The sequence below is a fragment of the Notamacropus eugenii genome, chromosome 4 (genome assembly GCF_028372415.1).
Source record: "Notamacropus eugenii isolate mMacEug1 chromosome 4, mMacEug1.pri_v2, whole genome shotgun sequence".
NCBI classification, from domain to species: Eukaryota; Metazoa; Chordata; class Mammalia; order Diprotodontia; family Macropodidae; genus Notamacropus; species Notamacropus eugenii.
Genome location: NC_092875.1, coordinates 345,794,749 through 345,866,837, shown reverse-complemented (window position 1 = coordinate 345,866,837; position 72,089 = coordinate 345,794,749). Strand labels below are relative to the sequence as shown.

The 72,089-nt window shown below is 36.7% G+C and overlaps 1 protein-coding gene across 1 annotated transcript; it reads left to right on the top strand.

Moving 5' to 3' along the window:
• The first annotated feature begins 22,157 nt into the window (after positions 1 to 22,157).
• Positions 22,158 to 60,287, top strand: CLPTM1L (CLPTM1 like). Its single transcript, XM_072605362.1, has 17 exons — positions 22,158 to 22,319; positions 23,021 to 23,121; positions 24,946 to 25,135; positions 27,907 to 28,052; positions 28,961 to 29,039; positions 33,997 to 34,114; positions 34,667 to 34,761; positions 37,192 to 37,276; positions 40,056 to 40,159; positions 41,992 to 42,057; positions 44,332 to 44,382; positions 45,354 to 45,436; positions 47,162 to 47,196; positions 49,269 to 49,324; positions 53,463 to 53,507; positions 55,544 to 55,659; positions 58,359 to 60,287. The coding sequence occupies exons 1-17, from the start codon at positions 22,158 to 22,160 to the stop codon at positions 58,441 to 58,443; spliced, it is 1,617 nt and encodes a 538-aa protein (XP_072461463.1). The 3' UTR covers positions 58,444 to 60,287.
• Positions 60,288 to 72,089: the final 11,802 nt, after the last annotated feature.

Genomic DNA, 72,089 nt, shown 5'->3' with positions numbered 1-72,089 from the left:
GCAAATGAGCAATAATAGAGTCAGGACAAGTATCCAGGTCTTCTCATTTCTAGTTAAATATTCTTTCCATTACACCAGAGGTGTTAAACTGGAACTACCTGGCAGCAGATAGTCTATAAATCTCCCTAGAGCAGTCAGAATAAAAATAGGAAATATTTAACAAAATAAATAAAAATACAATTCAACACAGACTGTGTTAATTTGTGGTTTTCTTTTTCTTTTTTTAATTGATTTTATTTATTTTCAGTGTTCTACAATTACTACCATATAAGTTAGATTTTTTTACCACCTTCCTTCCTATCTCCCCCCTCCCTCCCCAAGAAAGCATACAATTCTATATAGGTGCTACACATATATTCCTATCAAATACATTTTCACTATAGTCATGCCATGTAGAAGAATTAAAACAAATGGAAGAAATCATATAACAAGCCAAAATGTAATACAAAAGAAAATGATCTGCTACATTCTGCAATTGAATTCCATAGTTCTTTTCTCTGGATGTAGAAGGGATTTTTGCCTTAAAAGACCATTGGAAATTTTTTTAAGTCCTTGCATTACAATGAAGTTCTGAATCTACCAGAAAAAACTCTTGCACACTGTGGTCGTTGCTGTGCACAAAATTCTCCTGGTTCTGCTCCTTTTGCTCAGCATCAGATCATATAAGTCTTTCCAGGCCTCTCTGAAGTCTTCCTGTTCATCATTTCTTATAGCACAATAGTATTCCATTACATTCATATCCCACAATTTATTCAGTCATTTCCCAATTGATGGGTATCCCCTTGATTTCCAGTTTTTGGCCACCACAGAGAGTGCTGCTATAAATATTTTTGTACGTGTGGGACCCTTTCCCATTTTTATGATCTCTTGGGGATACAGTCCTAGAAACGATATTGCTGGGTAAATTTGTGGTTTTCTAAGTCAATATGAGGTGAGCAGTATCCATTTCTAGTTGAGTTAGATACCACTGAATTAGATCATATTGCCACCCCTGTGGGAATTCATCCCTGTTATCAGAGCTGTTTCTATGTAAAAGTATTGACTATGTTTGACTTTCTGCTATGGGATAAAATATACAAATTCAATTTCATTTGTTAATGGACATTTATGGTTTATAATCAAGATATTACCTACTTCAATAAACATTATTTATTTGATATGCAAATAGAGAATTATTCATTAATTTGCCAAATATTCTTCCCCATAATCACAAGAAATAAATATTTTCTGTCTTGTCATCATACATTTATTAACATTGTGAAATTTTTCTCCTAATATCTTATACCTATAATTCCAAGAAGGTACATAGTAGGGAATATATTAAGAGTGTACAAAATTACCTGTCATATACTGTTAGTGACTGTTGGGATACTAAAATTATATTCCCTAAGTATGCTATATAATAAAACTCTTTCATAAACCACAGAGAAAAAAATCAATTAGGAACTGCAGCACCAATGTGAGATCCACAGCATCTGCAGCAGCTATGAATATGCCAATGCAATTCTGAATTGTGAAATACAACAGACTTTCCACATGGAAGACAGAACCAAAACATTTATTCTGACACCAGAAAGCCAAATCCATCACGGTAACAAAAATATATACACAATAACAATGCAGAGGTTACTTCCCTCTGTTAGGCTTCCCACAAATCAGCTCCATTAAACAAATCACAAACAAGCTCTCTCACTCATGCTAGCCAGCTGCCTGTTTTTCTCTCTCTCCCTCAGTTCTGATTGCTCTGATCAATTTCCTCTCAGCTCTGCTCCAGCTCTGCCTCTTTCTGTTCCACCCTTCCTGCCCCATCCCTTCCTGTTCCACCTGTTCAGCAAGTTCCTCCCATTACAGACTCATGTGACTCAAGCTTCCATGCTATGCAGGCAGCTCACATGGGTCTATTAATGAATGGGAAAGATCTTCCTATTTGAATTACCATTACAGGAACCAAGCAACTTCATGAAGAGGAAAGAATTAATTGCCCCTTCACACCTAGGGAATATGTATTTCCTTAAGTTAAGAGGAAAAGAAAATCAAACTTATTTTTCTTGTTAAAATTATAAAAAGGAAAAGTAGGATGAAGTTCTAACTAGTACGTGTAATTATTGCTTTGAAACTGACAATCTTTAGCTCTTAAAAGCTATCATGGTACAATAAATCTAAAATAATAACAGCAGAAAAGACTGAATTCTGTTTGATGTCCATTCTATGTAAAATATCGGAGTGTATTGAATTAACTAATATAACTGCTTGTACTTAAAGAGTAATTGATTTTCTATCTTCCAAACTAATGCCATGATTTTGAATATATTAATTTCATTTACAGCCTTTATGTATGTATACATTTTCTCATTTGCTGTTGGTTCTAGAACAAAGCACAGTGTATTAGAGAAAAAAGGCCACTGGAATAACATTAATATTACAGAGCATTCTGCAACTTAAATGAGTGAAAAAAAAACATAACAATATAGAACCAAGGAAATGCATCTATTTGGCTTTGTAAAAAGCTACTATCTGGTAATGATGGTTTCTGTGGACCTTTGGACTCTCCTGCTGCCTCAGAGCTACCCAGAGTGCTATGGATTTTAATGAAGCCAGTGGCTTCTGGGAAGAATACCTGTTGAAGGGAAGCTAAGTGAGGTTGATCACTCGTGGCATGGACTAAAACCTCCTGGCACCTGCAGGTCCAAAGATTGGGGCAGTCTAAGATCACTCTGTTTCGTTCTGGTACTTTGCCTGGTTGGTGCCAAACTCACTAGACTTGGAACCTGAACCTTGAACTTGACATCTCATTATCTACCTCTTGGATCTTGTTAAGATTCATGGCTTTGGTTCTGCTTCATCTGGCAGGTTCCATCTTACCTGTTTGAACTATGTTCCTTACCCCCTGTCAACACAAGAGTCTCTAGGCTGTTTAATCTTGATCATCAAATCAGATTCAACATCATAGACCTGACTCAGTTGGAGCTCCTGAAACCATGTTCTTGGCCTTGCTCTGGGGCAGCATTTGGGGAACAGTGCTTTATTTCTGGTGTCTAGGCAAAGTATCCATTTCTAGATATGGGGGAATTAGTAAGCATGATGTTTGTCCTTCACAATTACTGAAAATTTTGCAGATTGTAAAAATCTTATAGGAAGAGCAAAATTTCTGGAGGTGGGGGGACAGCTCCAACTTTGGCAGAACACTGGAATTCTGAAAGATGTATAACGTGCCTGGGGAGAGGTGGTACTCACTGGATGAGGAGTCATCTTAATCAATTTGTAGTGCATTTCCCTTTGGGGCAGGGCTAAACCACAGGGTGGCAGCAGGGCCCTACAGGAAGGTAGAATTTCACCAGACTATGGGCTTCTGTGAGTCCATTGAGTTTTCTCTAAATGAAATAAAGATTGTTCTATATTCACTATGTATCTGTTAAGCATGGGTGCTTGCATAAAGAGATGAGGTCCCTCTTACATTTCCTCTGGAGGTCTAGATAAAAGCCAAGTTCTGATGTCCATAGGAAAATTTCTGGGTTGGCAAAGAGTAAGTCAATGTTGAGGTTCTTAGAGGAAACCCAGGTGGGATCATGAGGCAAAGAGTGTTTGGTGGGGAATTCATGAGGATTGAATTCAATCCATGTGAACTCAGAGCCAAAGGGTAAACATGCATTTTCCCTATACATATGTGTCTGCTCTTACACAAGTTGAGGAAACTGACAATATTATTAAGGAATTTTTTTTTTAATACTTTAGTGGCAAATAATGTCTTGTACTTGACTTTGAACACTGAGGTGGTGTGGAGTACTGCTTTGCCTTCTTACCACTTTTAAGGAATTTGTTACTGGTCTAGGAAGGCTAATTGGAGCCTTGCCTCTCCCAGGAGGCTACCATGACCTTTGCACTGTGGTCTGGGCAATATAAGAAATAAAGAGCAGGGATTACAGCTCTCCATCAAAAGAGGCAATTATGCTAACGGTTATAGACCTCAGGTTGAAATTGGGGCTAAAAGCATAAACACTGAAAAGAAGATTTTTGATAATATGCAGCAGAAACACAGAATCGATTTTCTCCTGCCAAGTAAAGAGCAGTTTTCATTAATTTGTTGGCTTTCACACGCTGTTCAGCTTTCCATTTGCTTCAAAAATAGGTTTCCTGAGGTAAGTACAAAACACTTAATATTGACATTGAGTCATATTTAAATGTTAGTGTTGCCCACTAACAACCTGGATTTTTTTTCAAGGCAATGAAATGATTAGGGTTCTGAGTTGGCCTCCTGAAACCTTCATTTGTACTGATTTCTCCTCCAGCTGGAAATTTAAATATCAGTGAGGAAATGGAACTAACACCCTGTCAACTTCTGACAGACTTGACATGTCGAAATTTTTTAGCACTGAAAACTGAACAGATCTAAACCTGAAATACTTTGGAGAAAATTCAGCACACGCTACATACTGGCACTTCCTGACCCCACCAACATCCCTTCCCTCTCCCTTCAACTGTATGTAAGTATACCACATACATATATACATGCATCAATTCGTGTGTGTATACACACACACACACACACACACACACACACACATACACACACACACAAACCAGGTACTAAGACACTAGAATGAATACACTCTGATATTCATCACCTATAAAATATTCATGTTTTTCAGCTTTTACCTTGGAGATATTCCAAACCTCACCTATTCAAATGGGTCTAATTCAGAAATTTAGTCCTTGTTTAGAGTTGAGGTATTTCAGGGGTGGGGAACCTGTGGCCTCCTGTAGCTACATGTGGCCTCGAGGTCACAGGTTCCCCACCCCTGAACTATTAGTTTCCTTTGTGACCACCTTTGGTTGTTAAAATCATTCAAAGTCAGAACTATAGGCCCTAAAAATGAGGGAAGATATAAGAAAATATTACTAGTCTCCTTTCACAGATATACTCCCAAAGTCTTAGGAATTTGAAATTTTGGGAGTATTGTATTTTTTGACAGCATGTACAGTAACTCAGGCAAACAAGATTCTCCTTGAAAACTGAGGTGTAGCTATCGAAAAAAAAGAATATACATCAAGCACTTTGGAGAAATTATAGCTCTGAATCAAATATTTGTTCATCAAAAAACGGGAAGTTATCTCAGCTAGATAATTGCTTTGGACAGAAAACATTTAAATAACCCTAACAACTATCCACACTAGAATGGGGAGATGTCCAGGGCTAGAGCACAGTGGAGAGAGAAAACACACACATATAAAAGAGTGGAGAAAGAGTGGAAGGCTGTCATTTTGTTTTGTTTTTAATTTTTTTAAGGCTGCCATTTTTAGAAAAAGTATCTCTCAGGTGATAGGATAGAGCAATAATGATACCTTGCTCAGGTACCAAAGAACTTTTCTTGGAGGAAAATGGGCTGAAGCACTTTGGAATTCCTGGTAGATTAAAGGAACACAGTGTGGAAAGGTACCAAAGGTACCAAAAAGAAAAAGGAGAAAATGTCAGTCCCTGTTTCCATTTACTTCTTCCAGGAATCATGATGTCTCTCTTAGAAAAAGACAGGAATTTGGGAGGTAGATAATTAGAACTTGGGTCCAGGTGAGAAATCCTGACTTCTTCCCTTTTAAGAAGTACAGGTTAGAATGGGAATGACCTAAGAGGAAATGCCTTTACCCTTTCTGGTTTTGGGTGATGTCTGGATCTCTTTGATTGTAATAGATCTTTATTTCTCCTTTTCTCCTTATTTATATATTTTTTAAGGTTCTTCAAGACCAACCTTGAACATTGAGGGAGAAGAAAAGGAATGAGAAGAGGGCTAATCTTCAATTAGTTAATGGATAGTTGGATAGATAGATCAAATCAAGCACCATAGTAAACCATGTAGGTATAATTACAAGGAAGAAGATAGTTCCTGTCTTCAAGGAGTTTACATTCTAACGGGAGAAAACATTTGAGAAGTTGGAAAGGAGGTGGAATATGGATTGAAGCAAATGGCCAGAAAGTAGTGAGGAAGGGGTCTGGTTGGGAGGAAAAACAAGGTGAAAACTCACATATATCAGAGGTCGGAATGGATTCAGGGGCAGGGGTGTACAAAGTCCCTGATGGAAGGAAGTATGGATGGGGGGCAGAATGGAAGTTTTATGTTAGGAAGTAACACAAAAGACTTAATAGCCAGATCCAAGAGCATCCTTATGTAGTGCTGACCCCCTTGAGAGGAATTAGTGGAATCTCAGAAATGCCTTTCCCCAGAAATGTTCTTCTTTAGATCCTCACCCTGCTCCTAAATGTCCAGATGGGATCAATTTGATGGTCTGTTGAACACCTCAGGACTTTTATTATGTCTTCTATAAGCCATTATTAACCATCTACCAAACTGAAGGTCTACAGAGCCGTTGTGTTGACCTCATTGTTACATGCTTGTGAAACATGGACAGTCTACCCACACCATGCCAAGAAACTGAATTGCTTCCATTTGAACTGTCTTAGGAAGATTCTGAGGATCACCTGGCAGGATAAGCTACCAGACACTGAAGTCCTTGCTCAAGCTGAACTACCAAGTGTTGAAAACTGTGCTTCAGAGAGCACAACTCTGATGGGCTGGCCACATTGTTCGAATGCCAAATGTATGCTTGCTAAAAAGATTATTTTATGGAGAACTTGCGTGGGGCAGGCAATCACACGGTGGCCAGAAGAAATGATACAAGGACACTCTCAAGGTGTTTCTCAAGAACTTTGGATTTGACTGTGCAACATGGGAGATACTGGCACAGGATCATTTAGCATGGTGTGTCCACATCAGAAAAGGTGCTGTGCTCTTTGAGCAAAGCAGAACTGAGACAGCACAAAGTAAATGCAGGATGCACAAAGTTGGAATATCCACTCCAAATAGTCACATGGACTATCTGTGCCCAATTTGTGGTAGAGCATTCTGAGCTCCTGTTGGTCTGATCAGTCACAGTCAGGCACACTGAAACTTCATTTTATCATGGTGATGTCATTTTGGTCCTCTTCAAAAAGGAAGGACAACAACCATTAACCATCAAGAAAGTAGTTAGAGTACACCAGAGGATATGTTAGCATAATGGAAAGAGCACAGATCTGGGAGTCAAAAGCAAGGGTCCTAGAATTCCTATGGTCCCTTGAACTTATTATGTGATGTTGGGCAAGTCATTCAATCTATGTGAGCCTGAGTTTTTTTATTGGTGCAACGAAAGGTTAGGACTAAATGACCTGAAAGTTCCCTTCCAGTTCTGATATTCCAGAATGTCAACTGGTTCACCACATGGACTAGTTCAAGGTTTAATATCCTAGGTTGGATATTAAAGAGGGAAGGAATCTTGCCCAGACATTAGCTAGGCCAATACTTTCATTTTATAAAGGAGACTAAGGCTCATAATGGTTAAGTGACTTACCCAAGGTCATAGAGGGAACTAGTAAAAAGGCTGGAGTTCAAATCCTAGTCCTCTGTTTTCAAATTCACTGTTATTTCTAATATAGTATGTAATTTTGGAATTGGATATATCTTGGGACTTTTCCAACAAACCTTCTGCCAGTTGAAAACACATTCAGTTTACATACCTAATTAAACTCATTGGCTGTCCTGGCTATACTGCTTATGGGAAACTAGGTGGCACCAAAACTGCATCTTTGTCACTGGTTTCAGACTAACCTTTTCAGACTAACCTTTTTTTTTTTTTTTTTTTTTGCTATGTGACATCCAGTGCATAGTACAACTCCCACTTCTGGCCCAATAGGATTAACTAATTAATTGTCACTCTAGTAATAATAATGGTCCCTAAGTGCTGAAAATATATTACATGTTAGTGAATTTCAGAGGAATGATAGCTTTAAAAAGGCAAATAAAACCTTAAATCCAGTCAGAAAGAATTCTTGACAATAATTTTTAATAGGGTGTGTTTATATCTATAGCTATGCTTATATATATGTGTGTATATGCCTGTATGTATGTAGTATATATATATATATATATATATATATACACACACCCATACATATGTAAACACACATGTGTAATTTTCCAGTCATGTATGACTCTTCATGATCCCATTTGGGGTTTCCTTGGCTAGTGTTTTACCATTTCCTTCTTCAGCTCATTTTACAGACGAGGAAACTGAAGCAAACAGGGTTAAGTGACTTGCCTAGGGTAACAACTCAGTAACTCAGTAAGTGTCTGAGGTAGGATTTGAACTCAGGAAGATAAGTCTTTCTGATTCTAGGCCTGGAGCTCAATCCACTGTGCCAACTAGCTGCCCTTAAACATATTTACATGTGTGTAAACATTTTAGGATCATAAATATGTATATACATATACATATGTGTATGTATGTGTACACACACACACATATATATACACACACACTTAGGATCACAAAAAGTTAATACAGCCTCCTCATTTTACTTCTAAGGAAACAGAAGCCAAGAGATGTGGAATTACTTCCCCAAGGTCACTCAAGTGGGTCAAGGAAGATTAAGGAAAGTCAGGGAAACAGCACAAAGTTTGAATTCAGGTCTTCTGAATCCAATCCAGTGTTCCAGGACAGTAAAACTGTATTACTTTAAATGTATGCTATAATTCTGATTTTTCTATAATTCATATCAACCTTTCCCTAATGTGTACGAGTCAATGATATTTTACTGTACATTTAAATATAAAAATACCATAAGCTGGTAATAACCTATTGAAATTCTTGACATATATATATAATATAAACAGATTAGTACTTAAAATGATATATGCCTCACTAATACTTCTGAGGATTCTTTATTTCCATTTTTCTCTACATTGCCTCTCACAAACTCGCAATACTCCTTGTTTGCTCCTCTATTGCTGGATGCCTCTGACTCGAGGAAACCTACATCCATGACATTTGCTTAGAGCTATCCACAGTCTTTATCCATAGGTTGTACAAATAAAAGTCAACGATAACCCTTTGCCTTGGGGGCTGAAGAATTCATAGTGAGGGGATTTGTGAGAGTCAAGGAGGGAGACAGGAGGCCAGAGCAAGACTTGGGGCGGGTTTCATATCCTCTTCTGTGGTGCTTTGTGAGTGCGAGGGGGGAGGGTACCTAGTGGTTTTGTTGATTTAAATTTTTATTTTTCAGTTCTGAGTGAAAGAAAACCACTTCAAGGTACCCACCTCATCCTCTTCCTCATCTACCATCACAAGCTTTTACACAAGAAACAGCTTGGGTTCATATCCCAGCTCTGATATTCATGCCACCCTCCTTACCTCCTCTACTCCTGCACAAGAATCAGAATGGTACAGTGGGCAAGCACCCCAACGCAAAGCCAGAAGATCTGCATTCAAATCTCAGTTCCGATGCTTCCTAGTTATGGAACACAGTCTAAGCCTCAGCTTCCTGAGCAGCGGAATATCAGGATTTGCATTACCCATGTCCTTGGGAGTGTTGTAAAGAAAGGTACTTTACCACTAAAGGGTAATGGGCTATTCTTTTTCCTCCTTGCTCCTCTGCCCTTTCCCAACCAAGGGTGAAAGGGCAAGAGGGGCCATGGTCAAGTGGGCATGGTTCTGACTTGAGGAGCATCATCCCTCCTTTCTAATTCCCTCTCCTTCAGTCCTCAGATGCCCCAACTAACCTCATCTCTCAGCAGAGCAATTTTCCCATTTGTACTTGATTACCTCATTTAATTACCATTGCACTCTTAGAAGATGTTAAGGATTCCTTTGAGGTGTCTAACCCTTTCATTCATTCACTCAATATTTATTAAGCACAACCTAATTATATTTTCACTGTAAAAATATAAATAAGACATAGTCATCAGGGGGCTTAGAACACCAGTTGCACATTTGAATTTTCATTAATTAAAGCTTTAGTTTTACTTGTTCACCTGGTTTAATTGCTAGCCTATTATGCTGCACTGTCCTGTCTAGTACAGAATACTGCTTTGCTTCTGTGGTACCTTAGTCATGTAATAACAACAGCTGAGATTTCTGTAGCTCTGTACAGTTTACAAAGCACTTTCCTCACAATATCCCCTTGAGGTAGGGAGCAAGCAGTAGTCTGCCATATAACAGCATAGTAAGTACCAGGATCTCACACAACTAGAAAGAGGCAAAGCCTGGACCCACACCTTTATCTTCAGATTCCAAGTCACAGTCTGCTAAACTATTTACTTTTTCCTTCATTGTTCTTATCAACCAGACACTGAAATTTCTCCCTGTTCTCCACCCCGCAAATAAAATCCTCTCCTACATAACTATATTCTACTCAACCCTGGACTCTTACCACTATTTAGGATCAACATAGGAGTCAATATTCTATTGATGTCCTTATTCAATGGGTAGGAATGTAATCCCTGTTCCCAAACCTTTACTTCCCAAGAGTCTAGGCTGACAGGTTCTAGGTTCAGTCTTGGGAGCTGACTCCAAACTGATGCACCCCTCTCCCCCAGAAGGTTGGATTTTCTCATTGGCTCATTTTCCCCATCTGTAATGGGGAAATCCTGGAAAATCTCCAAAATAAAGTGTAGTTATAGCTTGTGTTGGTAACAAGGTCTTCAATTCCTCAACAGGCACTAAGGGTAGTGGGTATGGGAAAGCCTTTATTTCACCCCACAGAAAATGCATAAGACAAAAGAACTCAGAGGAACCTATGATCTAATGCAAATACTTAATTCGTTCAGCCCATCATTGGCTGTCAAGACAACCTTCCGTCCCTTTTTCTCGCAGACCAAAACATTCTCTTCAAGATTGGTTATACCACCTTGTAAGACAATTAGCTGTAATTACTGCTTCTGGGAGGGAGCAGGAAGTTTGCTGCACTTTGGAAAAAGGTATAAGGAGAAGGCAAAGAGAGAGTCATTGGCATCTGGAGTCCAAGAAAATACAAACAATTTGCTTTTTTTCCTTTCTTAATAGGTCACACAGGGGAAGCTGATCCTTCCTTGACTATTCATTATATGACATTTAAAAAGTTCTACAGACATAATTTCTGGGTAATTTAATTATTTTATTAATAATGCCAGCATTTCAATGAAAGGATTCTTGAATGCCAAAGACCCTCATAGTGGCAGGTTTATGGCATATATGTCCTTTGGAAAAAGAGTGCTTCCAAAATCAACTCTGATTAGTTAACAATTAATGAGAGAATGAATATTACAATGAGAGGCTGAGAGTGATATCAAGTGAAAGAGAAACTAGCCCCTCCTTGGGCAATCTATTCAAAGAATTTATTCTCATCCAAAGCTAAATAAAGCACAATGGCTGCCCCACCTGGGCAAGGTCTGAAAAAGATTATTAAGAAAGTTAATCCAATCTCATTATCAGTAATGTCCTTTAAGACATTAATTAAATTAAATCAGGACTTTAGAAAAAGGAGGGAACTCAGGATCTCCCCAAATCATTGGCTATTAATAACGATTTCTCTCTGAGGTAGGGGATAAACAACTACCTCCCTTTTCATTTGCCCTCTCAACTCTCATTCTCTGATGTCATCATTCTCTGTAAGTAGAATCCCATAATTAAAATGGCCCCAAAGCACTGACGAACTTACAGAAAAAACTAAAAATGTGAAAGGAGAGGAGGGGAGCTAGTAGACTTTCTGCCCAACAGACCTTTGTCCTTCTACCTTTAACATTTAAAACAAAGAAAATCAATTATCTAATTATCCCCAATGGACACTGGCAAGTACAAAGGCAAGGTAAAAATTCCCCACCCATGAAAGAAAGGAAGCCTTTATCTTCCATACAATTGGATGTAGAAAAATGCTCAGGCTGAAAAATGGACAGAGGTCATAGTTTTCAATGAGATGATCAGGTTGTCACAGCTAATAGGAGCTTGACTTAACTTGTCCTGGAGAATGGAGGATGAGGATCCCAAGAGCATATAGAGGGCTTGAAAATGTGATTTTCAAGAGAAGAAACCTGGGTTATCTATAGGTATGTGAAAAAAAATTCTCTAAATCACTACTAATTAGAAAAATGCAAATTAAGCATTTCTGAGCCTCCACCTCATTCCTATCAGAGTAGCAAAGATGACAAAAAAAGGAAAATGATGAATTTTGGAGGGGCTGTGGGAAAATGGACCTGTCAATGGGTACAGGCATTCTGGAAGGCAATTTGGAATTATGCACAAAAAGTTACTAAACAGTTCATGTTCTTTGGCCCAGCTATACTACTGACTCAGCTAGGCCTATACCTAAAATGACCAAAGAGAGAGGAAAAGGTCCTTTACTTACAAAAATATTTATTGTAATTCTTTTCATGGTGCTTCCCCCGCAAAAAAGAAGGGAAACTAAAGGAATGCTCATCAGTTAAAGAACAGCTAAATTAAATTGTGATAGATAACTAAGATGGAACACTATTGTGCTGTAAGAAATGAAGAAATTACTTATTTCAGAAAGATATGGAAAGGCTTACATGAAGTGATGCAGAGTGAAATAAGCAGAGCCAGAAGAACAATTTATATAATAATTACACTACAACTTTGAAAACTATAAGAATTGACATTAATATAATGATTATTCATGATTTGCAAGACCAAACATAAAAAAAAAACATGCTATCAGTTGCAGAGAGATGATGGATTTAGGGTACAAATTATACTTTGTACATATATAACTTATATACATATGCATGTAAATAATATTTACATATTGTCAACATATTATTAGGAGATACCCTGCTTTCTAGAGCTAAAGCCCAGAAAGCAGGCTATACCCTGAGCTTAGCATAACAACAATCCTCTGTGCTTACCCTAGATTATATTGCTTTGACCAGTATCAGGTGTTCTCTGAGCTCATACACGCAAAGGACAAGCTTAGACAAGTACAGGACAAGGTTAGAACCACTCAGACAAGATCCAGTCATGAAGCCCTGCTAGAATTGCTAGGGTTAAGAATTGCTTTTACCCCTCATTGTCAGGGCTACAGCTCACTGTGCAGTCACTGGTATAAGTATTGAGATCTCCACACAATGCCTCGGGTTCTCCCATTAGGGGCAGAGCCCTGACACATGTGTCTAGTTTGCCTCCTTGCTTGCTGTTTCCCCCACTTTGAAATTAAATTTCTGTTTAATTCCAGACTCCTATCTTGCCTCTAGCCTGCTCTGTACGACGCTGGCCATGCACAGGTTAGAGGCTAGTTCAGTCAAGTTGACAATATGTGTGTGTGTGTGTATGTGTGTGTGTACATGCATATATGGTTGGCAATATATGTGTGTGTTGTATTTATATGTATGCATATATGTATATACATACATATATATATCTACACACACACACACACACACACACACACATATATATATATGCATATGTGTATACAGCCATTAAGGAAATTTATTTTGCCTAACTATGTATATTTGTTACAAGAAATTTTTTTTTCTTTCCTTCAATGGAGTAGAGGGTGGGAGAGAGAAAAATACATATTTTTTAAGTAGAGAGGTAGGAGAAGGGTGTTACAAGTGTAAAATGCTACATAGGCACTTTCAGATGAAGTCACTGTATTATTAGTTTAACTTTACTGTTTTATTTTGTTATAAGATACCTGTCACAAAGTGAGAGCAATCTGTAAGCGTCTGTAATGTGAAAACGAAACATATCAATAAAACTTCTAAAAAAATTTAAATATAGAAAAATGGCTCTTAAAACTAGAAAGATTCATCTAGAGCAAGATTTTGAGAACAGGTCTGAATACAAGGAGAGCTCAATTTCCAAACTGTATAGGTGACAATTATTAAATTGAGTAACCATTTGATATCCCATTCTTTTTTTCATTAAACTAACCAATCAAGGAATATGATTACATAAGAATTCATTGTGTTTCTTCTTTACAGATACCTTATATAAACACAGGCACATATCTCCCAAAATAGTGTTAATCATCATCATTTGATTTATTGACAAAACAAAACAAATCAACTCTTGGTTTTCCTCCTGGTCAAAGGATTGCTTTATCCATCTGGTTTTAAGAAGACCATCGTTGTTTATTTCCGTCTTTGTGGACTTCTTGGGAGAAAAAACAGTGAACTTCTGACGTCAAGATATATTCTCTACCCAGCTGCCCAGATGCTATTTACATTTTCAGCTCCTGGCAAGATAAGGTGGTTCATGTTTTGTCTTCCCCACATAGGAGGATGAGCAATGGAATTGATTCACCTCTGATATTTGCAGTTCAAGTCTGTCAGTTGTACCTACTTCATTCATCCTTTAAACAGATTTTTTTTCTCCCAGTATTACTAGAAAGGTCAAAGAGTAAGTGGTACAGTAATGGTAACTGATGTTGAGGTTAGCCAGGGTCTGTGAGCTGTTTTCCAAGCATAGCCAATCACTGCTATGAGGTGAATCAACCTTTTTAGGGTACAAACACCATACTAATAAATAACATATTTCTCTAGCTCCTTAATATTTGATAAGTATTATCCTTATTTTATAGATGAAGATTTTGAAGCTCAGAAAAGTTGAGGGTGGCCAGTCTCTTTCCTGCCTAGTAAAAGTTTAGGTGAAAGAGATAGTGATGTATGGGAAGAAGTCTTGCCCTACCCCCCCACCCCCCAACAATGTGACCTGGGAATATGAGTACCTGTTCTTTGTCTCTGTATGCTCTTCCCTGCCTTAAGTGAAGGAAAATGAAAGTGAATATTTGAACTGAAATTTGTGAAAGTAAAACTTGAACTTAAAAAGACCAGGAAAGCAGTTCATCAGAACATCTGGGAGTAGATTCTATGTCTGGTTTTGCCACTAGTCAGTTTAGCAAAGAAGCCTTGAGGAATCTATGGAACCAGGTCAATGGTAGCTAAGAATTGGACTCAGTCAGTATCTGTGTTGAATTTGGAAGTGAACTTGGTGATACCAGTGCAATGCCGAAACTCTCTTACCTCTGAGTTCACTCTCCCCAAGAATAGAGCTGGTATTAGGAACAGTGTGTTCCCAGGTGTTGGGGAAAATGTTGGGCTATTATTGTTTTTATATCTGCAAAGTAATTATTCCTCTGTAGAAGTTACTGTTAACTGGTTTTTTAAAAAAGGCTGAGTGACTTGCCCAAGATGACAAAGTAAATAATAAAGGTAGGATTTGAACCCAAATCTCTGCTAGTCTCAGAACTAATGCTTTTTTTCATCACACTATCTTTGTAGCAAAGTATAACAAGCTGCTTACAAATTTAGCCCAGTTTCTTACCTTTAAAGTTCTTCACAACCTTTCTCCTTTCCAGCTTTTCCAGTCTTCTTCCTTCCTATTCCTCTCCACAAATGGCATAATCCAGTCATACAGACATGCTCATTATTCCTCAAACATGGTACTCCACTTCCCATCTCAGTGCCTTTGCATTAGCTGTTCTCATGCCTGGAATGTTTTCCTTCCCAACCTCTAACTCTCAGTCCTTTGGTTTCCTTTATGAGTCATCTTAATCACAGCTTTGTACCTGTTGGCATTTCTAAGCCTCTAGAGCAGTTAGTACCATCACCTCCAAGGTTACCTGCCACCTCCTTTGTACTGATTTCTATGTGTTGTCCTCTCCATTCTAATATAAGCTCTTTGAGGGTCAGGCTGTTTTTTCCTCTTTGTACTTCTAGCATTCATTTCCTGTCCTTGCTTTCATATTCTGCTGAGTCCTTATTAAAATGTAAATTGGTTAATGAGTTATTTATATCAGTTTCTTTAAATGGCTCCTCCCTTTTCCTTTTCCTTGGATTTCTCTTTGTGCCCTCAGAATTTCAGTGTTCAGAGTTGACCAGACTTACCGGACTTTAGGGCTGGATCAATGAAAAGAACAATGGATCTAAAATCATGGGATGAGGTGTGGCCATAAATAACACCTTTGATATTTACTACTTTTATAAACCTTGGGTAAGTCCTTGTGCCTGGCGCAGAGTAAACATTTAATAAAATGTTGATTGAATGATTTTGATTTTACACGGTGCAAATGCTGAAAAAATACTTGTTGAATTGCATGGAGGGCAGGGAATGTTTCATTTTTGCCTTTGTATCAATACTACCAAGGTGACTTACATATAAAAGGTACTTTGTACATGCTTGTTGAATTCATCGAATTGAATTAAATGATACCCTGATGTCTTCTCCTATGAGAGAGAATGCAGACTCACCTGTAAATATTATATAATATAAAAATACTAAATGTGACTACATGAAAAATGAGGGAGTTATCTTTTTCTTATTTATTTATTTATTTATTTAACTTTTAACATTCATTTTCACAAAATTTTGGGTTACAAATTTTCTCCCTTTTTGTCCCCTCCCCCCACCCCAAAACACTGAGCATTCTAATTGCCCCTATCACCAATCTGCTCTCTCTTCTATCATCCCTCTCTGCCCTTGTCTCCATCTTCTCTTTTGTCCTATAGGGCCAAATAACTTTCTATACCCCTTTACCTGTATTTCTTATTTCCTAGTGGCAAGAACAGTACTTGACAGTTGTTCCTAAAACTTTGAGTTCCAACTTCTTTTCCTCCCTCCCTCCCTACCCCTTCCCTTTGGAAGGCAAGCAATTCAATATAGGCCAAATCTGTGTAGTTTTGCAAATGACTTCCACAATAGTCGTGTTGTATAAGACTAACTATATTTCCCTCCATCCTATCCTGTCCCCAATTACTTCTATTCTCTCTTTTGATCTTGTCCCTCCCCATGAATGTCAACCTCAAATTGCTCCCTCCTCCCCATGCCCTCCCTTCCATCATCCCCCCACCCTGCTTATCCCCTTCTCCCCCACTTTCCTGTATTGTAAGATAGGTTTTCATACCAAAATGAGTGTGCATTTTATTCCTTCCTTTAGTGGAATGTGATGAGAGTAAACTTCATGTTTTTCTCTCCCCTCCCCTCTTTATCCCTCCACTAATAAGTCTTTTGCTTGCCTCTTTTATGAGAGATAATTTGCCCCATTCCATTTCTCCCTTTCTCCTCCCAATATCTTTCTCTCTCACTGCTTGATTTCATTTTTTTAAGATATGATCCCATCCTCTTCAATTCACTCTGTGCACTCTGTCTCTATGTGTGTGTGCGTGTGCGTGTGCATGTGTGTGTGTGTAATCCCACCCAGTACCCAGATACTGAATAGTTTGAAGAGTTACAAATATTGTCTTTCCATGTAGGAATGTAAACAGTTCAACTTTTGTAAGTCCCTTATGACTTCTCTTTGCTGTTTACCTTTTCATGCTTCTCTTCATTCTTGTGTTTGAAAGTCAAATTTTCTTTTCAGCTCTGGTCTTTTCATCAAGAATGCTTGAAAGTCCTCTATTTCATTGAAAGACCAATTTTTCCCCTGAAGTATTATACTCAGTTTTGCTGGGTAGGTGATTCTTGGTTTTAGTCCTAGTTCCTTTGACTTCTGGAATATCCTATTCCACACCCTTCAATCCCTTAATGTAGAAGCTGCTAGATCTTGTGTTATCCTGATTGTATTTCCACAATACTTGAATTGTTTCTTTCTAGCTGCTTGCAATATTTTCTCCTTGACCTGGGAACTCTGGAATTTGGCCACAATGTTCCTAGGGGTTTCTCTTTTTGGATCTCTTTTAGGCGGTGATCAGTGGATTCCTTGGATACTTATTTTGCCCTCTGGTTCTAGAATCTCAGGACAGTTTTCCCTGATAATTTCATGAAAGATGATGTCTAGGCTCTTTTTTTGATCATGGCTTTCAGACAGTCCCATAATTTTTCAATTGTCTCTCCTGGATCTATTTTCCAGGTCAGTTGTTTTAATAAGATATTTGACATTATCTTCCATTTTTTCATTCTTTTGGTTTTGTTTTGTGATTTCTTGGTTTCTCATAAAGTCATTAGCCTCCATCTGTTCCATTCTAATTTTGAAAGAACTAGTTTCTTCAGTGAGCTTTTGAATCTCCTTTTCCATTTGGCTAATTCTGCTTTTTTAGGCATTCTTCTCCTCACTGGCTTTTTGAACCTCTTTTGCCAATTGAGTTAGCCTATTTTTCAAGGTGTTATTTTCTTCAGCATTTTTTGGGTCTCCTTTAGCTGGGTGTTTATTTGTTTTTCATGCTTTGCTTGCATGTCTCTCATTTCTCTTCCCAGTTTTTCCTCCACCTCTCTAACTTGATTTTCAAAATCCTTTTTGAGCTCTTCCATGGCCTGAGCCCATTGAGTGGGCTGGGATACAGAAGCCTTGACTTCTGTGTCTTTTCCTGATGGTAAGCATTGTTCTTCCTCATCAGAAAGGAAGAGAGGAAATACATGTTCACCAAGAAAGTAACCTTCTATAGTCTTATTTTTTTTCCCTTTTCTGGGCATTTTCCCAGCCAGTGACTTGACTTCTGAATATTCTCTTCACACCCACTTTGCCTCCAGATCCTCCCAGCCAGCACTTGGGGGGTCTGAGATTCAAATGCTGCTTCCCAGCCTCAGGTCTTTTGGTGGGGGCGGGGCTGCTATTCAGTGTGAGATTAAGTTCAGCTGCTCAGGTGGGGGCAGGGCCACCACAGGGACTCAGTTCCCTCAGGGGGTTTATGCAGAGACCTTCAACAATGGATCTGGGCTCCTGCCTACTTGGGGAGCCCCCTGTCTGCTCCCACCTCCGCTGCTGCCTCCCGAGGGGGCCTGAGTTATGGGGGCACCCCTCTCCCCTCTCGGCAAGCCGAGGAGACCCTCTCACCAACCTTTGGGGCCCATGGGTGGAGGGACTTGTGTGGCTGCTCGAGATTCTGTCCCTGAAGCCTGCTCGGATCTGCTCCTCTTGGTGCTACGCGGCCGAGGCAGGGCTGGGCTCGGCTCCGGGTCCTCAGCGTGAAGGACCTTTTGCGAGAGGTTTTCAGGTCCCTCTGGAACAGAAATCTCCTCAGCTCCGTTGTTCTGTGGCTTCTGCTGCTCCAGAATTTGTTGGGAGTTCTTTTTTACAGATATTTTATGGGCTGTGGGTTTAGAGCTAGCGTATATGTGTCTTTCTACTCTGCCATCTTGGCTCTGCCCCCCTGGGAGTTATCTTTTTCAAAGTTCATTTGTATAGCAAAATGGTCTAGATAAACAAAGTTCATAGATGTTAGAGCTGGAAATTAAACTTAGAAGCAGGGGTTTCCTGGAAGCAGCTTGTAATAACTAGTTGTTAGATTTTTCAGCATAAGCATTAACAGCTCAGAAATCTGAAAACACTTAAATAAGGGCTTAATTTTTTTTCTTTCTTAATTATCTAGACATAATAAAGTAATGGAGAAAATGTTAATATTGCAAATTAAACTAAATTAGTGCTGCTTCAAGTCTGTACCATATTCAATAATCCTTCTCACAGCTGCCAGTGATTTTCCTTAACTACAGATCTCTCCTCTCCTCAATTAACTCTAGTGACTTTATATATTCCTCTGCTCGGTGTTTAAAACCCTTCACAACCTAGGCCCAGTCTACTTTTCTGGTCTTGTATGTTACTGTCCTGCACTCACAGTGCAGAGTGCAGACCAGTCAAACCGGCAGTCTCTCTATTTCTCATACAAAAGTGCTCCACTTCTAGTCTTTGCATCTTTGTACTGACTGCCTCCATGCCTGGAATGAACTCCCTCACCTCCACCTCAAAGAATCTCTTCATTCCTTCAAGACTCAGTTCAACCAGCACTTTCTACCTGAAGCTGTTCCTGATACCCCTAAGAGCTGGTGCTCTCTCTCACCAACTACTTTGTATTCATTTGTACTTATTCTCTTTATATTCTATATATACTTATATACATGGATGAACAGACATACACACATATAGGTATATAAACATGTACATACACGATAAGTTGATAAAGGAAGATTGTCTAGCAACAGTGAGAACCAGTTATATATATATATATACATATACATATATATTTATACTTATATAATGTAAATCTGTGGTGGACCCAATTAGAACTGTTGCCATGATTTTCTCCACCTTCATTCAGCAGCTGTTCCTAATCTACCTGGTCCCCTCCTATCTTTCCAGTCTTCCTACACCTTATTCCCTGCCATGTATTCTTTGATCCAGTGACGTTGACCTCCTGGCTGTTCCTGAAACAAGACATTCCATTTCTCAGCTCCTGGCATTTTTTTTCTGGTTGTCCATATTGCCTGGAATGCTCTCCCTCCCCATCTCTGCTACTGGCTCCCTTTAAGTCCCAAGTGAAATCTCATCTTTTACCGGTAGCCCTTCCCAACCTCTTTTAATTCTAGTGCCTTCTCTCCTTTAATTATTTCCTATTTACCCTGTATGTAGCTTGTTTGTAGATATTCGTTTGCTTGCTGTCTTCCCCATTAGACTGTGAGCTCCTTGAGGTTAGGGAACCACCTTTTGTCTCTCTTTGTATCCCCTTTGTGATTCAGCATTAATAAGAGTTTTTTTGTTTCGGTTGAATTCCAGTGCCAAACACACAGTATCAGGTGAATAGTAGATAGTAAATAAATGTGTGTTGACTTTGAAGATGAAATTTGCCTATCTGTGCGATTATACGGAAGCATACTTTTTCCTGCACCAAAGACTGAATATATACATGCTCACAGAACTGGAAAAGGACCTTAGAGAACATTTTATCTATCCTCTTTTCAAGACAGACAAAGTGTGATTTGCTCAGTCGCATTTAATAATCAACAAAGCTGGGCTTTGAACCAAGTTCTTATGCAAACTAGTAATCTTTCCACTACATCCTTGCACCTTCCACATGTGAAGTCCCTCCTTTAGGTTACAATTTTGGCTGCTCTTATCAAAGCCTGGAGTTCTTTGCAATTCTGAGTTTTAGCATCACAATCATTTGGTGGTCTTTACCTCAATATTCAGTGTTATTTTCTGAACCTGATACATCCAGGTTGCCTTTTCTGGCAGTCGTAGCTGCTCAGCAGGTTTCTTTCAGTGATCTGACAGGTGGTAGCATCTAGGAGGGTGCTCTACTGTCACCTAGTCTCTGAAAGGGCTTTTCCCACTTAGTTACGGTGGGGCAAACGTTGTAATTCTGGCTGTGTTTGGAACTGATTTTACTTGGTTGTTGTACAATGATGGAGTTGGTCAGACTAGATAACCTGTAAGCCTTCTTCCAAAGGAGTAACGATAACATCTATGTATATGAAATTATATTATTATCATACATATTTTATATACATATAAAATCAACCTCCAGAGAACGGATTCTGAATGCAGATGGAAGCACGCTTTTCTCTTGAGCTTCTCTCTCGTTTTGTCCGTGCTTTATTTTGCCACACAGCTAATGTGCAAGTATTTTGCATGACTTCGCGTGTATGGAAGGGGGTAGCAGCTAGGTGGTTCGCGAGAAGGAGCTCCCGCCCTGGGGTCGGTAGGACCTGGGTTCGTTTGTTAGCAGTGTGACCCTAGCCAAGCCACTGAGCTCTGTCTGCCTCAGTTTCCTCGTCTGTAAAACGAGCATCCCAGTATTCTTGTCCAGAAAACCACAAATGCAGTCGGGAAGAGTCAGATACGACTGACAATAACAATATGTATAATCGATATCTACTGGCTGCCTTCTCAAGGGGCAGGAGGAATGGAGAATTTGGAATTCACAATTTAAAAAAAAACACTTTTTTTTAACGTATTTGGGAAATACGCAACAAAATACTACTTTTTGTCCCAAGTGGGGAATAAAAATCCTGCTAAACCTTAGATTTGGTCTGGGTGCCAGTGACTCTTCAGACAGCATCAGAGAACATTTTTCTCCCTGGAGGGTGTTGAAGAAAGCGGCGGAGAACGGGACCGAGAGGCTGAAAGCGAGAGGACGTCCTCTGGGGGCTCAAGGACAAGGGCGGAGTCTAGGTAGAGAAGACTACACTTCCCAGGGGGTAGCGGGGCCACGCCAAGAGGCGGAAGGAGGGGTGGGGCCGCTTCCGGAAGAGCGGTTGCTCCCTCCCCGGAAGTGCTCGGAAGCGTCCAGCTCGGCAAATCCCGCAGTGACAGGTTAGAGATGCCGCCGTTGGCCGGGGACGAACTGGGAACATGAGAGGTGCTGCGGAGCCTCTTCGGGCGCGGCCCCCTTACGTGTCCCCGCGGCGGGGCCCGGAGCTCTCTCAGTGATTGGCTGCAGGCAGCGGCAGCGACAGGCCAGGCCACCGGGCTCCCGGACGCTCCCTCTCAGGCTCGGGGCGGAGGAGGCGCCGCCTCGGAGCAGGGGGAGGGAACGACCCTCCGCACCCCCCGCCCCGTGCGTGTGCGCGTGCCCCCGCCTCGCGCGCCCCCCGGCTCGCCCCTTGGCCCACGTGCTGGGTGTCATCCACCCCCGAGGCAGCCCGGCGCCATGTGGAGCAGCCGGAGCTCCTTCACCAGCCTCATCGTCGGGGTGTTCGTGGTGTATGTGGTGCACACCTGCTGGGTGATGTACGGGATCGTGTACACCAGGCCCTGCAGCGGGGACAGCAACTGCATCCAGCCGTACCTGGCGCGGAGGCCCAAGCTGCAGGTGAGCGCCCCTCCCCTGCGCGCCCCTCCGCCAGCGTGTGTGTGTGTGTGTGTGTGTGTGTGTACGTCACCTGGAACGCACCGTCGCACGTAACCGATTCACGTGTGTTAGACGTGTGTGCACCACCTAGGTGCATGTGCACGTATCATCCGGCAAGTGCGTCCACGGTCACACGTGGCTGATGGAACGTGCGTGTGCATGCACGTGCCCTAGCTCTGACCCGGCCCGCCCGCTGTGAGTGCCTGCGCTCACGGACGAAGCCGGCCTCCCAAGGAGAGGAGGTGTCGTCCCCCCGTCTGTGTGACGAGCCCGAGTGAGGGCTCCGCAGGGGGGCTGACTGCCGTCCTGTACCTGTGTTTTTGCGTGGGAAGACAAATGGCCACTTTGGGAGTGTGACCTTAGTGTCTCTACAGTAGGGCAGAGGTCTTTGATTCCCTTTCCTCCCTTCGCAAGGGCTTTTTATTAGTAGCTTTTGTAAATGTGTTACCAGATTATCCCCAGGCGTGGCGTGTGTTTTCTGTTTTCTCGTGCTTAGAATGTCTTAACTTCCAAAGGTAAACTTTTTGCTAGCCTCTTTAGCTGGTCGTGTTGCAAAAGTATCCCTCGTGTGTGTGGAATGGGGAAACTTTGTTGGATATATGTACATTTTCTAACAAGGGTCCCTTGTGCACTAATTTTCCTTTATCATCATTGCTTGCCAGCTGAGTGTGTACACCACTACAAGGTCCAATCTTGGTGCTGAGAATAATATAGATCTGGTTTTGAATGTGGAAGATTTTGATGTTGAGTCTAAATTTGAAAGGTATGATGACATTAGTGTTGTACATTTTTAAATGAAACGTGGGTGTTTTTCTTGTTGAAGTACATTTTTTAAAAGCTAAGATCATAAATGCAGCATTGTTTTCTATTATAAACAAAGCCTTAATTTTATCAGGTTTAAGAAACTAAATATTCCTAAGTTCTAAAGTCACCATTAGAGCAACATGCCAGAGTACAATATATATAGTTAGAATCACATTTTAGAATCACCACACTCCAACCCAAAAGTACAGTAACAATAATGTGGTGAACCACGTACAAGAGATAGTTTCTAGAACTGAAAATAACTAATTTATCTGGCAAGCATTCCTGACTGACATTCTGTGGTGTAGGTTGAGTCAGGGGATTCTTTACACCAAGGGAATCAAAATTCCAGACAAAAAGGATATTAACTAGAATTTTAGTGCACAAATGGAGCATTTTCTGGCCTTAGTTGCTAGTGGTGGAAATCCATTTAAAAACTGTGAAGATCTGAGAAAACAAGTAAAACGAGAATCCTAAAAATAATTACTAACCTACACTACACAGTGTCAGTCAGGATGCTTGCTTTTGTCATAAGAACTCAAAATTTGACAAGAGAACACTAGATTTTTTTTTTTAATGTGCTGTTGATGAATTTTTTTTTTACATTTCTGGTTGAATGATCCTATCAAGAAAGTTCTAGACCAGCATTTGAGGAATTTATGAAACAGATACTTCTAATTCACTGTTTCTTTGAAGCTAGTAGTAAAATCCTATGTGTGGAGATTTAATTTTTTATAATAGTAATGAGGTGTTTTTCATTACATCTGTCACTACATTAGGAATTCTTTGGAGATAAAAAAATGCTTACTGTTTAAAGTCATTAGACTGTTTAGATATTTTAATGCCATAAAAGTTTAATGCATGTAGAAATTTGACAGTTTATTACATTGGAATCATAAAAAAAGTTACGTAGTTCTTAAAAAACTTTACAAACAGTGACTTAATAAGTTGCTATATAATGTAAACCTGTAATAGTTTGATTCAAAGATAAAACTGGCTTGCCATAGGCACACATAGTTTCTTTTGTTTCTAATGAAATACTATACTTGATATATGAAGATGAAGCTACAGATGCACTTAAAGTTTACGACTTCCATTGCAGAGAAAGTAGATCTTAAAATCAAGAATGGTTTTTTAAAACTAAGCCTTGTGTTTCTGAAGAGTTTGCTTTTAAAATTCTGACCTCTATGAAACAACACTTAGTATTTTGGATTACTTAAATCACTTGATTTGAGATTTTGGAGACGATCTTCAAATCCCTCCTCAAGCATGTTAATTAATTCTTTGATCACACCCTCACTACTTAACCTCCCTGGCAGTGGAAAGAGCTATGAATTTGGAGGAAGGGTCAGAATTTGAATTCAGTCTCTGCTACTTAGCACCTGTGTGACCTTGGACAAATCACTTAACTGATTGGGACCTGAATTTTCCATCTCTACAGTGAGATGGTTGGACTAGATGGCCTTCTAAGGTCCCTTACAGTTCTGTATTTGTGATTCTGTGATGTCATTTATAATTTACAAAATGGTGGTAATTATTTTTGCACTAAGTACATCACAAAATTATAGTTAGAAAATGAACATTCTAAGCAAGATACAAATTTAAGTTGTTTTTTTTGTTAAAATGCTAGTTATTATAAAAATAGTTATGAAAATGTACTACTTTCAGTGAAGTCATGTGCAGGTGTCTTTTTGGTTAATGCTAAACTATATTTAGTTGATTTGAAACTGCTGTTATTCATACTATACAGGTGATTATTGCCTTTATTTTACTTTTGCTTTAGGACAGTCAATGTATCTGTGCCAAAGAAAACAAGAAATAATGGCACATTATATGCTTACATATTTCTTCACCATGCTGGGATCTTGCCTTGGCATGATGGTAAGCAGGTGCATGTAGTCAGTCCTCTTACTACATACATGGTTCCCAAACCAGAAGAAATCAATCTTCTCACAGGAGAATCCGCCACCCAGGTAAGCTTAGTGTTTACTAATCAAAACAGAGCTTGTTTTGTTTTGCTGCTCTTGGTTGTTTAGAGATGTAAAATAGCATAGAAATTTTAATTATAAAATCCCACTGTAATTTTGAAAGTAAGGTAAATATTCAAATTTAATCATTTGTGATGGAATTATAGCATAACGTAACAGATACGAATTTTGAAAGATCTAGATTCCAGTCCTGTGTGTCACTAGCTCTGTGATCTGTACAAGTCCCTTAACCTCTCTGTCTCAGTTTTCTCAGCTGTAAAATGAATACAATATTAAGAGCATTTATTTCACTTCATATCTTGTGGGGTTCAAATGAGGTAACATATATAAAGCATTTTATATACCTTGAACTGCTATATAATGTAAGTTACTATTTTTTGTTATTTATTGGCAAGTTTCGTGACATTTAATGGTGGGAAGTACAAAAAAAGTTGGAAAATAGTAACTTAAATAGTTTGCCCAAACTGCTTCCCAAATCTATGGCACATCCGGATTTCATGAAGTTATTTTTGAAGAAACTTCTATAGTCTTTTTCATCAGTTAGAAATCATTTTGAAGAGTTAGTTGCATATTTCCCAAACTAAGTTCATATTCGCACAGCAACTTAACAATTTAATGGAACAGTAGGGCTAAAAGTATTTGGATCCTTGTTTACCTTTACTGGCATACTTAATTATTTATTGATTAAGATTATTATAGACTTTTAAAGGAATGTAAGTAAATAAAAAATGAGGTGAGTTTCAGAACAAGTTCACTTGCTGTGGAGAAAATGCTTTAGAACAGTAACTTGTACAAAATGTTCTATTGAATGAAATCAGATTATGGGCAGATCAATTCAGAAAAAATAGAAAACAACCAATTACTTACACCTCACTTGCTCTATGATCCTCATCAGTGTGAGAATTTCCTCTTCCAATGTAGAAAGCAAACCACCTATTCTTTTTAATCATATATAATTCTTGTCTTTTTTTTTTATATGTATATATGAAGGCTCTATCCAGTGACCTGGAAGTTTTTTCTTGGTCTTTTAACTTTTTACGGATGCCAGTACAACACTTGAACTCTTGTTCACCTTGCTCAGCTCACCTCCTGCTATCTTGACCAGCCCACCTTTCTTTTCAGTCATACATGTCCTCAGTGTTGCAGTAGGATCATAGAGTTGGAGTTGGAGAGAACCTTCAAGGACATAGTTCAGTCCCCTTGTTTTACAATTCAGGAGATTGAGTTCCAAGGTCATACAAGTAGGAAGTAGCAAAGAACAAGATTTGGTCCTCTGATTCCAAAACCAGGTCTCTTACTTCTCACATGTGAATCATTGAGGCCCCCTTGTTTTAAAAGGTAAATAAAATAATGCAAGAAAATATTCTTTCTAAATCTTACGTTAATCAGTGTAAACAATTGGTTTTTTTTAAACTTTTCTTGTTAATTAGTCCTCAAACCATCTACAGTATTTCTATTCGAATTCCTTTTCTGAGTTGTGTTTAATAAAGATTTATTGTCAATTACCTCCTTTTCTTCCTAAACAATTTCTGACACTTGGTTTTGGAAGGATATTCTTTTTAGTTCAGTTGCTGATTTGTTAAAGCAGTAAACTGCCAGTGTCTGTATTGTCTTTTTATGCATCTCAAGAGGTTCTGAGAAGAATGATTGGGAGGCCTTTTTGAGAGCAGTCGATCTTATCTTAGTAACTCAAAACTAGACAGATTGAGTGTGCACAAAGCATGACAGCCTCATGATTTCCTCATTTAGCTAGCAAGATGGAAGTGAGAGAAAATAAATTAGGGTCCAAGTCAAGTTAGGTGGTGATGGTCTGGAATATGGGATGTTCAGACTGAGCCATTAGCAGGTAGTGTGAACTCTTTATCTGTTTTATTATCAAAATGTAAAGGTCCCATATGCTGTTATTTATTTTTGACAATGTGTAAGAACACATACATTATCCATTTATATTTTGATAGTATATAAGAACATAAATATTCATATGCTAATTTTCTATTTATTCAGAAAATATCCATTAAGTGCCTCCCAACCACTTGTTTGAGGAGAGGTTCCTGTACTCAGGGAACATGGAGGCAGCCTAGTGGCAGAGCACTGAGTACAGGGAATCAGTTTGTGTCCTGCCTCTTGACTTAATAGTTAACTGTGACCCTGGGCAAATCTCGTAATCTCTCCATTTTCTACTTCCTCATCTGCAAAATGGGGATAATAACAACATCGACCTTATAGTGTTGTTGTGAAGATTAAATTAGATAATGTATGTAAGGCATTTTATAAGTGTCAGAGCACAAGTTAATGAGTAGCTGCAGAACAAATGGGATGAGAAGCCTTTGGCCTCGAGATCCCGTGGCTTTCTAGGTCCTCAAGTGCAGCCCTTTGACTGAATCCAAACTTCACAGAACAAATACCTTTAATTTGTTCTGTAAAACTTGGACTCAGTCAAACAACAGAACCAAAGGACCTAGAAGATCACATGTGGTCTCGAGGAAGCAGGTTCCCCACCCCTGGGGAGTATTTAAGAACACATAAGAAAGGAACAGTGCTCTCTGAACTCAGATAAAGAGGACTTTACTACCGACTGGGAGGATGACTGTGAAAAGATCACAGCACGGGATTTTAAACTGAAATGAGAAGACTAGGAGAAATTTCAATAGACAAGGACAATATAGGGGACAACGTTAGTGAAGGCAAGGAGGCAGAAAAGTCCAGGTTTTATTTTATTGATTTTGATTAATACATGGTTCTTTTTTATTTACAAGCAAATTGAAGCAGAAAAGAAACCAACAAATGCCCTAGATGAGCCAGTTTCTCACTGGAGATCAAGGTTAACACTCAATGTGATGGTGGATGATTTTGTCTTTGATGGGTCCTCTCTCCCTGCTGATGTTCACAGATACATGAAGATGTAAGTGATGTTTCAGTTAGTGAATGAATATTAACAGTGCAGTTAGCTCTAGATTCTCTGTGGTAATGGAGACACCACTGACATATAGGGATAATTCAAAATGCTGGGTGATCAAAAAATTACTTGGAGTTCATAGCTTCAAATTTGCATTCTTTGAGCTGGTACAAACTTCTGGTAGAGGGAATAAGTAAGGCATAAATTTTTTGGATGACTTCTGATTAGAATTCAAATTTGAATAGAGAAAATTAAAAATGTATTAACAGTTCTCTAGTAATTGAGCTTATTAAACAGATTCTGAAGGGTACCATCTTTTATCAGGCTTTATTCCCACTGTCTTCTTTTTGGCTATTTCAGTCATTAGCATAATTGCTTGCATGGAGCAAGGAAAACAAACTTTGCTGTATGATGCAGAAGTTACTGTGGAGAAGAAAATGTTTACATTATTTGTTAGATTATGAGTTTCATACTATGCTTTCTCAAGTCATCACTATAGTGAGATTACTATTTCTACTTAAATTAATACCTTGTAAATTATTATCTCCTCTTCTTCCTGTATTAAGATTGCACATTTTTGTCCTTTTAATAGGTAAGTGGTTATAAAAGCACACACTAAGTGGAATTGCCTTTTATATTTAGCCATTACAAAATCAGAATGTGTAAAACAATGCATTTTTCTTGAGAAGTTTTATGATAATGGATCAGAATTGATCTTTATTTAGACGTAAATTTCAAGTTAGACCAGTAAGAGTTATCCAAGCTAATGGCTCATCTTCTAGAGGCAGAAATAATCATAGGCTAGGATAATATAATAGTTTATTGTATAGGTTCAGATTGTCGAACTAAATTTTTTTCTTAGCTGGCTTAATATTCCAGAATTCGTATTAAAATCATTATTTTTAATATCACAGGGTTCAGTTGGGAAAAACAGTACATTACTTACCCATACTATTTATTGATCAACTTAGCAACCGAGTAAAAGATCTAATGGTGAGTACTTCTCTGTTCTTTGCTTTAATGAATTATTAGATTACTTTTAAAAGACCATGATATTAAATATTATAATAATGATTCATTCTTTTGCTACTTTTTGCTATTAAGTAACTTAAAGGTTTTCTTTATAAGAAAAGGAACATTCTTATTTGTGTGTTAGAAGCTAACCATTTCAGAATATATAGTATATTCTGTATATAGATATTATATAGGTGTGTGTAGATATAGTATATTCAGTATGTAGTTACTATTTAGAATACCAGAAGAGGTAGCTTATCAACTGGTGCTTTGAGTAAAGAGAAAGTGTGTTATATACATACACTAATAAATGTGTGTGTGTGTGTGTGTGTGTGCGTGTGTGTGTGTGTGTGTGTTTTGACATAATCTCTTGTCGCTATAACAGAAGCTAGATAATCCAAAGTAATGTTTTGGAATACTCTTCCCAGGTGAGCTCAGCAAACTAATGTAGTAATGCACACACAGGCATTAGATGAATAAAAACTATAACATACAGTTACTGTAATTTCCTTTTAGACTTTATAATAATCAACAGTAACAACAAATTTAATAATAATGAAAAAGTTTATCTTGTTTACTTGTGTAGCAGTCCATAGAATATTAAATATAAAGGAATAATAAATAGCCGAATGGCAACTTTTTCAATGATTACTTCTGTTTGAACCCCATCACAAAAAAAGATAATAATAATGAAAAAACTTAGAAAACCTGAAACACTGGCCAGTTGGGTTTTAGCAATGGCACTGATTAGGTGAGCACCCCAGACAGTACAAAAATAAGAAACAGACCAGATAGCACAGGGTTACACATAGACTCTTGGAACTGTTGTGATGAACATCTTAACCCAGAGAATAGCAGAATATAGTGTTCTGGTAAAAGAAAATGTAAAATGTTTCAGGAAAAAATTAGAATTAGTGATACTCTGCATGCTGAAAATGCTTTGATATATGTGGTCTAGGCCACTAAAACAAGTAAACCATGAGCACCCAGGAAGTAAGGTTGAAAATACAAATGTTTTTATTATGTACCAATGTAGAATAATGATGTATAGATAGAAACTGATCTTATTAGTTTATAGGCAGGAGCTTCATCCTGTGTTTTATCAATGATATTAGTATGCATAGCAACATACTGAAGATCAGTGCTGGGCAATTGTAAGAAATACTTCATTGTTAAGCCCAAATTAGGTGAAATGAGCAGAAATTAAGAAGTTACTTAAATCTGAAAGTCTTGAAGGCAATGAAAATCTGTCCTTAAGATAAACCTTAGAAGTTCTAACTAATAATAAAACGATGGTAAAAAATACAGCCAATATCTTGGAATATTTGGGGGGAGAACAGCATTGTTTAGTGGAATTTTGAAATGGTCGTTTTAAGTTTTATGGCACAAATCAAACTAATAAATTAACTATATCAAAACAGAATAATTCAGAAAACTGATACCCTAAACCATCAAGAACAAACACCTTTTGCATTATTTAACATAGTATACAAACACTCTGTGTACAACAATGTATGACGACTGTTACCATGGTACAGAGGAAGAGTAGAGCAGCCCGAGAAAGCTTCTAAGGAGAAACATCAAATATACTACTGTGGCAGAAGTGGCCTGGGAAAGACTTAGTGAAAGACATTGGAAGATTATATCAGTATCCAGTATAATACACAGTAGACAACTCATATGCTGTATTACTACAAATTCTGGAAAACTATATAAGCTTGAAAAACAAAGAATTTAGAGGAGAAAGGAAACCCCTGAAGAAAAAGGATGTGAAAGATTTTTGTTGGTCTTCATGGTTAAATAAAATCCAACAGAATGAAAATACAGATTGAATTAAATGTGAAACAGATTGGGTACCATCAGTATAATAAATTTTTAAAACAAATTAAGGGAAATGACTTAAATTGTAGCTTCACTGTAAAACTGAAAAGTGGTGGTTATGAATATGATCCATACTTATTGGCTGAAATACTTTACAGTAGCACATGAATTACAGACAGTTCTCGCTTTACATAAATTCACCTTACACAAATTGGACTTTACATGAAGAATTCTGAAAGCAGTCCACATTCCCTCAAATTGCCTATGATAACTTTACAGTATTATGCTCTCTCTCGCCACTCCTGCCCCTCAGCTCAGTGCTCCATTGCCTCCTATTCTCTCTCCCCGTGCAGAAAAACCTTCAAGTGAAAGCAGAATGGACACATAAAGATATTGCCCCCTCCATTGCTGAGAGGGAAAACCTTTGCCCCATTCCACTGCTTTGCCTGGCCCTCACATGTTTGTCTTCTTTCTGCGCTCAAGTACTATGTATCTGTCCCCAACCCCTGCGTGTGGCCTGTTCTCTACTGTCTGGCCCCAATATGTTCTTCCTCTCTGTTCTGGCCAGGCCTCCACACAGCCAGTTCCAGCACCTGCGTGTTCCTCCTATTCTTGCTTCTCTGTCCCTATTCCCCACAAATCTTCTGAACTATGTGCTAACCCTCTCCATCCATGGGTATGCAGCCTCCTTCCTGCTTCCCTCCCTTTGCCATGTCCAATGGCAAATTTAATTTATGTAGAGGTCTGCAAAACTGTCCACTTAGGTTAAACAAGAACATCTGTATTAGCAAAGCACTTTTATCATCTTCATTTCTAATGAAAGTTTGATTTTATCCTTCTTAACAGAAAACATCACATATTAATAAAAGGAGAGACCACATTAATAAAAAGTGCCCTCTTCCAGATATAGATCAGCTACATGTTTAGGTACTTTGTACAAAGCAAACACATCTTATCCTCTCAAAAAAAATCTATACTTTAAAAAAGTGAATAAGTTGGTGGAGGAGCACAGAATATGTCAAAAAAGCCGAAAATATTGTAATTTGATCATTGAACAAGCCTCCCAAAAATGCTGTCACATTTTACTTTGCATATATTCATTATCACAAAGCCTTTGACAAGTTTCTCCTTCTTGGTGATAAACATATAAAATAGATCTAAGCATAGTGAGTATGCTTAGAGTATTTGATGTTCACACAGAAAACTTTTTTCTAGTAAGTCTCTATTTAAAACATACCACCAACAAAGTAACATGAAGAACAATTGGTATAAAACATAACATCTTCCAGGGAAACAGCATACACTTACTATGATCCTGCCTAGCCTTAGGAGTCCTTACTAGAACTGATTATGACTTTTAAGGAAGAGTCATTCCAAAACGTTGTATTACTCACTTGATGTATATGGCTAACATCAAGTTATATAGTTTCACTGAAAAATCACATTAAAAGTCTACCATGTTTCATGGAAACTTTTTCCAGTGATCTCAAAATGCCATTTTTACCCCAAAAAGTAAAATTCTTAATGTGTACCAAGAAAGAACACAAACTAAAGACTTTGAACTTAAATCTGGAGGTCAACACAAACTAATTGGTAACGGTAATCACCTATTGATTGATCTTCTCCAGGATGCACAGAACAAGCATAAGGCAATCTGAGAGAAGCCTGGCCAGTATATGTAGAGAAACTGGCACCTCAGAAGGCAAAGCTTAATGAGTGTGCATTTACATTAGTTAATGCTTTTGCAATACCAGTCTTAGCATATAGGTTGGGCATAGTAAAATAGGGTAAGAGTACATTCAGAAGGTGTCTGAACAGAAAAAAAAAACAAAATAAAACATAGATTCATCACTCTAAGACCACTATAGAAAGATTAATACTTCTTTTCAAAGAGAAGGCATAACATTAATAGGTATTCATGATAAACATACTTTTGGGGGAAAAAGTATAAAAGATTTCATTTGATATATGCCCCTGGATTTGTTCAGTGTAACTAAAAGTTATTCATATTTGGACAGAGTCAGTGATATTACTTAGATCCTAGAGAAGGAACAAAAAGAGCTCCATGACTGACACCCATATGAAATCAACCAACATTTGTGGACAAATGGCTAATGAACTGTACAGATTTCTTTGGAGCATCAGGAGGGTTTATGATAGTGATTCAGGATCAGGTGATTACCATCAGAAATCACAGAACAATTAATCTTAAGGATGTAGATTATGCATTGAAATGGCTGAATGTCAGCATATTGCCGCAAGTTGAAAAAATTTAGCATCTCCCACGTACCTAGAAAAACAGATTCTTTAAAAACAGATTTGACATCCCCATCCTACATATGCAAATCCTCAATTATCCTTGAGAATTAAATAGTGTGGAATTAGACCATCATTATAAACAGAATTGTAGTCCATATTTCACCTGGATTTAATCCGTAAAAATTTTAAGAACATTTTTAATAGATATTATCATATCAAATACTCACAATAACCAAACTACCTGGAATGAAAGGAAAGCTTTCAAAATGAAGATAGTTGTTCATTTTTCTTATTATTCCATAGGAGATACTTTTTCTGTGGTGATTGATAACAATTAATTTCTATATTTAATCAAAGTATATACTAAGTAACTACTTTGTGCACTGTAGGGCCTTTAGAGGATATAAAAACATTGTTCATACACTCAAGGACCTTTTGTTATAGTCAGGAAGATCAAATATATGTATGCAATTAACAGGACAGTAAATAAATTTTTGGTATGGATAGTGGATGTTTTGAGAGTTCAGAGGAAGGACATGGGAACCAATTAATAGTGAGGTGATTGGGAGGCTTCATGGAGGAGGTAAGATTTAATCTGGTCTTTGGAAGGTGGGTAAAATTTGGATAATATGAGAAGAAAAAATTCCAGTTTGTAAGTGGGGTTCAAGGAAAGAGAGAAAGGCAGGAAAGTAGTCTTGAAATAAAGGCTTGAAATAAAGACCTGAACTGGCATGCTGACAAAGTGATCACCAGGTTTGATTTAGTTCGGTTTGGACTACTTGGAAAAACTTTGGCACTTTGTATAGTGTTTGGTTTGGATTTTAAAAATGTATTTGTTTTGCGGGGGGACATTCAGGTAATAAATCGTTCAACAACTGAACTACCTCTGACTGTGTCATATGACAAGATATCATTAGGAAAGCTCCGTTTTTGGATTCACATGCAAGATGCTGTGTACTCCCTCCAACAATTTGGTATGTTGTATTGTATGTGATCATTATTTAATGTTTTCAGATTTGCATGTGCTTTAAGAAATTACATGGAACACAATACTGCAATTAATGCCTTAATTTTTTTTAATATTTGGCAAGCAGTTCCTAATATTTTACATTATCTTTCCAAAAATATTTGGCTAATAATTAAGCATTGTCATTTATTAACTTGACTGAGCATATGGGGTTTTTTGCATGTCCAAATGCTTCTGTTTGGCTTAAGCAGAAGTACATTACCTACATATTTTTCTTTCAGGTACTTTTTAGAGATTATTTTACATTCCCAATTTAATCATTGCAATCAATTATTTGTTTCCCCTCTAGCTCTTTGAAAGTATATTCTTCGTAATCTTATTATTTTTTTAAACCAGAAATGTAGATTAATTTAAATTCGTTTAATTTTTCCCAATTGAACTTTCATTTTTTGTGAGATTAATAAAATCTGTATGGTATTCTAAACTAAAAACTGTAGCATGAGATAAATTTGGGGTTGCAAATTTGACTTTATAATGCAAGTTTTGTTATTTTCTACAGGATTCTCAGAAAAGGATGCAGATGAAGTAAAAGGAATTTTTGTAGATACCAACTTGTATTTCCTAGCTTTGACTTTCTTTGTAGCAGCATTTCATGTAAGTACTTGGTACTTTGCCATTTGTTCTCTTTCAGTCTATAGGATGGGAAATTTTTCATTAATAGAGATTAAATATGGATGTTAAAATAAGAGTTTTCCTTTTTAATATTTCCTGCTTTAACTCTGTATGCTAGCATCAATAAAAAACTACAATACTTAAATAACAGCAAAATTTAATTATAATCTTTTGTAGTGTAATTCTTGACTTGGAGCAGTTGAATACTGCAACCAGTTACACCTTTTCTATTACTCGTAGCATTTACAGCAGGTAGTAGCAGACCAGTGAATGGTAAACGAGTTCTGCTCCCTGATGTTCTCTGTTGAGGTTTCCCCTGGCTTCCAGTTTCAGCCTAGTCCTTATTAGTTCCCAGCCAGCACAGGCAGATTTCTGTATCTATAAAGAAACAAGACTGATTTTGTCATATACTGATTCTGAAGTCATTTTCAAAAAAAAGGAATTCATAAATGTTTGAGTAATAAAAACAAGGTTAGATAATAAATGTTAGAATTTATTGAAGTTCCTCTGTGCCAAGCAATATGCCACATCCCTGGGGATACAAAAATAAAAATGAAATAATCCATACCTTCCAGCAACTTACATCCTATTAAGTATTGCCTCCTGAGGTGACATTGTCTCACTGCACTGTATTATTCCGAGTACCTAACCATGCAGCTGAGCCAGTATCAAGTATTGTGTGGAAGGCACTGTACTTTGTTCTTACAAGTAATGAATGGTGATTTGGACAGTCACCATTTTCTTGTATTTCATTTCTCTCTGTATTTGCAGTAAGATGAATTATGTATGCATCCTAGTAAACATTTTTTTTGTGGGATTGGCCAAGTTATTTTGATTTTCTGAGCCTCAGTTTCCTCATTTATAAAATGTTGTCATTGAAGTAGATATATCTAAGGTATCCCCCAACTCCAAAATCCCATGAGTGCTTATGAAGGGACCATAAATAGGGCTGAGGTATAACTAATAGCATCTTAGAGTTTGAGATTCTTTCCAATCCTCTAACTTTGGCTTCAAGCTAATTAGTCTCTCAGCAAGTATTTATTAAGCATGTACTGTTTTAGGCATTAGGGATAGAAGTAAAAAGAATGAAGCAATTCCTTCTGTAAAAGAGTTTACTTTCCGATGAAGACAAATATTTACATGCACACACACAATATAAAATTTATAAATAAATATACATTTACACACAAGCAGTTGGAGAATCAGGAAAGGCTTCTTGCAAAAGATGATACTTGAGTTGTGTCTTAACAGGAGAAAGGGATTCTATTCCAGGATTATGGGATGTCTAGTACAGTAAAGGAGTTCTTAGGGACCATCTGAAGTTGTTTTGAATGGGGAAGTCACACAGGGAGATTGATGTTCAAAGAAAATTACTTTATGGCATAAAACTAAAGCATAAGAACAACATAAAATAAGTTACATATTAAATTTTAAACTATTGTTAATGCCACTATTCATTCCCTAAATGTTTATTGAATGACTTCCTTTTGGTATCACAAATCTAGAACTGGAAGTGACCTTAAAGGATATCTAGTTAAATCTCTGCATAATACAGATGAGGGAAATGAGACCCAAGCAGGTTAAATGACTTTTCATGAAATCACACAGATAGTAGTAACCATCAGAGGGGAGATTCCAGCCCAGGTCCATTGACTCCAGAGTCAGTGCCCATCCCACTGTATCATTCCTTCATAGCTAACCATTCTTCCATGGCAAAATCCCTGCTTGAATTCTCCTTGTGAGAATTTTTCCAAATTGTCCTGTTTTGCCACCAGAGGAATATTTGTAAAAACTTTCTTTTAATTCATGTTTTTCTCTATCTCTGCCTCTGAAGTTAAAATTCAAACCTTTTATTCTAGTACTCAAAAGCACCTACAGTTTGACTACAGTCTAACTAGAGTTTATTTTCACTTTCATTATGTTTCCTTAGCCATGCTATGCTTTTCACTGTTTTCTCTCATTATTTGAGTATCTTATATTTCTTAATATTTCATGTAATTTGTAATATACATGTATATGTATGTATATACTTTGTAATATATATAATTTGTACATATAATTTATTTTATAATGATTCATAATCCTTTTTGTTTCTGATATCCTAATCTTTTTTATCCTTCAAGGCTCAGCTGAAATCCCATCTCCAGAATGTCTCTCTACTAATTAATGTAGCCTGTATTGAACTTTTCTTGCTGTGAAATACCCAAGCACTTATGTCCACTGCTATAATTTGCACTTAATTTTTAAATGGCTGTTGTTACTTTATAAATTCTCTTTGTGCCTGAGCACAATATTTTATTTCTCATCTTTAAATATGGTAGGAATTTGAATTCATGTGTGATTTAAAATAGGGAATTCAGCTTGTATGTGTATTTTTCAATTGAAGTTTATATCATGTTTTGTTATTTTCAGCTTCTTTTTGATTTTTTGGCCTTTAAAAATGATATCAGCTTCTGGAAGAAAAAGAAGAATATGATTGGAATGTCTACTAAAGCAGGTAATTACATATACATGTAGATAGTTTGTGGTTCTTCTTAACATCCTCTCACTACCTTGTCATTTAGAACAGTGATAAACTGTCAGCTTTGAATGATGGAACAGAATGACACCATTTCTAGTATGCTCATGTCATAGTGTCCATTATGAAGTGTCTTATGAAAGACCTTAGTCATTACTTTGCCATGTCATGATCACTAGGAATAGAAAACATTTCCATCTATCAGATCACTGCCCAACCAAGACAGATAATTTCTTCTTCCATAAGAGCTACATAAAATCATCTTTAAGAGAGTTTCTGGCATAGCAAGGTGGTAGTGATGAGAACTTTTGATGTTTAAAATTCCATGTTTATGTCCTAAAGTTTGTTTACAATTAATATAGATCATAGATGAAAAAATTGGCAGATATCCTCAACCAAATGATTACCTCTACACTTTATTGTGTAAACGGTACATTTTTAAAACCAGTGAACCATATTAATACATAAAAATTCATTCATATAATTTCTATAGACTGTACAGATATGGTATTTATAGGGCTTGGGGGGATATGAAGAGAGAAAATTTAACAAATTCAACAAATATATGCAATGAATATAAAATGCAACTGTTGTTCCAGCCTGTCCCTTCAAAACCAGCCTGCCATGATTTTGATTTTTATGGAGAACTGGGCCCAAGGGAATCTTGAATACAGGGTAGCCCTTTAGAATGGGGGAATCCTAGGTTGTGAGGTTCTAATTAGAACTCTAGAAGGGTTCTAGTTAGAAGTTAGTTAGAAGAGGGTTCTCATCCTATGGGAAGAGGTTCTTGAATCTTTGTGTTCCAGGGTTTCTCCTAATTACATGGCAGTTGGACTCGACATTGGGAAGGACTTCCTATATCCTGGGGCTGGGAGGCTGCAGATGAGATGAAATAATGGGATGGCAAGGGAATTCTAAGGGCAACTCAAAGCCTGGAGAGTCAGGGTGAGATTAGTGTTATGTGAATAGAGAAAGGGAGGAAGAAGTATCTACCCTCTTAGGGAAAGGGTCAGGCCCCACAGGAAGCTTACTAGAAGAACCTACATGAAGTGTCAGGTCTTGAGGTCAACTCTATCCCCTGCTGTCTCAGGAGGAGGGGAAAAAAACACCAAATGGTATGAGATCTGGCCTTCAGCCTTTCTGGGTTATTTTGTTTATGCCTGCTATTTTGTGGATGCAGAGAACAGAGGATGAGGTGATATCCTTTAAACAAAACTGGGGGCCCCTGAAACTGAGAAATTGGATATGAATTACAGATAATAGGAAATTCTGCAGCAGCTGCTTACTGCTGCAGAGGCCAACCTAATTTTACATGGACTTGCTTGTGCTCTGTCCTTTTGCTAATATAGTAGTTTTATTTGGGATTTCCCAAGGAAAACTACTTACATTAGTACTAGTCTATGTGAAATACAAACACATAACCTTCTACTTGATTGTTAGCATTTTAGATCTTTGTAGTTCCAACACATACCATATAGTAGGCACTTAATAAATGTTGAGTTAATAATTACGTACAGTTAAATAATCCTATGTATATTTTCTAGAAGATACTAGAAAAGAGAATATTTTTATGAAATTTTTTTAACAGATATTCTGACAAAGCTTAGAACTGTTAAATTCTAAAATATTTGCCAGTATCTTTGGATTGAATGCAGCTCTCTTCTATATGGTGTAGTGGAGGGAGTGCTAGACTTTTAGTCAGGAAGACTTGAATTCATATCTCACCTCAGAAAAACTGATACTGGGCAAAACTCTTTACTTCCCTGGGATTCATTTTCTTCTGTAAAATGTGAGTTTTGCACTCAGTGTAACCTTTAAGATTCCTTCAACTCTAAACCTATGATTCTGTGATCCAAAAAGGGCACTGTAGATTTTGATTATTACATTCAAAACTTACTTTGTACTCAAAATAATTACCTATAAAAGATTGGAAAATCGTGTCTTACACTGCCTTCTAAAGATAGAAACAATCTTGCTCTGTCATAAAAGGATGCGTTTGTCTCTTTTAAATCTTAAATCTGAAACTCATTTTGAAGTTTTAATTAAGGGCTATATGGGAGAAGGCTGTAAATTTAGAATTATAGAATTGTTAGTACAAAGTACTCATGTACTTATTTAAGTACAGATATAAAATTCATCGCTGTATGAAAAGTCTTTCCCTATATGGTGCATTGGTAAGTTAAGCAACTTGCCTACCCCTGGTCATACAGATTGTGTGACGTTTCTCAGAGTTTGGAATTAAACCCATGTTATCCTGATTCCTGGACCTCTGTCCCTCGCCTTTAACTTCTGCAACAATATTGTGGAGAGTGCTGTGGACTCTGAGTTAGAAAAGACAAGTTCAAATCCTGACTGACACACATGAGAAGTAAAATTATCAAAAGTTACCTTCCAAATTGTAAAGAAAAAGTTCTACATATGCGTGTTATTTTTATCACGTCATTTTTGTTCTCTTTTCATGGGCGTGGTATATTTTCATTTTGCTTTATGCATGTGATAAATTTCTGTGCTACATTTTTTTTTTAATTGGATGAGAAATTAAATTGCTTGTGAACTATCTCTTAGTTTTCCCTCCCTTAGTTTGTAAATAGAAAGGTTTGGTCTTTCCTAAAAATCAGTTGTGGTTTGACTTCAAGGATAATATAAGCAGTTCAAGGCTCTGAAAATAGAATTGCAGAATATGAGGCTCAGAAATGAAATTACTCTATGATCGTCTTTACCATTCTTACAAAAAATTAATGTGTGGTTGTTTCTACAGTGCTCTGGCGATGCTTCAGTACTGTGGTGATATTTCTTTTCCTTTTGGATGAGCAAACAAGTTTATTGGTGCTGATTCCAGCAGGCATTGGAGCAATAATAGAAGTGAGTTTCTCTCAGTAGCTACTAGAGGACAATGCTATATAATTTTAATTGTGAAATAAAATTTTGCTAACTTAATTTTTACTTTGTGCATTAAGGTATTCAATAAATGTTTTTGTGAGCTCTAACATATTTTGATAATATTATTTTGCAATCACGAATGATACTATCAACTAAAAAAATCTTAGAAATTAAGTATGTACTAACAATTTTCATGGTACCTTGAAGAAGGGAAAAAATAGTCTCAAAGTTTTCACTGTTAAATGAACCAGCAATAGGAAGGATCTATTCATGTCTGAAAGATCTCTATCTTTTGTAGTCTCTGGTCATGTAAATATAATCACCAGTCAACATATACTTATTAATTGACTGCTGTTAACCAAGTACTATATTTAGACATGGTACAAAAGAGGTATAATATTGATCTGAATATAGAGCCCCTTACAAAATAAATCCCTGAAAGGAGAAAAACTGGTATTTTACACCAGAAAATTAGAGATCACATCAAGATTTTATGTTTTCTGGATCTGGAAACGTATCATTGCAAATATTCAGTTTCAAAATCTGTTTGAGATATTTTTCCTACCTTCTAGGAGTTTATGATCTTAATGGGGAGATAAGACTATTGTATACAAAACAATTAGAGATCATGTTCAACAGTATATAATAAGATATTATAGTACCAACTTTAACAGCAAACAGAAACAGAACTCAAGTTGTCATGTCTGGACAGTGGAACTAGGCAGCCTAACTTGTAGTGTAGAGATCCTATTGAAATACTGTTGGGAAACATGTGTGAATTAGGAGTAAGGAAGGGAAAATAATGTAAAACTTTGAGAGTCTGGTTAAAGAGTTTAGAATGTTGATGCCATAGATGCATAAGTAATTGTGATAAATTCTTAAGCATGAAAACATGAAAGGAGTGTTTTGGAAAGATTAGTCCTGTATAGTTAGGGCTATGAGAGACAGACTGGAGTTAGGCCATTTTGAAGACAGTTGTAATAATAGAGCAGGTGATAAGGGCCTACCTACGGTAGTGGCAGTAGGGATGGGAGAGGAAGGGGATGAAACCAGGGGAGAGTTGTATAAAAACATCTTGCCTAATTACATATAGAAAATGAAGAAGAGAGAATGAAAGATAACTCTAGAGTCTCTGACATAAAAGTCTAAGAAGAATGGTGTTTCCACTGAGAATCAAAAGTTAGGAGATACATATGTATATATATCAGTGCTTAATAAATATTAAAGTGCTACATAAATCCAAGTTATTGTTAATATTAAGTTCAGGAATAAATTAATAATAGTGAGAACTTTGGATCTACGTGAATTTAGGAAGTATATGATCAAAACTTAGTTGGGGGCATATGGAGTTTGAGCTGGTAATGGAAATAAAGAGATTGAGCTTCAGTTGGCTGTGGAAAGTCCAGTTGGAAATAGGGAATAGGAGCATAAGTAAGAGAGGTCACATCTGGAGATAGATATTTGGGAATCATCAGCCTAGAAGGGAATGTTGAAGTAATGTGAAAGAATGAGTTATTAGAGAGAGTGATAATAGAAAGAGAAAAGAAAGGGGCCTTTGGACAGATATCCGTAGTGAGGAGGTGAGAGGAGAAAAAGGAGCCAGCTAAGAAAAGAGACCAAGAAATCTGGAGGGAACAAAATAGAAAAGTGTGATGCCATGGAGACCAAGGGGTGACATCTTCTAGGGGAGGGGATTACAGTGATGTCAGATGCCACAGAGACCATGTGTTGATGTCTTTGTTTAAATGTTGCTTAGTTTTGGTGTTATTTTTGTTCTTGGTTTAAAAAAGTAAATGTTGGCATTTTCCCCTTAGCTTTGGAAAGTGAAAAAGGCATTGAAAATGACTGTTCAGTGGAAAGGCCTAAGACCCACATTCCAGGTAAAGTTGAAGATTTTGATGAAATACATGTGGCAGAGCATTTTTATATGATATGTGTGTAATTATTTATACGTGTGTGTATCTGTCTATATGTATATGCACACACACATATATGCATGCATACACATACATAGATTTACAAACTTGAAATTAACTATTTACTGATCTAGAGAGCAAGTGACAAACTTTTTATTCAGTTCATACAGAGTAAAAAATATTGATTTAATTTACTTTTTCCCTGACTTTAGATGAAGGAGGAGAGGAGCAATAAGTTTTATTTCTTAAATTGGTCAGTTTATCATAAAAAAAAATATTGAAAACCTTCTCTTGGGGGGCACCATAGTACTGTAGGCGATATTTTTAGAAAAATATTAGTTTCCATCCTCAAGGAGGTTACTTTACAGAAGCGGGGGGCGGGGGAAGAAAACCATGTTCACAGATAAATGAAGTCTAAAACATGGATGAGTGCTATAAGCATAGTTCAGACAAGTCACTAATAGTGGAGGGAAGAGAAAGATAATGTCTGTAATAGAAGAGAGGGGAAAGCTTCATGGAGAGGTATAGCTTGGTCCCAATTATTGCAAATAATGAATTTTGCAAAGTGGCCTCATGTCTTTGAATTCACGCTATTCAGAGTTATAATTGTGTAAAATATGGTGTTTTTTTCCCATCCCAGTGGAAATATGTAGTACAAATTTGAATAATGAGACTATTTGTACTGTTTCATATATATATTATGAAATATATACATAATGTGTATATATGTATATGTATACATACATGCATCGTACATGTATGGACTGTACTATATATAATGGAATTTAAATAAGTAGATTTGAATAGGTGGCAAGAGAAGGCCAAAGTCCCCCATCCCCAGCCTCATAGCAGTTTGTACTATGATTTGTGCATACCAATCTATTTTAAATTATATTTATGTAAATCTTATTCTTTTCTGTTAGTCTTTAAGCTTCATAAGGGCCAGGGCCATGTCCCATTTATCTTTGTACCTCTCTCACCGCCTGGGACAGTACCCCTTCAGTATTCATTCCATGTGTTACTAGATTCTAGATAAACAGCAAAGAAGAGGCTTGTGTGCACAAAGATGTAAAAAAAATGAAAATGCAAGCAGCAGTTACAGACCATCTTGTTCATAATGGAGGATTCACATAAGGGACTAGTGGGGAATAAGACTGGAAGGTTAGATTGAGGCCAGATTAGGCAAAAACCAGGTGAAAAAAGTTTGAATTTCATCTAAGTATAGGCAATAGGAATCTATTGAAGATTTTTTTTTTTTTTTTGCAAGAAAGTGATATGTTCAAACTGGTATTTTACCTACTATATTAACATGATTTGAAGTTTGAAACCAAGGAACCAAATAAATATTAAAAGAACACAGGTTGTAATGGAGTCTTGCTTTAATGCCACATCTCATACCTGTAGATTTTAACATTACTCAGTATGTCTGTGTTGTTTGGAGAGCCTACACTTAAAAGGACAGCCAGTTCCCAGAAAGAAAGCAGGAAGGGAGACAAACACTTCTCCATAGAATTTTTACTAGCTCTAGGGAGGATTATAGAAAAATGGGAAATGATAAATCTAGCTTGATAGTTCCATCTATGTCTCCTATAAAGGATCAACTTGAGGTAATGAGAGTTTTTCTAGGAAATAGAATGTTGGCTTTATCCTCAGTCCGCAATTGAGTTTTCCAGGATTTGGAACTTTGAGAATGTATTTAAACATTAATTTTATTATACTAGTTTCATTTAAAAGTAGAATATAATAATATTACTTTTTCATTTTATAATAATTTACCATACATTTTGCCATTTTCATTGGCTTATGTATATACAATAAACAAAAATAGTTATTTCTCAGAATTAAAAGTAACTGTTAAGCCTAAGGATTGTCTAACACATAGTAAAATATAATTTGTATGTTATCTTTAACTTCCAACTTAGAAAAGCCACATCTAGGATAATATATACCTGAATGTGTTATAATAGATTGTGCTTAAATTTTAGAATAGTGGATGGAGTATAATATCCTATAAACTGTAAAGATATGTTATTCAAAATTATTCTTTAGTTATCTTTTGATAATCTTTTAGTGAGTTGTCTCAATGTATACAGTAGGAAATTTAATATAAACAGTTTTGTGAAAACTGTAGGGTTTTTCCTACCATTAAACGTCACTGGGATTTTGAGATTTGTAACTAGACTTCATAATTATTCCATAGATGAACTAATTATAATTTTTTTTGAAAAATTAAAACAGTTTGGAGCTTACAATGAATCTGAAAGGAAAACTGAAGAGTATGATACTCAGGTAAGGTAATGTCTTATAATGAGACTATTAGTGCACATTCAATCAAGGTATTTTATCAGTAATATGATGACACTGATCTGAAAGGTTTTTTTAGGAGAGTGTTAAGGAGAGGAATATTTTAATAAATAACGATAATTTAAAAACAATTTTAATATCCATGTTAAAAATGCTGACTAATAAATACACTTTGGAAACTTTTTCTGCTTACGTGGTTACACATAACATCACAGACAAGGAACCTCACTCTTTTGTTCTTATAGCAGTTTGTTTGAGTTTTAGGGTGAGTGGAACATTGGCAGATCATCTAGAGTTTACCAGTGCCTTAAAGGCAAAACCATCTGTCTATATATTATTCTTGACAGATGAGAGATTTTCTCATTTTAAAAATCTCTCAGGGAGATTCCATAATCTCTCTTACCCATTCCAGTCTTTTTCATTGAAATCGTATAATCAAAAGTCATAGTTTAGATTATGTAGGTTTATATATTTTCTAATCCTATGCTGAAATGGAAAAACAATTACTATGACATATTGGCAGAGTAATCCATAGAAAAATGATCCCAATGTTTATAGAACTATTTTGTCTTTTGGTAGTTGTTGTTGGGTAGTTGTGATTATGCATTTTGAGTAATTAAATGGCACTTTTGGCTAAACAGAAATATTTTTGTTTTTCCCTTTGTGGTTAGTGAACCTTAGTTCTCATTTCAGGTTTACTTGGAATTATAATGAACAATTCAATCTGCAGTATAAATATATCTAGTGATTAAACTAAATTATATACCCTCTTTTTCTTTGGGAAAATGTAATTCCAGATGTCTGTTCATTTTTTTTTTTTCTATTTTGCCATGGATTGGATTCTTTCCTCCTTAGGCACAATTTCTATTAGCTATATGAAATAGTTCATATTTCATACTTCAAGTAGTTTCATTTTTTGAACTCTACACTGACCAGAGTTTTCCATTCCTTTCCAGGCCATGAAATATTTATCTTATTTACTGTACCCTCTATGTATTGGAGGTGCAGCTTATTCACTCCTAAATGTCAAATATAAAAGGTAAGATTCCTTAAAGGATCACATTTAATATTGGTGATAAGATCAGGAGAAAATTGTTTTTGAGCTACTGACTAGGTGGTATGATGACTATTAGCATTTTTCTTAAGCAAGAGCAATAGTAAATTGGCATATAAAGAGAGAGTTGTGAATTTAAAACCACCACTGTGCGTTCATCAGTAATAGTATTTTTCCTTATTAGTTGACCTAGGGATACCCAAAGATTAAATGAACATAGTTATTAACAAGGAAATGTTCTTCATACGTAGTTTCATCTACTTGACAGTGATGAATACTGTAATGAGCTCTTGATATTAACTGCTCCTCTCTACATATAATTCAGTGACGCACAAAATTAAATTTAGGTTATTTTGTCTAAACCAGGAGTGAGGAACCTGTGGCCTTCTAAATCCTTGGGTGTAGCCTTTTGACTGAGGCCAAGTTTAACAGAACTATGTTAAAATCATATGTGAAATTAATCAGGTACACGCAAGCATGATGTATAGGATTGCCAGAACTATAGCTAATTCAGGCATTTCATTTTAGTCAACTTATTATCTTTTGTCCTTCAAACTTTGTACCAGTGCTACTTAATAGGTAGTAAAATTGCCTGGTGTTAGACATACTGGTTTTGTTAATCACTTACACATTTTCTAATTGGATGCTTGTGACAAGAGCAACAACAGAGAAAGCCAGGATAACTAGTTCTGTGTGGATAACTGGGCAATCAGCCCAGTAGAGAGTTATCTTGAGAAGAATTTTATTAAGTAATCCTGAAAACTAGTAGTTAAGAGCTACGGTTTGTGTTCTAAAGATCCTAGACCTACCATTGTAATATACCTAAGCCAAGATTGACAAGATCTATCTGGTGTTTAAAAGAAGTTAATTAATTTGGAGGACAGTGAAGTTATTGTCAAGTAAACAAAGCATCATTATGCCTATCATGATGCAGAACACTCTAAGATCTAAACCAGTTCCAAGAATTAATAAGAAGAGTTCAGTGATTAAAAAAAAAAAAAGGCATTGGAATTTAGGCAATATTACCTAGAAAGGAAACATTTTTAGTCTAATTTCAGGATCCTATCCTCTCATATGTAGTGTAGATAGACCTAAGTAACAACAGCTAGAATTTATATAGCATTCTGAGGTTTGCAAAGAACCTTACAGATGTCTCATTCACAACAAGGGAAACTAGGTGCTGGGATTTTTAGGTGCAGTTTTATCTCTTTTTTTTTTTTTTACAGAGTAGGAAACTGAGGCATAAAAGAAATTAAATGATTTGTCCCAGGTCATGTATTTAATAAGTGTCTAAAGCTGAATTTGAACTGAAGTCTTCCTGCCTTTATGTCCCACCCTACTGTGCCACCTCACTGCCTCACTAGTGTGAAAGGGGACCAGTAGGGAAAGATAAGTTCAGTGAAATCAGAAGTTTGAATAAACATTGAAAAGAAAAGCCAGATTAGCCCTTGTTCCTTGAAGGTTTTACAGAGTAAATTTTTTGTCCATTAAGTTCATTGTACTATCCAATATTTGTCATACTTCCTAAGTTTTTATTATATATTGAATATTTCCCAGCAATCTTCTTTGTACACCATAGCCTCTACCAACAAGGGTACTTCTGCTACATTACTTATGGCCATTTTCTTTGAATCTAAAAAGAATGTTATATAATAAGCACTAAATGAAATAATGTTCATAATAAACTAATTTTTCTGTTTGTTTTTTAAGCTGGTATTCTTGGTTAATCAACAGCTTTGTTAATGGTGAGTCTTTCAACATTTTTATTGTATATTCTTTATTGAGTGATCTTATTTTTATTTGACCAGATTTGGGGTGATAAAGTGTACAAAATATGTCACCTCTTGAAATGAATTTTGTGAATTCGGTTCCCAAAAGGGTCCAACTTTTTCAGAACCACCGCTACAGCCACTAGATTGGTGTACAGCCAAATGTGGATGTGCAGTCACCAGGGGACAGTGTTTCATGAGTAGGCATTCCAGTTACAAGGGCATATGCTTTTCTTGTGACTGATCATAATGGACCATAGTTTAAAGACCTATACATTTGTAGCATAATTTCTACGTCCTATGTATGCCAAAAATGTATGTAACGTATACAAGCAAGCTTTGAACATCTTTTTTAAAGAAAATGTTTTATCACAAAATTGAAGACAAGAAATCCCTGAAGTATATGAATAGTATCTTTCTTATTATCTATATATTATTTATTATCTATTATCTATATTATTTCTTAATGTCACAACATTTATTCCTAATCTTTTTCATCTGATGTATTTTTTTCAAATAGACTAACATACCTATCTAACTTTGTGTTGGAAAGTTCTTCCCAGGATTTTAATCCTCAACTAAGAACCTTTCTTCCTAGCCATAAAACCTTTTATATCTAGGCTCTGCTTTCTGAGCTATCAAAAGGAAGAATTTTCAGGTATTATCTCATATTTATCTGCAACTGTCTGCTCTAAGATGTATTCCCAGTAACTAGAGTTGAAGGAAGTTACAGAAAGTGTTGATGCTACTGCACTCTCTAAAATAGAAGTGGAATAGCTCTCTATCATCTGATTCCTTTTGCTAGAGCTGGTTTCATTATATCAAGTTACTCTTGGCATAAATAAGACACTTGAGAAGATGCAATAAATCTTTGTCATGTCGCTATTTGTCCTTCATTCTTGAAGAGGACCATGACATCAGGGAGGTGATGCCATGACATGCAAGTGAATTGGATTTAAGTGAGGGAGGGCTGTGGAAAGTCACTAGCCTCACTTCCTCCTCTGGAGCCATCTGGATCCAATGGTAATATATAGATGAGGACAACTGGAGATGGCCCAGGATGCATTTGGGGACCTTGGCCTTTTCAAGCTAAGGCCTTTAACAGATCTCGGTTTGACTGAGGCAGCACCCTTTCAGAGATTAATGCTTAATAAGAAGTGAGGCAGAGAATGGCTTCTTCCAAAAAAAAAAATCTGGGAGGGGAAGACCCTCAGGATATCTGGCCCAAAGAGAAATAATTGTTATTTACAAAACAGTGACCAAGCAGGGCTTGGTCTGGGACCTAATGTTGGAGTGATTTGAGGTTAAGACTGGTCTTTAAGCTGAAAAAAAAAATTTCAGAGATTAATGCAGGTAAGGGTGTGATATCCCTGTGTGGAGAGTGAAGAAAAAAAGGGAATCATGTTGAGTATTTTTGCAAAAACAGTAATTTTGCAAAATAATCAGATATATAATTAAAACTAAGGTTTAAGTATTTGGTCTTGTCTTTTTTTTTTCCTGGAAAAATTTAGGAGAAAAATCCATAAAATTTCAGTTACATAAAATGGTAGCTCATGTTGCATAATCAACAGCTAATCTATACAGGTTATTTTGAATAGCAAAAAATTACAGTTTTACACCAGGTACACCTTGTTAAATCTACTAGTCAGTACACTTTAAGGCAGAAGTATATATTTTAGACCTTCTGTTAGTACTACACTGGTATATTCTATGTTCTGGTAGATATCATAGATGAACGTACTACCTTTTATTTAAAGAAATAAATATTTTTTTTGTCATTTGTTCTCATGGGACCTTTGATTTCATTGGTGTAAGAAACTTTCTCCTCAGTTAAAATCAGAAACCACTTTGCAGCTCAGACTTAGAAAGTTAACCAGGACACTAAAAGTCTAAGTGTCTTGCCATGTCACATAATTAGTATGGCTTAGACGCAGGAGTGAAACCAATGTCTGCCTGACACCAGGTTCGGTTTTCTATGACCTGTGCCACTGTATGCCTCTGTTGACTACTTGACAGACTTCATCAAGTGTCTGTATTTTCTCCTTTAGGAGTATATGCCTTTGGTTTTCTGTTTATGTTGCCCCAGCTGTTTGTGAATTATAAGGTAAGATACTAGCATGTTTTTATTCAGATAGTCTCCAGTTTTCTGGGATTTTTGTTTTTTATACAAAATTTTAATTATGTAGTTCCAATGAACACACATCTGTTTTCTTTCCCTTTCACGTCCTCCCCTTTGAAAAACAAAACCCTTGTTATAAATATACATAATCATGAAAAGTAATTCCCACATTCATATGTTCAATCTATATACCTCATTTGTTCAACACCTCTCTATCAGGAGGTAGATAACATAGATTATCAGTCCTCTGACACTTTGGTTGGTCATTGGGTTGATAGAGTTCTTATATCTTTCAAAAGTCGTTTGGCTTTATGATGTTGGTTGTTTAGATTATTCTTCTGGTTGTACTCAGTTCACTCTATCAGTTCACACAAGTCTACACAAGTTTTTCTGAAAGTACCTCTTTATTTCTTATTGCACAAAAGTATTTCATTGCATTTATATAAAATCATTTGTTCAGTCATACTCTTAGATACCTGACACCTCTTTAGTGTCCAGTTCTTTGCCACCACCACAAAAATCAACTTAATAACAGAACAAGAGAGTGAAGTGACACCAGGAGAGAGATTGAGAGTACAGGACAATGGGCCGCTCTAGACTTGTCTCTGTACCAAGCCTTTGCTATTGGGCCAGGAGGCTTCTGTTCAGTTTAGCAAACATTTATTAAGCAGCGTGTGCTATGTGCAGAGTCCTGGGCCAGAGATTAAAATTAAGAGGTTTCCCTTTTTGATTCTTTTGCCAGTTGCTCCTGGCCTTTACTTACTTCATCTGCAGAATGGAAATACACCTCCTTGACGGGTATCAAGGCTAATAACTGGGGTCTTTGAATGAAAGTTTCTTATCCAAAAGCTTCCTTAAAGAATTTTTTAAATGATCTCCCTCCTTACCCGTACACCAAGTAATCATGTGTAAGGCTTAGTACCAATCAAATATTTATCAAGTGCCTGTAGTGTGTTTGGTGAAGGAGGATCACAAAGGGTCTAAGGCATAATCCCAGCCTTGGAGGAACTTGCAGATGGAACAGGATATTGATAACCCAAGGGATAGTCTAGAGACCAAATGCTAATTTGGATTGTGAGGTTTTTGTGTCCTAAATACATAGTCAGTTTTTATGTAGGTGCTACGTACCTCTGAGAAAAAGGTATATTCCTTTGTATCCCCATTCAGTTTTCTCCAGAGATCAACCATATCTAACTTTTCTAAAATTCCATTCATCTCCTTAACTTCTTTCTTGTTTATTTTGTGGTTAAATTAACTAATTCTGAGAGGGGGAGGTTGAGGTTTCCCACTAGTATAGTTTTGTTATTTATTTCTTCCTGTAACTAACTTAACTTCTCTAAGAATTTGGATGTTCTACCACTTGGTGCATATATGTTTAGTAATATAACTTCATTGTCTATGGTACCTTTTAGTAAGATGTAGTTTCCTTCCTTATCTCTTTTAATTAGATCTATTTTTGCTTTTGCTTTGTCTGAAATCAGGATTGCTACCCCTGCCTTTTTTTTTAACTTCAGCTGAAGTATAATATACTCTGCTCCAGCCTTTTACCTTTACTCTATGTCTATCCCTCTGCTCCAGTTGTATTTTTTGTAAACAACATATTGTAGGATTATGATTCTTAATCATACTTGTTGCTATTCATTTCTTTCTTTGCTATTCATGTTTTATGGGAGAGTTCATCCCATCCCCCAAATGATTACTATTTGTGTCTTTCTCTCCATCCTGTTTTCCCCGTTTATGCTTTTCTCTCTCCTTTCTTCCTTTCCCTCCTCACTAGAGTTTTTCTTTCAACTACCACCTCCCTCAGTCTATCAGCCCCCTCCCTTTTCTTCCCATTTACCCTTACTACTTTTTCCCTCCCTTCTATCAACCCCCTCCCTTTTCTTTCCCTTTTCTCCTCCTGCTTCCTATAGGGTAAGTTCGATTTCTATACCTGACTGATTATGTTATTCCCTCTTTGAGCCAAATCTGATGAGAGTAAGGTTCAAATAATGTTCATTTTCATCCCTTCTTTCTCTCTATTGTAACAGGTTTTTGTGCCTTTTCATGAAATGTGATTTAACCTTGTCTGCCTCCTCCTTCCCTCTTCTCCAATATAATCCCTTTTCACCACTTTTTTTGTCATCACATCAAAGCGGCTCATGCCCACACCCTCTGTCTCTGTATACCACTTTTAAATGTCATAATAACAATACTGTTCTCAAGAGTTACAAGTCTCATCTTCCCTTGTAGGAATGTAAATAGTTTGGCCTTAATAATATTTTTTTTTCTTTTCTTTCCTGGTCACCCTTTTATGTTTCTCTTGTGTCTTGTATTTGAATATCAAATTTTCTGTTGAGCTCTGGTCTTTCCATCAGGAAGGTTTGGAAGGCCCCTGTTTCATTGAATGTCCATCTCCTCAGAAAGATTATTCTCACTTTCGCTGGGCAGTTGGTTCTTGCTTGTAATCCAAGCTCCTTTGCCATATGAAATATCATATTCCGTATCCTCTGATCTTTTAATGTAGAACTTAGAAGGTCCTGCATAAACCTGACTGTATTTCCATGATATTTAAATTGTTTCTTTCTAGTAGCTTGCAGTATTTTTGCATTGATCTGGTAATTTTGGAATTTGGTTACAGTATTACTTGGCATTTTCAATTTGGGATCTCTTTCAGGAAGATTCTTTCAATGACAATTTTACCTTCTGGTTTTAGGACCTCAGGGCAGTTTTACTTGATGATTTCCTGAAAGACGCTGTTCAGGCTCTTTTTCTCATGTTTTTCTGGTAGACCAATAATTTTAAAATTGTCTCTCCTGGATCTTTGAGGTATTCTACATTTTCTTCTGTTTCTGTTTGACTGATTCTTAATATATCATAGAGTCATTAGCTTTCACTTGCCCACTTCTACTTTTTAACAAATTGTTTTCTTCTGTTATATTTTGTGCCTCCTTTTCCATATGGCCAATTCTACTTTTTAAGGAGTTGTTTCCTTCAATGTGCTTTTTTCCATTTGCCTGATTGTATTTTTAAAATGTGTATTTTCTAATCAATTTTTGTCCTTCCTTTTCCAAACTATTGACTTTTGTATACTTCTCATTTCCTTTCCCAGTTTTTCTTCTACCTCTCTTATTTGACTTTTAAAATACTTCTTGAGCTCTTCCAAGAAGACTTTTTGGGCTTGAGACCAGTTCATATTCCCCTTTGAGGTTTTGGATGTGGGTATATTAACAATATTGTCCTCTTCTGAATTTGTGCCTTGATCTTCCCTGTCCCCATAATAAGAGTCTGTGGTCATTGTCCATTTCTGCATCTTGCTCATGGTGTTTGCCTTTTTCCTGATTTTTAAAGTTGAGTTCTCCTGCTGGAATGCTTGGGGCACTGATCCAGGCTTCTTGTGCTGGGATCCCAGGACCTGGTCACTGGCTTTGTGTGCTGGGGCCGCAGGTGCTGGTAGTTGGAGGCTCAGCAACACTGAGCTCTCACAGTGAAGGAGGGAAGTCTGGTACCTGGGGGATGCCTGCTCACCCAGGCTTTGCACTTGAGTGTTTGGCTCCTGAAGGATGTCTGCCAACCTATAGCTGTGCCTCCTGGAATTGTGCTTCCTGGAATAATGCTAAAGCACTGGGAGGTTTGGTGGCTTGGAGAATGCCAGCACATGTGGTGGTTTTCCAAGCTGATATCTACTGATTCCCCTGCCTGTGCTGAGGCACTTGGGGGTCCTGGTGTTGGCACTTGCCTGATTCACCATCTTGGGGCTCAGGATCTTACCCTGGTTTGCTAAAGTGGAACTTGCCACACTGACTTGCTGGGACCCCTCTTGTCCTATACTCCTTCCCCTCCCCCAGAGCAAGAGAGGCCTTTTCTCTTAATCCCCCAAGCTTTCTGGGCTACAAGACTACTGCACCCCATCTTTTTACTGGCTTACCTATTCTAGAATTTTTCCTAGGGTGATATTTTCTTGGCTTTCAAAGGTCAATAAGGGAGGGTGAGAGCAACTTACTTCTTATTCCGCCATCTTTACTCCCAGAAGCAGAACCTCCCAAATGCTGTTTTCTGTTTTCTGTTGTTTTTTCCCCCATTTTATAATTCTCCTTTCTCTGTATGCTGATCCAACCATAATCTTTGTGACTTTTTATTCTAGATGAAATCTGTTGCACATTTACCTTGGAAGGCATTTACATACAAAGTAAGTAAAGGTGTTATTTCTTTTTTTAATGTATTAATAGTGTTTGTTTCTACATCCACTTCATTTCCAAATTTATCTCTCTCCTTTCCCCTCCTTAGAGAGCCTTTATAATAAAAGAAAAATAAAGAAAAACAGCTCATCAAACCTAAATGAAGACATTCTTTGGCAGAAGTCTTTGGCAGAGTTCCATACCCACACTCAGCCACATTTGCAAAGAAAGGAGAGAGAGTGAAAGTTTTTTATTTTTAAAAGACTTTATGCTGATATATCAGCCATAACTGTCTTTCAGTGTTAAGCAAGATTAAGTATGACTGAAAGATGTAATTCTCAAGTATGTTCCAAGGCCAGTGGATCATCTGCTATATAACTTCAAATTTTATGTTGCCAATTTGTTATATAGTGGTAAATTTTTTAAGACAACTGTTTGTTTTTTTTTAAAGAAATTCCCTGTTATAACTTATAAACCATCATCCAATTCTAGTGGTTGTAGAGCATTACCTTGATTTATAACCACATGATACCAAATATACATGAAAAGCTTTCAAACAGAAAATAAATAGACAATATGGATATCTTACAAATTCTTCTGATTTTGAAATACATGGCCAATCTCTTTTAGGAAAGTATTTTTGGAATCTTTTTTTCCTTTAAAATACACAAATCAGAAATCCAAATAATGAAGTGATATACTCAGATAGTTTATTACCATGATTAATCATGTTAAATCCCATGAAGGAAAGGATATAAGTAAGACTTTGACTTATTAGTTCAAATACAATGCTCCCCAATTTTAGAACAAGAAGTACCTTAAGTTTTATAGCTATGGAGGAAAATGGTGGTTTATTTGACTGTACCCGTAGTATCATTCTTTGGATTTTTAAAAGTCCTATGATGATCTGCTCTTATAGGAATGCACAGTATTACCTAGATCTGTTTCCATTCATTCTGTTCAGTGGTGAGCACAGTAATAGTTCCTTGTGTCCTAGAGAATGATTTCTTCTCTTCATAAAAAAGATAGTGAAAGAAATCTGCAGTGTATAGTGATAATAAGTTAACTTATTTCATTGAGGAGGGACAGCTTTTTCTATACTTTGACAGTGACTTGTCAACATAAAGTTGAATTATATATTTATTATATACCACATTATATATTTTGTATATTACATTGTTTATGATAATATTATGTTATAATACATAAAGTAGACTTATTGTGAAAGGAACAATGAGGCAACTTAGTACCTACTGCTTTTGGATTTCCAGATGTACTTTTCAGTGGCAGTGCAATGACTTTTTCCGTGAGCTCATTAAGTAGATTACAACTTTGTTGATGTCTTTGGTGAAAACCTTACAAATGATTACTTGTGACCTATTGTTTTCATTAAACTACTTTTTGAACACCCTCTGCAAACTACTGAGTGATTTGGATTGTTCCAGTCTTCTCTTGGGTTAAGTAGTATTGGTTATAGAAAACAAGAGCATATCATATACATTTGCTAGTTGGTCACTTTGGGATGTAATCTCATGGACTGAGGGAAATATCCATCATTGTTAGGTTTAGTCTTTTTGTACAGTAATGAGAACTAAACTTAACTAGGAAATTGCTGCTGATGGGCCAAAGATAGAGGTACCTTTTAGAATTTAGTTGGATAAAACTTGACCTATGCTTCATTAATATTTTAGTCTATAGAGCGCATTTTTCCTTTTTATTTAACTTTTAGACAGTGACAAGAGGATTTTTCTATTCTTGCATTCAATCAGGGTTTTAGTGTGACAAAACAATTTTTCCTCTTAAATAAAACAAGTGAGAATATTTTATACTATAGAAGAATAACAGAAGTGTACAAGGAAGTGTTAAGGGGTTAGAAGATGCAGTTGTCATTGCTCATTTTCTGCTGTATGAGGTATTTGTTTCTATTTCTACTCAACTAAGCCACTGAATATTCCCCTTAATTATTACTCAATCGTATTCACTCAGGTTACAGAAATGAATATGATATTAAATATTTATTAACCTATATTTCCTTCTACTTTTGCAGGCTTTTAATACATTCATTGATGATATCTTTGCTTTTATCATCACTATGCCAACATCACATAGGCTGGCATGTTTTAGGGATGATGTGGTATTTCTTGTTTACCTTTACCAAAGATGGTGAGTTTTTCCCTCTTTACTTTTATGTTCCCATCCCTTGCTTTTAATGTGCTGTTGTATGTTTATGAGACCTTGGGCATAACTTCATTTGAAAATATTTCATTTTTCACTTGAAAAATGAGCATTTGCAAGCACTAGTCTCATATGTAGATTCTTTAGTTTATTTCCTAAGTCACTAGCAGTTTGACTGAAAATAAGTATACCAGATTTAGAAATATCATTCCTACCTCTATTTTGTTTTATAGAATGTTTCCATTAAAATTGTGGTGTAGACTCTGTGCATGCTAGGACTCAAAGAGATTTTTGTACCCTAGTGAAAGGTACCATAGACCCAGGTGCTGGTCTTCAGTTTTACAGGTTTAGAAATTTGGTGTTATTAGTTCACTTGAGGTTGTCCCACTCTAGGGAAACCATCTCTATTCTAAGGAAGCTAATTTTTAAAAAATGAACTATTAGATTTCCAAATTATTATCTTTTAATGGGAGTTATCAGGGTAACTACTACTTGTCATTTGAATAGGACACTGCCACCTGGAGGGTTAGTCCACATGAGACCAAATCACAAATTAGAAGATTGTTTTACAAGCACAGAATTAGAGAAAAGGTAGTTGGATATTCTTAAGTGAAGCTGTGGTAATAAAAATGACATTCGTTTTTATAGCCTGACTACCCTTCATTCTAGGGTTTTCTGTTTAGGTCATAGTGCTGATTATAAAAATCAAAGCACTCTGATATGCTACAATTGAGTTAATCTTCATGTGTTCTACAAGGAAAGACTTATACCAGGTACTTCTTGTATCCTTCAGCATAATTTCAATGGCCCAGTCCAAGAGAATCTTTTCCAACTGACTGCAGATTATATTCCAAAGACTATAATCAGGTAGCAAGACTTACTGAGCACTTGTGTGCCAGTCAGTTGGAATACAGAGACATAAATGAAAATGTACACATAAAAACATTTTCTTAAAAAATACAAGTTAACTTAGGGTGGGGGCACTAGCACACTGGAGGGAGAAGAAAAGGCTTCTTGGCAAAGATGATTCTTGAACTAAAGATTCTAAGAGGCAGAGATGAGGAGAGAAGGCGATACATGCATGGGGGACAGAATCTCAAACGTCCAGTAGGCAGTTGGAGAGCTTCACATGGAACTCAAGAGGGAACAAAGAATGGACACATAGGTCTCGGAATCACATACATAGAAGTGATCATTGAACCTGTGGAAGGGAGCTAGTGAGGTCACCAAGTAAGTGTAAGAATGTATAGAGAGAAGTGGGTTCAGGATGGAACCTTAGGAGTGTTATAGGGGTGATAAAATTTTTTTTAAAGGATCCTGAGAAAGTTGGTAAAGGTAGGTGAATCAAAAGCAATCACACAAAATCCAGAGATGAGTGGTGATCAGAGGAGAGGGTGATCAGCAAAGTTGGATACAGGAGAGAGGTCAATATGTGATGAAGACTGAGAAAAAGACCATCAGATTCAGTAATTACTAGATCATTGGACACTTGGGCATGATCAGGTTCAGTTGGGTGGTGAAGTCAGAAGCCAGCTTGCAAAGGATTGAGAAGAGAGTGAGAGAACTTGAAGTAAAGGCAACAAATGTAAATAGCTTTTCCAGGAGTTTGGGTGAAAAGGGGAGGAAAGAGAAAAGGCAGTAACTTGAAAGGGAGGAGGGAATGGTAGAGTCTAGAGAAGAAAGGGTTTTTAAGATTGAGAGAGACTTGGACATATATTGGTAGGCAACAAGGAAGGAATTAGTAAATAAGGAGAAACTGAAGATGAGAGGTGGGGGCAGAAGATGATTGTAGGAGCAATCTTCAGGAAAAGACAGAGGGGGATCCAAAAGTATTTTATAAAGGAGTTGAACTTAACAAGGAGAAGCCTCACCTCTTCCTTAGACATTGGATTAAAGGAGAAGGGGGAGGGTGTTATGTCTAAGAGTTTTGAGAGTAGAGAAGAGGGGAGCTCCTAGTAGATAGTCTTTTAGTAGTAAAGTATGAGTTAAGGATGAGCATGGGGAGGATGAGGTAGAAGGCTTGAGGAGGGAGGTTCTTTTAGGAGGCTTAGATTTCTCTGCAGTATTAATGGGAGACAAAAGAGGAGCATAATTTAGTTTGGTTCTCCTACTGACTTACATTTGAATTTGTTGTTTGAATTCTGAAACAGACCTCATCAGTTTATGGCTTGTTAATTTTTAATAACTGATAAGTCTCCATAAGTAAAGATTGTAGAATTTTTGTTTTTTTCCCAACTGCTGAAAAATGAATTCATGGTTCCCTGTCTGCTGACCAAGGTGGACTCATTCCCCCTTCTTTCTCCCTTTTCCTGTATTCACTCCTCTCCTTCCTTTGAATAGCTATCTTTCAGAGAGGGTTTTTTTTGTGTTTTTTTAATAGAAGAGTAAGAGACTTAAATTTTGATTGTTAAAAAAGTAGACTTAAACAAAAACAATTGTATTATCACTTCAGGTTCCTGGATTCATTGGCAGCCAAGTCTCTGAAATTTCACATTTTTATTGTGTTCACACTGTTTAGCTTGTACTGCTTAATGGTAGATGAGTTATGTAGTCAATTACAAGATATTGGGAAATGAATTAAGTGTAACCTTCTGCTGTTCTTCCCCCTCCCCCTTCTTGATAATAATAATTATAACTTAAAATGCCATATGGGAAAGAATAATTCTGTTAAAACTGTCTTATTTCAGGCTTTATCCTGTGGATAAGAGCAGAGTTAATGAGTATGGAGAGTCATATGAAGAAAAACCCAAAAGAAAACCCCACAGAAATTAATCGTTGAAATGACTCTATAAATAGAGGCCACTCTTGGATTGCCACTGGCTATGTTTGTTGAATTTTGATTTTTCTTCTTTAAGCAAAGAGTAAAGTTTGGATTGTCAAGTAACTGAGTATTTTTGGAAGCGTCTCATGGATTTTCATGGACATTTACATCTTCTGCATTGCCAAAATATTTGAATGTTTCTCATAGATCTCTTGATTTACTTATTTATCTTTGGAAAGGAGGCTGCCAATATTTCTACCAACTGTCGGTCACTGCTAAGCACTTACAACTTTATTTTTCATAAAAATTTAACCATCAGTTTCAATCAGACAAAGCTTTTTGGTGTTTCTCTTGTCACACTTGATGGTGCATGACAGATTTTTGGCTATGGAATATGAACTGCTGAAACGGCACTCTGTGCCAGTGATTTCAACAAATATTAACATCAAATAGGCCAGATACTGTGAAACTCTAGCAGGGATAAGTAGCATTTCTATAGGTTAAATTATGTCAGAAATTCCATTATAATCAGGGCTTTTAAAATTATTTTTATTTCAGGATTTAAATCTTCACCTTACATAAATTCCACATATCTATATGAAATCATTCCATATTGGTACTTTGGGATCAAATAGTTTTTTTTCCCCCATTTGGATTGTATTTTAGTTCTATTAAAGCTGAACGTGTGTGTGCATTTTAAAATAAATTTTACTGGCTATTTTACTTTTCTTGACCTGTTACAAGAAGAGTGTCATTCAGATACTTAAAATTTCACTTTTCCCAAGAAATGAACAAATAATAATGGATTTACTACTCTTTCTTGATTTTTTAAAAGAGATTTATGTTTCAAAAAATTGAAAGTAGTAATCCATATATATGTAGCACAAAGTTCCCATTCAGTTTTCCAATCATCTGTGTTCTCAGGCTATTTATATAAAGTTTTCTGCCCCCAAAACGTATGTTCATTTAAAGTCATAAAGTGTCATATACATGCATTACTTTTCTTCCTAAGATTTGTCAGGAGATCCTGGATTCTAGCCCTGCCTTTGCCACAAACTAGCTGTGTGACTTAAGGCAAGTCACTTAACCTCTCTGAGCCTCAGTTTCCACATCTATAAAGTGGAGGTGTTGAACAAGATGAAACTCCAAGGTCCCTCCCAGCTGTAGTATTCTACAGTTATTGACTAGTACTTTCATCTATTTTCCTAAAACATTATGAAAAACTCTCAATGAAAAAATAGCACTTAAATATGTTTTTAAAAGAGAGGCAATAATCAGTCAAAGAAGTTCACTGATCCGTGAGATGATGTCAGTGAGGAGCTCTCTTCAGAATGTGCCTTTGTCAGTATCTGTGTGTGCATGAATAATTGAGGTTCCTGGCACGTGCTTTGAGTAACCTTAATGCAAAGAGCATGGGAGGACAGCCTTAAATTCCCTTTTCATTGTTGTTCAATTTGATGTCTTAATGCTGGGTTAAAGTGGACAGTTTTAAAAATCTGACTTGTACAGGAGTGCATCATGAACAATCACAAAATATACTCGTAATTCCATTAATTTTGACGAAAAAAGCACCATTTGGAAGTCATTCTTTTGAAGCAAATCACACAATCTTGTCACTATGCAAAATCTACTTGTAACATGCTTAATTTCCCCACACCAACACTTTATGGACTGGAAATGCTGTGTGGATATTTAATTTAAAACTTGAAAGAAAATTCAATTAATAGTCCAAGGTATCAATAGACTTCCAGTAAGGAGATACAGATTTCACCTGGATTATTTAAAAAGGAAGATCACTTTTGTTGTAAGTTGATATTTTCAAATTCTGTATTTAAAAATAAATACTAAAACAGATTGTTCATTCGTAAATGATTATTTCAGATAACTTACATTTATATAGTGCCTTTCTACTTGATGCGCTCAAGGCGCTTTATAAGCTTCAGATTACCCAGTGGGTATATTTATCTTAAGCTCACAATTTTTGCAGTTTGCTTTTTGCTTTTTTTTGGATTTTTATTTGTTTTACTGTAACGAGTTCTGTCCTATAGACAGAATTAATCTTCCACTACCCTTTGATATGCCAGTAATTAAGATATTTTCAGTCAGGAGAAATATTTTAATGTTTACAAAAAACTTTTAAGTGGATGCATTATCTGGACATATTTGGCTTATGGAGAATTTTATTTTCAGTTGTGCCAACATCGAAAGTTTGCACTCTTATTCTTTTAATTTACCTTTACATCCTTAAAGCGTTGGGTTTTTTATACTGTCTGGTAAAAGGCATCCTTAAGAAAATTTTTTGTGCACTTCTCCTGACAAATATAAAAAGGAAAGAAAATCACATTACTTTGTGGCATTGTCATTTAGGGTTAGAAACCAGCAGAGTGGTATTTTTAGAAAGTCTACATAAAAAATCCAGATTTGTGTTGCTGATGTATATTTCAGTTCAGATTTTTAATATCTACTGGATTTTTTTTTATGTGAGAGATTGATGTAATTGCTACTAACAGGTGCTGTGTTGTTTCTGCCATCAAATCTACTGCTCAGTTTTTTTTTCAAAACTGACATGATCTAGACAAATAATCATAAAGGTATTATTATATATAGATAGACTATGACCTAACTTTACAAGAATATAGAATGAACCTGGTTTTTTTAAGTCCTCATGAAAATTCCCTCAAAGTGACAAAAATTAATCCCCCAGTGAATTAGAATTGACCAGGGACAGATTCACTTCCAGTTGTCTTATTCCTGAATTTAGAGGGTTTACAGCATTGATACTCAGTGATCAGTCAATGAGTCTCCACTACCCAATTTTTTTTTATCGGGTTGTAAATGAAATGTGATAATTCAGCATGTGGAACTTTTTTCTGTGACTGCTAAGATTACATTATATTTTAAAGAAGTATGTAATCAGTAAGTTACAGGTTGTTTGTTAAAGTAATTAGCCATTGTAAGGCTTTGAATGAATTATTTATGCTTTCTGTGTTCCATGTGCTAATAAATTATTTATGTAAGGTAGCTTGTGCTTCTCTCTTCTCTTTGGCAGGAAGTTAAAAAGTTAAATAAGAGGTTTGGACTGGAAGATCTTTAAAATCCCCGCTGTCTCTATGTTCGTCTATGTATGTTCATCATCACAATGATTCTTCACTCTCGTTTTGACATTTTTTATGCTAACAAGTTTTATTTTATTAACATTAAATTGCAGTAGCATTCTTGATGTCTCCCATTTCTGTGTCCTCACCAATATGTTGTTGAACATTCACTTCTGGTTCAATTTAATATTTTTGGGATCTGCATCCTAAGGTTCCATAACAGCAGGGACTACTTTCATTCTAAACTTCCTATTTTACCTAATACCTTGCAAAGTACAGAAGAAACTTTATAAGTGTTGAAATTAAAACCTTGAATAAGTTATATCCATTTATTTTCAAAGATTTTGCATGTATAGGAATGGAAATAAATTTAATATCCTCTTCTCCAGCTTTAACATTTCTTGCTAAAGTCAGAAGCTTCTGTCTTCCAGGATTTTATAATTGGCTAACTAAATTCTCTGATTCTTCATCACATAAAAGTGACTCTGGGTCCTTAAAAGCCATACCAGTCAAGATTTTGCAGATCTTGCCACAAAGAAAACATGGGCCCAGCAATTTTCAGACCAGTCTCCATAAATCTGAGGCTCCAGAATCAGAAATTTTTTTGACCTTGTCAGCGCTTAAAGACTGTTACAAGATGTAGAGAAGTTGTAACTTGTATCAGTAGAGGGAATTGCACAAAGTTCTGGAACTTTGAGATATTAAAGATAATTAGTTATGAAGCAGAGTTCTGAGAATAATTATTCTATGTGAAGCTGTTGCTAGAAAACTTAAAAGACTTTGAAAAGATGTTAAACAAGCCAAATCTAGGAATTAGATTTGTAAAGGGGAAAACTTGAAATTTAAAAAATTTTAATTCCTATTAAGAAAAATTATATGACAATATACTCTGAACAACAAATGAAAGATTAAATGTTGGAGGGCCTTTATTATTCTAAGATTTTCTTGAGATTGAATTTTTAAAAAATAAAATTAGTATGTGGACAGTCATTCAATTCAGAAAACATGTATTAAATATGTGCAAGGTGGTAGGGACACAATTTAAAAACAGTCCTAAACCTCAAAAATCTTGCATTCTATTGGGTGCGAGGAAAGGATACAGTTTGTGCACTATGGAGTGAAAGAGTAATAAAAACTGGGAAGATGGCATCTGAGCTATGCCTCAAAGTAAGCTAAACCTTTAGGGTGGCAATAAGGAGGGAATGCATGCCTGATATGGGGGTGCAAGGAGGTGGGTGACTTATGGCAAATTCAAAAAGACTAGAAATGAAATATCACTAAAATGGGCTTATTGCATCTTTTACCTTAGAGCACCTTTAAATTCAGTTACAGTGGACAGCAAGGACAACATAAGTTTTCCTTGTCTATGCTTACAAAAGGAACTGCAAAAAGGGAGAGAAAAAAGGTATTGCTTAATGAAAGGAATGACAATGGAGGGACTGGCATCTGGTGGAATGTTTATAACTAACAACCAAATTATTCTAGACATTCATTTTGCCCTTATTGGAAAAACTAGTAGCATAATGGAATTTACCACTTGTATTTCTTTTTCATACAAACTACTAGAATCAGGCAAAAGGTACATCATTCTTCTACTCAGAGTTAAGTTTTTCAGGCACTTAAAAATTGGGATGAAATATGGAGCTGACAATCAAAATGACCTGAAAAGTTTTGCAGGGGAAGTGGGTTGGAGGAGAAACATGTAGGTGGTGAGTTAAAATAAATGTGAGATCCAGACAGTATAGAAGAAGCAGTAGTTAGGACCTTAATGCTTAAGGGACGCCTTGGATATGTTTTCAGACATTTTAAGGATCTGGTGAAATTGGGCTCTTTTAACCCAGGTAATAGTGTGATTGTAGATGGTAGCCAACAACTCACACTCACAGTTCTGCCTTTGACTATAAGAGCATAAATATCATTTATGTAGTGCTTCATTTATGTAGTGCTTCAATTCAAGTGTGAATTCTACAAATATCTTGTTTAATCTTCATTGGAACTCTGAGAAATAGGTACTGTTATTATTCCTACTTTACGGATGAGGAAACTGAGACAGAAGTTGTGACTTGTCAGGGCAACGTAGCTAGCGTCTGAGGCTGGATTTGAACTCAGATCCTTGTGATTCTTGGCCCAGTGTTCTATCCACTTTGCCACCTAGATGTCTATGTTCAGTAAAACATACAAAATCAAAGTATGTGCTGAAAATATTAGGGAAATTTTGCCCAGACACATTGTTCATCAGAATCAGAATTAGCTCAATCATATGACTTTTGCATTAGAAATTTAACTTTAACACCTGGTATTATATAATACAACTCATAGTTAAGTCCAGAAGACAGATACATAGAAGGGAGATGAGCAGAACCTCAAGAATCATTCACAATACAAACAAGAAGAAATATATACATGTACATGTGTATATTTATAAATACTACACATATGTTGTAGAATTATATGGACCTTTGATATCATCAATTCAAATGTGGCCTCCAGTGACACAAATCACAGCCCATCTTGAATTCTTGTCTGTGTCCTCCACTAAGTTCATCCCAGGATTCGCCCAACATGGTAGAAACCTTCCTCAATTTCTCATTTCGCTACGTGGCTACCTGTAGAGCACTGGCTGTCCACCTGTCATTCCTCCCATTTACCATGTGACTAGTTCATCTTTGCCTACCTACTTACTTTACTTACATACTTTTTTTTTGTCACAGTATATTTATTTGAAATATCAGCAATGTTAATAACACCTATATTAGTGAATTTCAACTCATCATACATAGTGTGTGATCACTCACTTCTCTGGTTCATTTTTTTCCACCTCTATTATGTAGGGATTTCATTATCAGACACCACTCAGGATGTTACGGCCAATTCCACTTAGAAATAGTTTTTCCATAAGGTTGAAAGAATGGACGGGTTTACTTCAAGGTAAAACAACAACAAACCAACAACCACCCAAGAAAAAAATCTTATAACAGAAATTGTTGGAAATATTGTTATTTGTATTAGAGTAATCTCCATGAACTAGCTCTTATATTCACAAATCATTCACTACCCTAACCTACTAGGCAGAAGTCAAAGTAGGTATGACTATTCGTAGACCTGTTCTGATATGTTCACTTGTCACTGGCATTCTGCCCCCTGGGTTTCTTTTTTTTTTTTTTTTCAACATTCACTTCCACAAGATTTTGAGTTCCAAATTTTCTCCCCATCTCTGTTCTTCCCCTACCCCAAAACAGTGTGCATTCTGATTACCCCTTCCCCCAGTGTGCTCTCCCTTCTATCACACACCTCCTTCTCTTATCCCCTTCACCTCTTTTTTCTTGTAGGACAAGATAGATTTCTATCCTGTATGTCATATTTCCCAATTGCATGTAAAAACAATTTTTTAACATTCATTTTTTAAAACTTTGAGTTGCAACTTCTCTTTCTTCCTTGATCCCCCCCATCCCAACTGAAAAGGCAAACAATTTGATATAGGTTATACATGTGTAGTCATGCAAAACACTTCCATAATAATCATGTTGTGAAATCCTAACTATATTTCCCTCCATCCTATCCTGCCCCCCATTTATTGTATTCTATTTTGACCCTGTCCCTCCTCAGAAGTGTTTACTTCTAGTTACCCTCTCCTCTCCTCCCATTTGCCCTCCCTTCTATAGTTCAGCTACCCCCTTATGCTTTTCCCCCCTACTTTCTGATAGTGTAAGATAGATTTTCATACCAAATTGAGTGTGCATGTCATTCTCTCCTTAAGCCAAATCTGATGAGAATAAGATTCATTCTTTCTCACCTCCCCCCTCTTCCTCTCCATTAAAAAAGCATCTTCTTGCTTCTTTTATGAGATAATTTACCCCATTCTATTTCTCCCTTTCTGCTTCTCCCAATATATTCCTCTCTCACCCCTTAATTTTTATTTTTTTATATCATCCCTTCATATTCAACTTACCCTGTGCCCTTTGTCTTTATGTGTATAATCCCTCCAACTACCCTTGTGTGTTCATCCTTCGTTTTCGAGGAAGACCATGACATCAGAGAAATTATGACATGACTTGCACTTAACTTTGTTTTGAATGAGAGAGGGCCATGCAAGGTCACCAATCTCACTTTCTCCTCCTGAGCCATCTGGATCCAGTGACCAGATATTCATCAGGATCATTAGAGATGAACCAGGATGCAATGGGAGACTTTGGCCTTTTTAGGCTAAGGCCTCACTTAGAGGGAAGTAATGCCCATTCAGTGAATAGGTCTCTTTAAGAAGTAGTTAGGGAATGAGCAAAAGAAAAAAAATAACTAAATCAAGATGAAAGGGAAAAGAAAACAGTTACTATTGATAATCACTCTAAGCCAGGAGGATCCAGAGAACAGTCATTAAGTGGAGCTTAGGCGGGACCTATTGCCATCCAATCTATGGGCTTCAGAGTGCACTGGCTTTAAGGTTTTAGGAAAGATGACAAGAGGGGCAGAGCCAAGATGTCAGAGTGAGAGCATGTACTTACCTAAGCTCTAAGACAGACTTCTTCAGATAGCTCTAAAAAGAGAATATGAACAAATTTTAGAGTGACAGAATACAATAGGAGACAGAGTGTGGCAGATTTCCAACTCAGGACAGCCTGGAAGGTCAACAGGAAGGATCTGTTGCACAGGGCTGGAGGAGCACACAGCACACAGGCTGTACCAACACAGACCCTGCCATAGGAAAGCCGAGCAGGAAGCCCCAGGAGGTCTGAAAAAGCAGCAGCACTGCAGATTCTCAAGCATATCAGCCCAGGATGGGAGCCCAGTGGAACTGAGCAAGAGAGAAGCACAGCACCTCAGGTAACAGCAACAACCACTCCTAAGATTATCAACCCTCAGACTAAATGTCTGTAAATCACCTACTTGAACTTCTGGGAGCCAAGATGGTGAAGTGATCAGTAAATGCTATCCTCCTCCCCTTAGTGACCTTGAAAAACCCAGAGACTATTTCCCCAGGAAAAATCCTAGAACAGTGGGATCAGCCAAAGGGGTAAACAGTATCTTAGCCCGTGAGGCTAGGAAAATCACAAAGGGGGATCCCTCATGCTGTGGCTGAAGGGAACCAGTGTAGGACCAGAGCTGTTCCAGAGCTCCACCTCAGTGAACTGGGAGGAGATCCTGAGTCCCAGGGAAGTGGAGCCTACAATAGCCAACATCAGGACCCCAGGCATGACTCAGAACAGCCAGGGGTATTGGAAAGACACTAGTGCAGATGGGGTTCACCAACTGCTGAGCTTGCCTATGCTCTAGCTCAGGAGAGGGGACCTGCAGTCAGACCACCCCTCGCCCACATTTAAAGCAGCAGATTCCAGGATAACTCCGGGGAAACTCAGAAAGACTTCACCTGGACTCTGCTTTGGCACACCAGCCAGCTCAGCATCAGGTAAGCTGAAGCATTTTAGCTTCTAGCTGAAAGAACCAAAGACTACAATACACAAAGCCTCAAATTCTAAGCACAAGAACCAGGGAACAGAACCCCCTGTGCCCCAGAAGCAGAGATCTGCTTTAAAAGTCAGGAAAAGGGTGATCATCATGAGCAAGAAGCAAACCAGAAAAGAAAACACAATAGAATCTTTATATGGGGACAAGGACCAAAACATGAATACCAAAGAAGTCAGTATTGAGGTTGTACTCCCATCTGAAAAATTCAGAAGGGAATATGAACTGGTCTCAAGCCCAAAAAGCATTCTTGGAAGAGCTCAAGAAGAATTTTAAAAGCCAAATTACAGAAGTAGAAGAAAACTGGCCAATGATTTTTAAAATATGAAAAAAGAAATCACTGAAGAATTTAAAAGGAAAATTGGACAAATGGAAAAGGAAGTATGAAAACTAACTGGAGAAAATAACTCCTTTCAAGGAAGAATTGGACAGATGGAAAAGGAGATGCAAAAGTTAAATGAAGAAAGCAATCTATTAAAAATTAGAATGGGGCAAGTAGAAGCTAATGACTCTGAGACATCAAGAATCAGTCAAACAGTATCTAAAGGAAGAAAAATAGAAGAAAATTAAAATATTTCATTGGAAAAAAACTTACCTGGAAAATAGATCCAGGAGAGAAAAATCTAAGAATTATTGGTCTACTGGAAAGTCATGATGAAAAAATCTTCCAATAAATCATCAAGGAAAACTGCCCACAGGCCCTAGATCCCAAGGGCAAAATAGTCAACAAAAGAATCCACTGATCAACTTCTGAAAGGGATCCCAAACTGAAAACACCAAGGAATATCATTTCCAAATTCCAGAACTATCAAGTGAAGGAAAAAATACTGCAGGCAGCCAGAAAGAAACAATTCAAATATTGAGGAACTACAGTCAGGATCACACAGGACCTTGCAGCTTCTATATTAAAAGAACAGAGGGATTGGAATATGATATTTCATAGGCAAAGGAACTAGAACTACAACCAAGGACCAATTACCCAGAAAAATTAAGCATAATATTTCAGACAAGGAGATGAACATTCAATGAAATAAGGGATTTCCAGACCTTCCTGTTGAAAAGGCCAGAGCTCAGTAGAAAATTTGATCTTCAAACACGAGTCTCAAAAGAGGCATAAAAAGGTAAACAGGAGGAAAAAAGAAAAAAATGTGTTATTTAATATGGGCAAACTGTTTACATCTCTATAAGGGAAGATGATACTTGTTAATCTTGAGAACTGCATATTTATTATGATATTTAAAAGGGATATACATAGATAAAGTGGGTATAAATTAAATGATGTGATGATAAAAATGTGATTTAAGGGTGTGAAGGGATTGTAATAGGAGATGTGAAAAGAAAGGGGAAGAAAAAAATAAATTACATCACAGGAAGAGGCATGGAAATATATTACAGTAGAGAGAAAGAGGAGAGGGAGATGACCACCATTTGAGGTATAATCTCATCTGATTTGGTTCAAGGAGGGAACAACAAACTCAGTTAAGTATAGAAATCTAACTAGCTCTACAGACAGTAGGAGCAAGGAAAAAGGAGAGTAAAAGAGAGGGAGGGCTGAAAGAAGGGAGGGAAAACTGAAGGAGGCAGCGGTCAAAAATTAAAACTTGTGGAGGGGAAGGGAGAAGGGAGAACTAAAAGCATAAATGAGGGGAATGAGGATGGAGGGAAAGATACAGTAATCATAACTGAATGTGAATGGGATGAACTCTTCCATAAAACACAGGTGGATAGCAGAATGGGTTAAAAACCATAATCCAACAATATGTTGTTTACAAAAAACACATTTGAAAGAAGGGAGTACACACAAGGTAAAGGTAAAAGGTTGAAGCAGAATATATTGTGCTTCAGTTGATGTAAAAAAAAAAAAAAAGCAAAGATTGCAATCCTAATCTCAGACAAAGCAAAAGCAGAAACAGATCTAATCAAAAGAGATAAGGAAGGAAACTATATCCTGCTAAAAGGCACCATAGACAATGAAGCAATTTCATTACAAAATATATGCTCTAAGTGGTATAGCATCCAAATTCTTAGAGGAGAATTTAAAGGAGTTACAGGAAGAAATAGACAGCAAAACTATACTAATGGGGGACCTCAACCTCCCCCTCTCTGAACTTGATAAATCTAACCTCAAAATAAACAAGAAAGAGATTAAGGAGATGAATAAAACTCTGTATAAGGTAGATATGATAGATCTCTAGAGAAAACTGAATGGGGATAGAAAAGAATATACCTTTTTTTCAGCAGTACATGGCACATATACAAAAATTGACCATGTCCTAGACCATAAAAACCTCACAATCCAGTGAAGAAAGGCAGAGATAGTCAATGCAACCTTCTCAGATCATAATGCAATAAAAATCATATGTAATAAAAGGCCAAGGAAAGACAGATCAAAAATTAATTGAAAACTAAATAATCTAATCCTAAAGAATAAATGGGTTAAACAACAAATCACAGAAGCAATCAACAACTTCATTCAAGGCAATGACAATAATGAGACAACCTACCACAACTGCAAAAGTAGTTCTTAGGGGAAGTTTTGTATCATTGACCACCTACATGAATAAAATAGAGAAAGAGGAGAACAGTGAATTGGGCATGCAACTGAAAGAGCTAGAAAAAGAACAAATTGAAAATCCCCAAGTAAATACTAAATTAGAAATACTGAAAACCAAAGTAGAGATTAATAAAATTGAAATTAAGAAAATGAACTAATATATGAAACCAAAAGTTGGTTTTTATGAAAAAAATCAATAAAATTGATAAATGTTTGGTCAATTTGATTAAAGAAAAGAAAGAAGAAAACCAAATTACCAATATCAAAAATGAAAAGGGTGGACTCACCTCCAATGAGGAGGAAATTAAAACAATAATTAGAAATTACTTTGTCCAACTATATAGCCATAAATTTGACAATCTAAGTGAGAAGGGCAAATATTCTAAAATATAAATTGCCCAGATTAACAGAAGTGCAAGTTGAATACTTAAATAACCCCATCTCAGAAAAAGAAATTGAACAAGCCATCAATGAACTCCCTGGAAAAAATCTCCAGGGCCAGATGGATTTGCAAGTAAATTCTATCAAATATTTAAACTTTAACAGTTAATTCCAATACTATATAGACTATTTGGGAAAATTGATGAAGAAAGAATCCTACCAAATTCTTTTTATGATGCAAATTTGGTTTTAATACCTAAACCAGGAAGAGCCAAAACAGAGAAAGAAAATTATAGACCATTTTCTCTAATGAATAGAGATGCAAAAATTTTAAATAAGATATTATCAAAAAGAATACAGCTACTTATCACGAGAATACTACATTATGATCAGGTAGGATTTATACCAGGAATGCAGGGCTGGTTCAATATTAGGAAAACTATCAGCATTATTGATCGTATCAACAACAAAACTAACAGAAACTGTATGATTATCTCAATAGATGCAGAAAAATCTTTTGACAAAACACAACACCCATTCCTATTGAAAACACTGGAGAGCATAGGAATAAATGGAGTCTTCCATAAAATAATCAGCAGTATCTACCTAAAGCCATCAACAAGCATTATATGTAATGGCAAAAAGCTAGATGCATTTCCAATAAGATCAGAGGTGAAACAAGGATGTCCATTATCACCACTATTATTCAATATGGTACTAGAAATATTAACTTTAGCAATAACAGAAGAAAGAGAAATTGAAGGAATATGGGCAAAGAAAAAACTAATTTATCACTTTTTGCAGATGATATAGTGATATACTTAAAGAATCCCAGAGAAACAAGTAAAAAAGTACTTGAAATAATAAAAAACTTTGGCAAAATTGCAGTTTACAAAATAAAACCAGATAAATCATCTGCATTTCTGTATATTACTAACAAAGCCCAACAGCAAAAGATGGAAAGAGAAATCCCATTTAAAGTTTCAGTAGACCCTACAAAATATCTGGGAGTCTACCTGCCAAAACAAACCCAGGGACTATATGAACACAATTACAAAGCACTTTTCACACAAATAAAGTCAGATCTAAATAAGTGAAAAAACATCATTTGCTTGTGGGTAGGCCAAAGTAATATAATAAAAATGACAATTCTACCTAAGTTAATTTACTTATTCAGTGCCATACCAATCAAACTACCAGATTATTTTCTAGAGCTAGAAAAAAATAATATCAGTTCATCTGGAAGAACAAAAGGTCCAGAATATCAAGGGAATCAATAAAAAAAAATGCAAGGGAAGGGGGTCTAGCCCTACCAGATCTCAAATTGTATCATAAAGTAACAATCATCAAAACCACTTGGCTAAGAAACAGAGGGGCTAGACCAGCGGAATAGTTGGCTGTTGTCCTTCGTCTTTGGAGAGAAACAAAATGACATCACCATAATAAAGTGAAATTTCAGTGTATGACTGACTGATCAGACCAATACGAGCGCAGAATGCTCTACCGCTGGTTGGGCACAGATAGTCCATATGAATATTTGGGGTGGATATCCAAAATTTGTGCATCCTGCATTTACTTTGTGCTGTCTCAATTCTGCTTTGCTCAAAGAGCACAGCACCCTTTCTGATGTGGGCTTGCCATGCTGAGTGATCCTGTGCTAGTGTCTCCCATGTTGCACAGTCAAATCCAAAGTTCTTGAGAGAGACCTTGAGAGTGTCCTTGTATTGCTTCTTCTAGTGACCATGTGATTGCCTGCCCCATGTGAATTCTCCATAAAATAATCTTTTTGGCAAGCATACATTTTGCAGCTGAACAATGTGACTAGTCCATCAGAGTTGCACTCTCTGAAGCATAGTTTGAATACTTGGCAGTTCAGCTTGAGCAAGGGCTTCAATATCTGATACCTTATCCTGCCAGGTAATCCTCAGGATCTACCTAAGACAGTTCAAATGGAAGTGAATCAGTTTCCTGGCATGGCGCTGGTAGACTGTCCATGTTTCACAAGCATGTAACAATGAGATCAGCACAACGGCTCTGTAGCCTTTCAGTTTGGTAGTCAGTCTAATAGGTCTTTTTTCCCAAACTTTTCTTTGGAGCTTCCCAAACACTGAGGTAGCTCTGGTAATGCATATGTCAACCTTATTGTCAATGTGTACATCCCTGGAAAGTA

Coding starts and splice junctions, on each gene's coding strand:
- CLPTM1L (XM_072605362.1), top strand. CDS start 22,158: ATGTGGAGCAGCCGGAGCTCCTTCACCAGCCTCATCGTCGGGGTGTTC. Junction 45,437..47,161: donor CTAAATGTCAAATATAAAAG/GTAAGATTCCTT, acceptor TTGTTTTTTAAG/CTGGTATTCTTGGTTAATCA. Junction 53,508..55,543: donor GGAAGGCATTTACATACAAA/GTAAGTAAAGGT, acceptor CTACTTTTGCAG/GCTTTTAATACATTCATTGA.